This window comes from Meleagris gallopavo, chromosome 11 (assembly GCF_905368555.1).
Source record: "Meleagris gallopavo chromosome 11, MGAL_WU_HG_1.1, whole genome shotgun sequence".
Taxonomy (NCBI): Eukaryota; Metazoa; Chordata; class Aves; order Galliformes; family Phasianidae; genus Meleagris; species Meleagris gallopavo.
In genome coordinates, this window is record NC_139414.1 from 15,453,799 (window position 1) to 15,525,887 (window position 72,089).

The window sequence follows — 72,089 nt, forward strand, 5'->3', positions numbered from 1 at the left end:
CAGAGCAGAGCAGAGCAATATCTGAGCGTCAGTATCGCAGGCTGAGAAGCACTCGGTAAGGCCGGGTGGAAGGTATGGAGCTGGCATCCCCGCCCTGCAGAGGCCATGCTGTCTTCCTTTGTGATGTGTACTATGGGCAGACCAAGTATTCCTGGTACTAAAATGGGCCCCTGAAGCCAAAATTCCTCTCCTTGCTTTAAAGCCTACCAAAAGCTCCAATTAATTCCCGCTGGCAACAGATAGGCATCTTGAATCCACTGTGCTTCAGCCCTTAATTGACTGATGTATCATTAAGGCAAGGAGGAGGGAAAGAAAGGAGCAGGGAAGGGCTGAAGAATGCAGAACAACAGGGCTACCTGGGAAACACACGGCCAACCCACCAGCCCTGAGCCCAGCTCTCCTGCTGCCCTCGGTTGGCCAAGTGTTGGAAAGGGTCCCCATGCCAACACCTGCCTGAGCGCAGTAGGGCTTCCCCTCTCTGCAGCCACCCCACAGCAAGTTCTCTCAGGCTTTGTAGTGAATAACAACTCAGGAGAACACTAACCTATGTGTTTGGGACCACAGAGCAGAGCTGGCTACGGACAGCAAGGTCAGAGCATGCTGCACCGTCCCATTGCGCTACTGACATCTTCCAAGACAAAGCCTTCCCCAAACCCAGAACTCCCACAGCTGGGGTGAGGATGCTGCAGACCTCTGTCAACCTGAGAAATCCCATTGGTGAAGATGGGATAAAAAGGATCCAAGGGCAAAGCCGTCGCAGTGCAGTTCACTTTCTGTCCACTGCGTGGATTAGCATAATTAATGAAGTATTTGGAAACTTTTAGACTAGGAAGCAATGCCACCTAGTGAAGAGGAGCAGGACGGCACGTGCCTGGCAGGGGACATCCCGGAGGGCCACTGACAGTGGGGTGAGTACAGCCAGCTCCCATTGCTGTCCTGGGCTCTGGTGCCAGCGCAAACCCTGTCATCCCATCCCAACCCAACACAAGCCATCCAATCCCAACACATCCATGCTCCTACTCTCGTCAGCTGCAGAAACACACATTCAAAGACATTTTTGCTGATAAATAATTTAAAGAAAAATGCGTTTTCAGTAGGCCTTGAATTTAAATTTTCCTTCAGCAGGATCTTTTAAAGCTAGAAACTATACGGCTCAAAAATGACAGATGGCTTTAAAATTAGAGATCAGATTATACAGGAATTTATAAAGGTATTATAGAGAAAAAGCAGCCCTGAACGTTACTAAATTTAGGCTAAAGCCCAAGCAGACACTGGCAATTAAATCAGAACTCCAAAAAATTCATGGCCCCCTTCATGGGGCTGTCACAGCGTTCAGCAGCGGCCGACAGCCACAGCGCAGCCTCAAGGAGGGCAACTGCTTCCCATTCCTGCTCAGAACCATTTTCCATTAAAAGATCCAAACCGTGAGCAAGTCAGGCTCTCCACACAAGATATTTGATGCAGCAGTTTTTGGGGCATTTTTCCCCCCTAAACGAATTCCTGGTTTTGTTTAGTTATTTGCAAAACCATGTCAAGTTGCGAGCGTGTGACCACAAATCAGACAGAAGTAGCTACTGATGTGGTTTCTCCCCCCTCTACCACCAGCATTTGCCATGGCAATACAGAGCTATAAAAATAACAGTCATGATCTATAGCAAGGCAGCAGTTTGATCAGACTAAAGACTTCTGGTATGCAAGACTTCTCTACCAAAAAATGTTTCGGTCAATTTGTAAAATTGATGGGACTCCGGAGTAATGGTGCCGGAGCCAAACACTTACATGTTTGATACAGAAGGATTTTCAGTGGATTTGATGGAGGGCGGATGGAAGGGCGGCGTTTGGTTTAACACACACATTCCTCTTGCGAGTGCGGTGCAGATTTTGCTGGGAAATGTGCGAGAGCACAACCAACGTGGCAGGGGACAGCAGCCAGAGACACGGCGCCTGGGTCGGGGAGCTGGGACGGTGCGTGCGTGACATCTGGCGGCCGCACAGCTGCCGGGGCAAGCAGAGGGCTGAGCCCGCAGCCGGGCACCTCCGGGCTGCAGGAAAAGGCGGCAGCCCCGCCAGGAGCCTCAGCAGGATCCGAGTGCTCTGATGTAAAACGATCTGTTAAAGTAATCAAACGGCGGCTTGGGGAGCTGACGGGTGTGCTCCCTGGTTTCTAAATAGCGGCGATCCTCTCCAAGTACGTCCCTCTAAAAACGGAGGCATCCTGTCTAGGGACAACGGGGCGTCTCAAGGAATGCTAGGTGGCCATAAAGCCAAGGCGTTGCGTTTCATTAGCCCAGAGCTTTTAAAAAACTTTTTAGCTACATTTAGGCTCTAAAGTGGGAAAAAAACATTCATCTGAAGTGCGATCCAGCAGAGGACAAAACCCCAAACTCTGCCAAAAACGAAGCCCTGAAGCCTGCTCCCTGCCCTTTCATAGCAGCCTTTAAAGACTGCCTTCTTATACTAATTGCGTGAGAAGCAGCAGCATTTGAGCATGCAAAACTGAAAGCAGATCTACAAAGTCAGGGCTCCCGAACAAGACAGGAATATGCTCGCTGAACGTACGCTTTGAAACTTCTCTGCAGCCCAGACTTCTTTGTTTCACAACAAACAAAACAGAAAAGCCAAGGAAGCCAGCAGCTGAAAGGTGAGCTGGAATCAGCACCGTCTGTACGAGCCTGCAGGCAGTGCTGGCAGCAGAGCAGGAGCACGCCTGTCTGCTTCTCAATAGGCTGGAGCTGTCAGAGATGCTGAGGATAAATCGTCATGCCGCAACCGTCCTGAACAAACGTGATGCTCAGCTGAATGCTGTGCTGGGAGCTTCCTCTTTAGCTGCAGTTGCTGCCTGCATTCCGTTGACCTAAAATGCATGGACTTGAAGCAAGACACCATCCCTGCTTGCGGAGCATGGCAGCGGGCCCTGCAGAAGGCATCTCTTCCCCAGGTTTCTCTTGCTAATCCCAAAGGTTTCCATAAACAAGGCAGCTCCTTGTCTGTATCAAGCTCATATACCATAAACTTGACCTGACCTACATTATCCAGTTAAACACATCTTATTTAAAGCTCAGTTTCCCTCCTGCCCTTCGCTCTGTGACACATTTAACACAACGCAGTGCAGGTCCTCGATCCCCCTTCCTCCCAGCCTCTTCCCAAAGCTGCCTGGAAGGAAGCATTAGGTAAGGCTTGGAGCCTCAGGAAAGCACTATTAGGGAGATGAGTTACCAGCAAAGCGGAAGTCAAACACACCAACTAAGAACTCCTCAGGATGTCAGGCAGGAGCTGCTTCGCACTCATTCTGCTTACTTGCGTGCAGAGAAAACAAACCAGTTTATTTGAAGATATTTTACTCAGCTTGCAACAGATTCAGTTCTAAGGTTTGTCACATTACATGCTCTGAAAACTAAATTCAATCCCCAAATCCTTCTAGTTGGTTACTTGTAAAATCCATTAGGTTCAGGCTCAAGCAAACCAGACCCATCTCTTTCCCTCCAGATGCCTATTACACATAAATAGTAATTATTGTTCCTGGCAAGGTTCTAGCACCTCTTACAATTTTGTACTTTAATGGTCTGATTTCTTAGCACTTTCCAGTGAAATAATATATTTAACAAGCATCCATGTTTCCTCCTCCATGATAGGATTTTTAAATTATGAATGTAATAAAGACAATGATGTTGCCAGTCTCATGATTAATAGCTTAAAGAATCATTCACCAAGCCTTCATTCCTCCCATTATCACAAATTCACAAGCTGTATGGCTTTGCAAAGTTCAGCAGAGACAAGATTTAACTCTGGTTACACAGCTACATCAGCAAGCACTATCAGAAGGACATTAATTTGGTTTGATCTAGTGAAGCAATTTAAGTCCTACCTGTTCTGTCGACAGATCTGTGTTTTTTTAAATGCCACCTTAGTACAAAGTGTCTAACACAAGATTTCCGCCCTTATTTATGCAATATGTGACACCTCCAATCTTGTATGCTGTCACGGCTTAAACCACAGTGAGCTCCATCCTGGCAATGCTACGGAACAGGGAGCATCATTAGTGTACAGTTCAGAGTTATTGAACTCATCAGCTGGGGAGGCTTCTCCTAATAACATGGGCTCCAGAACAAGCTGCTACAAACATTCCCTCTATCATCACATCAGTTGCTTTTAAAATTAAAATGAAACTAATCTGCTGAAAGAAAATAGGGTTTATGGTAAAACTTTGTTTTATTACTTCACAGGAACGTGAGCTTCATTTGATGGAAGAACACACCCACAAAACACTGCTACTGCTCAGCGGAGTTGAATCGACGTTACTTCCCAGGGTTTAAATCTTTGGTTAACTTGAACAAACGTTACAGCAGATAATGCCAATCAAAACTCTGAGGAAGTAAGGACAGGTTAAACACCACACCGCAGAAGCTACAGGCCATCAGCTCCTCACAAGCCTGCCTGGCTCAGCAATTGGTGCAAGCGAAACTCGCAGGTATCACCTGCACACCCAGCTCAGAACAGCCCGGGGCACCAAGGAACCACACTAAGGTCCACCCTCAGCTCCACTCAGGGCTCGGCAGTGGATATTCCTATGCCCTGCAGAACCACTTTTGTTTTCTAACTTACTTACATCAGCTGCACAGTCATTCTGAACTATGGATTAAAGCAAACAAAATGGAAACTAATCATTTATTTCCAATTGTGCTGAAGGTTCATCACAGCTCAGCTAGCTTGAATTTGTCACGCGTGAGACAGAGGCTTTACCAGTTCTGGGCCTATTTGTATAATTCAGCATGGCGAGACAATCTCTTCAGAACAAGTCATGAAATTTAAGCATCAGCCAAACCTGTTCAGAGTGATTTATGAAATTCTGAATATCATATTAATGGAATTGCTAACAGCCATAACTACAGCCACATAAATGTGCCTCTCATAATAAAAACACTCTACGTAGTCCCGAATGTTTAAGAAATGGTAGAACGACTACAGATTATGGAGTCCATCTCCTTTAAGGCATCAAAGACATTCCCAAGGAGGAGTTAATTAGTCCAGTTTCACAAGATACAACATTACAGAGTCTGAGATTCTGACGGCCTGTGATTAATTTCCACCCTGCACCAACAGACTTTGCTTACATTAGCTCTGTTTTCAATTTCCCCTTCTTTTTTTCAGAGGCCTCTCACTGCTGTACTCACAGTTGGAGACTTGAGTTCAGCTTCTCTGTACTGCCCCATAAGCAACTGGAACACTTGTCAGCAAACCTCTAGATGACAAGGAAGCACACAAGAAGTACTTTCCAACACACATCTTTCCCCACCCTGTTCTCCAGCTCACCAGGCAGCGACTCAGACGTGAGCCCCCTCCCCTCCCACGATCTGGTGTACATATGCACTGGCTTCAAAGCATCGACGTTGCTGTTATACACAAACTTCACACAAATACTGTCCTTTTATTGACACCACTGATAAAGAGATCAGGATTTCAAATCTCCTGCCAGCCTCTCATACAGAAAAGACAGATTCCTACCCATCGCTTGCAGGCACCAAAGGGTTGGAAAAGGAAGCTGCGCTTCAGTTCCTGCACAAAGACAAATGTCCGCAAGCACAGCATCTTCCTTAAAAAGTCAGCATCTCCTATGCTGGTACACCACCACATCTTTCAAGCTTCCTTAGCATCATCTTGAGTTCTGGATATAAATTCAACTTGCTTCTACAGTTCCCTTTCTGTATTTCATTCCCTTCGCAGGGAGTCTTGCCCGAGGACATGGCTTCACTTGCACGCATCCAAAGCTGGCACTGCTTTCGTGAGAACTCCTCTGTCCTCTGAGTTAAGAGTGGCAGTCTGGCTGGGCTAGTTCTAACCAACATCAGCTGAACTGGTCTCACCACATGGCAGGATCAGCATTCATGCCGCTGACACAATAGCAGCGTGCAGAGATGAGAATGGCGGCACTAGCTAAAATGCTCTGGCCTAGCACATGAGAAACTGCATCCCCAAGCTTCAGTTTCCATGGAAGTCACCCTCCACTGCTCACGGTCACTCACCCCAAGGTGCTGATGTTTGTGCCAGCAATACTTTTGGGAAAGACAACGGAACCATGTGCTGTGGGGTCCTCTGCACCATATGACCAGTAAATCTATGCTTGGCCACTCTGGGTCTTAAGGTTCTTTTTGATTCACTAAGTCCCCTATTTAAATTATCTAGCCAAGTGCTTCAGGCCTTCCTTATCTTGTTCAATTAAGCCAGCCCTTGCCAGCTGCCAACAAGGCGAAGTGGGAACACACCAAGCTACTGCAGAACCTCCTCCTCCAGCACAGCTCAGCATGTGCACGCTTCCATCTCCTAGCCTGACTGCACTTGGCACTCCCTCTTTTTTCCCAGCTCCCTCTGATAATCCAGGAGGGATTTGCACCTGGTTCGGCTCAAGCCTGAGTTAATTTGCAAGACAGCAAAGTCAGAGTGGTTTTCTTCTGTCACAAGTCAGGGCCACGGACAGACACAGAGTCAAAGCAAAGCTGTGCAACAGATGATGTGTAGTATTGAGAACAGTTTTCCTCTGGGCTCACTCCCTCAACTGGCAGAAAAACACAGCAAAGGCTTCTGCTGGTGTAGCAGTCCCATACAACAGTCTCTTCAAACAGAACTGGCTTCCTTGATCAAAAAACACATCACAGTTTAGAGATCAAGGCAGAAAAACTGAAGTCTCAAGATCTACCACTCCCACTTATCCCTGCTCAGTACAACAATACTGCAAAGTTTAGTGCTGGATTTACAGCCTCCTGCCCCTCTGGAGCAGAACCATGATTTTTTTGTGTTTGTAAGCACCCACCACAAGTGCTATTATTCCCAACCAGTCCCATCAGTGCTGCTGAACGCAAACGAAACCAGGGATGCTTGGAGACAATCAAATAGCAGATGCAGCAGAAACAAATTAATTTATATTTGAATGAAGGCAAAAGCCAATGGGAGGTTAAAGACAACAAGCTAGAAGGGAATTCATTTAAAGACAGAGCTGAAGGGAGAGATGCAGAAATGGTACATTTCATTTCATTTCATATTGTGGAAAAATGACTCAAAGTCATTTGAGATTTAAACAGTTACAGCCAAGGATTTTATCTTAGTATTTGAACCACGACTCTTCAGAGCCAGGTTTACAATTCTCCTCCTTAATACGCACACCATGGAGACTTCTGCAGAGTGGAGGAACACACCATCAATCTGACTGACTGCACATCTTCGAGCTTTTTATTACACAGACAAATGGTGAAACCTCCTTTCTGTGCAAAGGCTGCTTTTTATCTATGGGGGCAGGCTGACCAATGACAGCCAGGTAAGTGTTAGCAGAACAAACTTGGTTACCAATTTCAGCTATTTAAAAAAGGGGACTCTGCAAATGAACTCTGTGGATGAATTTAGCCACCCTAAGAAGTGGCAATTCTGTACTTTTCAGCCACACCAGGGACAACAGAATAATCAAACAGGTTCTAGCTGTTCTCTTTATGGCATTGAGTTGTGTGGGGTTTTTTTGATACATTCAAAGCATTATTGCATTAGAAAACATATCATGCATCTTTTTGTTTCCAGACAAATTCACCTGTATTTGTCATTTCTAGCTACATCTCAAAGGTGCACCAAATCTACAGCTTTATGATTTTAGTTGCATGCTTTGCCTATATGCATGCTGAGATAATAAATATTAAATACAGGAAAGAACAAAAGAGAACCAAACTGACATTAGGAATATTTTACGGCAACTCTGTTATATTCTGCCAGTTACAGAGCTTGTCAGAAAATTGAGGTAACAACAGTGGCCACACCACTCAGCTGAGAATTGCTCAAAATTCACGGGAAGTTTTCAGAAATTCAAGTAAACAAACACCAGCTGCAACTTGTCAGAAATGCCAGAGAAATTAGGTTGGCTGCATTTTATTAGTCTATTAGCTGGCGTTCACACAGCTCCTTGTAAATCCTTTTTCTCACTCGGGGCATATCTTCCTGGGAGAACTGAAAAGGCTGGTCTAAGGCGAGGCACTTGCAGTACTGAAGAAAAGGAAAAGGCTCAATTGAAACAGGACATTTACAACACAGACAATATAAGCCATTGATTGCTTGCAAAAAGCTCTTACCTGGAGCACAAAAACCCCACAGTCACTGTCATTTTTCTGTTGTGGAATGCACTAGAAGGAAAACAAACAAGAGACACATTAGAACTTTACCCATTCTTTCTTTCTGTAAGTCCAGCTTCAAACCTAAAGCAGATTCTGCACAACTATTAGGTATCTTGTTCCCAGAGACAACTGTTCTGCAGCAACAGTAACTGCAGTTGCAATTACGTATGCCCATCCCAACTTTCACAAGGTGACACTCAATACCTAGCTAGAATAGCACCTTACGTTCAGAAAAATATATACTATTGGCCTGAAAACAAATTACAAATCTTTCTTTCGAGTTTATTTTCTTTTAGTGACCTACGCAGTACAGCTCCTCAATTAGTTAAAATAAATGTTTGTGCAGCACTATCAGCTTTACACAGCACCAAACTGTATAAGCAAAGTCACTCAGGTCTAGAGGAAGATTATTCTCAGCACCTATGTGACAAGCAGTGGCTTTTCTCCCCCAGTCACACCACAGATTCTGAAGGAACACGAAAAGTGACAAGTGGTCAGGCAGCAGCACTGACCAAGCATCCTCAAATGGTGACTTTCAACCTTTTTTACTTCTCCATACATGAACTTTGATACACTACGTCAGTTGCACTTGAAGGGGGAAAATTATTATTTCTCATCTCCCAAATCCCCTACCTAACAGAATATACGAAGATGAACTCTGACTGCACAGAGTGTGCATAAGCATGGAAGGGAATCATTCTACCACTGTAGTGTCATCTAAAAATAATCCTGTGCAATGAGGGAGTTGTTGGGAGTGTCTAGAGTGCAATGACCTGGTTTTTGGTTTTGGTTTGTTTTTGTTTTTTTAATCTTTGGAGCCATTTTGGGATGGCTACACAAATCTCCTATTCCTTCATTTACACTACAGACAAGTTATTGCCTTTCATTGCTGCCAGACTTTGTTTACTTGTGATCAAATGTAATGTGCTACAAACAGCCCCGGAGACTCAAGCTGCCTATCCATCCCAAATAGAAAACACAGGCAGCAGCAGCACTCATCTGTTTCCTCATAGCATAGTTTTGGGAGAAGTTAGAAAGCAGAGCCCCCAGCTCACCCTGTCCATGACCTTGTGCCAACCTGGGTATCAGATACAGCTTTTGCTGCTTGGATATTTAATTGACCAGAGACCAGGCTCAGGTCACCAAGTTACATGCAGAATGTATTAAAGACTGGAGGTGGGTGGGTGAATGACAGAGCTTTAATTCCCATGTGTAACCACCTGTAGCTCCTACCACTTTCCTCATAGTCAGCATGAAACAGTTCACTGCTTATAAAAAATATATAGGTTTAGAAGCAATCTCCTAAAATCTGCCAGAAAGTCACCCTGCAGGACGCAGGAGGCTGCCATTTACCTTTGTCACAGCAGTTTGCCAACCCTGAAGGAACTCGGGGCGATTCTTCTCTTTTGCTTCAGTCAGCAAATACTTTCGAATGTTCTTTAAAAGGAAAGATGAGAAAACAACAAAATTATTCACCAGGGAAGGAACAGAAGAGAAACACTGACATCTTCGTTGACATCTTTTTGACAGTGAGGACAAGTTTCAGGTAAGCATTAAGTATTAGAGCTGAGCTCACACCTAGAGGTAGAGACCAACACCTTCCACACCACCCAGGCTCGTTTCAGTCCATCAACGGAGGCTCTAAAGCTCCTCAGCCCCACTGCACACTGCGGCCCTTGTACACAATGTCACAGTGCTCTCAGCCATATGGACACACCCCACAGCTTCAGCACCTGGGCTCTCACTCAGATGACACCGTGGCATTCAGGATGATAGCCTTTTCCTGCCTGAATTCCAATGAAAAACACTGAGTACTGCAGCTAATCAACAAAGCTCAAGGGAGCATTTTAGTGACATACAGGAAAAAATAGTCCAACACAAGAGAAGGAAGCAAGATAAATGAGCCTTTGGTCTTGGGTTAAGTAAATCCTACTTCTCTGTAAACAGGCTGGTGGTTTATAGCACAATTTAAACACACTTCAGCACACTAACATACAACTTACTGGGTAGATCACAGGAGATTTTTGAGTACTGGCCTCCTACCCCAAGAAAGGGCAAAAACAGAAATACCTTACGTTCGTGAGACAATTAAGAGGCATGGGAAGCTGCAGGACAGACTGTGGGGCTGCAGAGGGACCCCTAGTTTATGCAGCAGGTTCAGAAGCCAGAGAGCACGAGGTCTCTTGCTCCCAGAACAAACACTGGCTTCACCTTCAGCAAATGCCAAAAGGAAGCCACTATCTTCATTCAGAAGTGCTGGCCGGGAACCCTCCTGGGTACAGTAATTACTGCTCTGCTGTAAGCCAACAGCTACACACAGTTTAAAGTAGAGGACTGCTACATCAAACAAGCAATTAAGTTGACAAAATTAGCTTTTGTAAGAGGTCACTGCAATTTGCTAGTCCCAGCAAAAACTTCCTGACTGTTCTTCAAAAGAAGGACTGATATTTTCACTCCAGTGTTCAGGTAACAATTTCAGAAGGTAGCTGGTTTACAATTGGAAGTGCTCACTCCATACTTGTGCAGAGGAAAAAGAGGCACAGTAACAAATAAACCCCGCTGGGCAGCACTACAGCACCTTCAGCCCTGTTCTCTCACCTTGGCAACCTCCCCACAAAGTACTGCAATTTGTCAGCTCCTAAAGCCGCATCCTATAGCAAAGACCTGCTCTCACTCTCAGACTATCTTCTTACCTACAGCTATGGCTCTGAGCCCCTGCTCTTTGTGCAAGTGACAAAGCAGAGCAAGAAGAGGTTCGCCGAGGCACACCCAGACTATTTAGGGAACGTGCAATCTGACCTCAGCTTCCTGGCGTGGGTTCACTCTGGGACCCTCCAGGTCAACAGCAGACATGCTGCTTTTTAAAGTTTAAGGATGAACAGGACGAGGGGTTATTTCTTTAAAGAACCAGTTCAAACCTTGCAAAAAAGCTGTCACTCTTACCTCTACACAAAACTTAAAATGAATGCCTTGGGAATCATAAAACGAAATAATTCGGTTGGGGATGTTCACAGTAATGAGGGACCAGTGGACTTCCAGGTGAATAGGGATCAGCAAGAGAGTCTTTCTGAACAAGTCCACCTGGCAAGAACAATAATCATTAGAGGATTAGAGGAACAATATACAGAAAACCATAAGACTAAATCATATCCCAGTGCCCCCTCCAACAACCCCTCACTGAAGCGGTCTTTTCCACCCCCCACTCTTCTAACACATTCCTCACATGCCTCTCACACGCAGCTCACAAGCAGGCACAAAAGTACATCTACAGCACTGACAGCAGCTAAGGAGCATCACACAGCACCGCAGCTAGTCACCACAGCCTTTGTGGCAAAAGCCTGCCCACGCTGTGCTTCAGCACCTGTACCCAAGTGGGTCTTCTTCTGAGTAACGATGGGAATACAGCTGAGACTCAGTGTGAGTTAACTATGACTCTTCAAGAATGCTATTCCTGCAGTATGACCACTGCTAACTTCCACCCTGGCACAGGCAGGTGATGCACGGAGCGGCTGTGTCAAAGCCCCCAGAGCCAGCAGGCAGTGGAGCCCGACTCCCCCTGCTGTAAGATGGGAAGGCAGCCGGGCTGCACGGTGCTCCAGCCAGCAGGGAAGGGGAAATGCAATGCAGATGCACGCTTCCTTCCTTGAGCTTTGTGCTGCAGCAGCTGCACTGTTGGCCACAGGCAGGCAGACGAGGGAGAAAGCCTCCAAGTACAGAAGAAGTCGAGGAGATGCAACAGGCCGGTGCCTGTGTGGCAGATGAGCCTTACGCTTTTGGAAGAGAGCCAAGCCAGGCCTTTCATGATCTTCACTCCTCTCCAAAGGGTTGTCTAATTGCTGGGGTTTTGGTGGTACAGTCCAGAAAATGAGAAGAAATAGAATGCTGAGAAGAAATAGAATGCTGAGAAGAAACAGAATGCTGAGAAGAAACAGAATGCTGAACAAAATGAATTTGTCCTGTGGGAAGATTTCTATACTGCTTTTTTCTTTTAAAAAAAAAAAAAAAAAAAAGCACTGTGCAATTTGAACAGTCCATAATTGCTGCACTGCTGGTACAAGGCAGGTCGTTTGTCGGAAGGAAAAGTGTTTTTTGAATATCAGCAGGAAGCTGAAGGCACAGAAAGGTCTGAGCACTCACAGCAGCTATCAGCCTCGCCTCGCTCACAACACCATTTTGACTGTCACGAGCATCTCCAATCCCTCCTCCCTCCTGCAGAAACCGCTCCCCGAGTGGATTACAGCACACTCGGCACGCAGCGATCCATCATTCTCACTGAGAAGCAAGGAAGTGTCAGCCAGCAGCAAGGCCAGCCCGCAAAGGAGAGCCGGAGTAAGATAAATGAACTGCCCCTCCTGCGATGCACAGCAGCAGAGTCTGGAGGACCCAAGGGCCCTCGTGTGGCCCTCGCTGTGGGATTGCTACAGGTGTGCAGACCTGGAGAAGAAGAGTAGGAAAAGGCAGCCACAAGCTGGAAGAGTCTGTCATTAAGAGCTGATGTACAGCAAGCAAAGACGGTGGGGATCTGGATTCACGGCAGCACGACAGCGCAGAGCCACGGGGCTGACAAGAGCAGGACAGGGCCGAGCAGCACACCCTCTGGGCTTCAGCCACGTGGATTCTGAACAGCACATTCATAACACTGAGCACAATGCTACGGTGTGTTTAAAAAGTAGAAACGAGCTGCCCTTAATTGCCTATTGCAGAATGAAGCGGTCTACATGAATCCTCCAAATGGAAACTCTCTAGCTCCCGTCCTTGCTTTAGAGATTCTTCAGAAATCGAAGTGAAAATCTGTTTCCTCCTCAGCTGCAACATGAACACAGGTTGAACTTTCAGAACCTACTTTCCCTTTCTGAGTTTCTGCAAAACTTGGACTGCCAGAGAAAACTTTTTTAAAGTCCTGTAATATCAAGCACCGATATTCTGGGTCTCTTTAAAGAGATTTTAATAAATTATATGAATAGATTTTATATTCGGATAATGAGCTCATCTCTTGCATTTCACAGATGTGTGCTATTTAAGAGCTCCTGCAGAACGATCATACATCCAAGCGTGGCCCTTGATTAGTCTTGCCTCATCTACCACATTAGAAAGGACAAATGTTCACTGAAAACGGAGCACTGTTCTTTGCACTTGCTATCCCAGGAAATATCACAGCCCACGATGCAACGCGGGTTCTGGAAAGCCAGGTGAATTCTGTCCTTGTCACGAAAACAACAGTGTAGCTTACTGAAGTGCTGGACTCTTAATTTCTGCTCATAGCACTGGCACGTGTTCCTCAGGAGCAGCAGTTTGATTTCATCAAACAATCCCAGTTTGAGATGAAAGGAAGCAGCAGCATTAAGTCTGCTCTCCCATAGATTAGTGTACCTGGCACAGCCATGAGCAGTAAGAGACATTTCTTGCAGCTAAATTAAGAGCTCGCACGAACATACCCAGAGATAACCTACCGCAACTGATGAAGCCACTCAAAGCACAGTTTTGCAACATAAGCGAGGTGACCTGAATAACACCACCCTACTGCTCTTGCTAACCACAGCTCACTTTGTACTGCTCCTTTGCAAACCTGGCCTCTGCAGATAACCTGCAGCACCCAGTTTCAAGTCAGTGACTCAACTCGGCCCCAGAGAACCACAGCATTGACAACACAGATTAAAAAGTACCTTTTTAGTCCACCGCTTTACCCCATTATATCCTTTGGTTACAAGCTGTCTATGAAAAAAGCTGTTAAAGAAATGAACCTAAAAGAGAGAGAGAGAAGTGAGCACAGAAATCCTCATGCACAGTCATTCCTCTGCCTCCAGGATAATTTATACAGAACAACTCATAATGAGGCATTATTTAATGCAGGTTTTTGTAACAGAACCCCAGAAGGGACACAGACTTTGCAAGGCCTAAACTACTGCTGTTCTTTAGCAAACAACAAAAAGCAAGCCCTCTTTCCACATAATACATGATGCAAGTCATTGCTACATTTGTATTTACTTTCTGGTATCTCCAGGCATATCATGTTTAGATTTTTGGAGGGGATGGGTCTGGGAGAAAAACACCAGGATAAGGTTTTTGCTATTCTTTAAAGGGATTAAGGAAGAGATCATTGGATTAGCAAAGCAGGGATGGTGCAAGAGGGAGTAACTTTGGCTTCTGGTTGATGGAAGCTCAGAGACACAAAAAACCAATCAAAATAAATTTCATCAAAACAGTTATAAGATGCAATCCAACCAGAGTCATTTGTATTCAACTACTACGACCAGCTCCGGACTTCAGACAGAAACAATATTCTGTTATTTAAAAGCATTTCTAAGTTATACCACATCTGTTTTCTGAGTAACTGAAAACCTGCATTTATGGGGGAAAAAATGCAGGCTTATGTTAAAAACAATTATTTAGCTCCAGGTTAACACTATTATCCCCTGTGCTTAGCTTCTTGCAATTACAGGAACGGAATAATACCAGTGCAAACCTGCAACATCTGTTTTTAATAATTCTGCTAGTGTAGAGGTGGTAGATGGCTCGAGTTATTACTTAAAGTTAGAAAATTCAGCATCTGAAAACGCAGGCTAACAGCCATTAGCTATGCCAGCAGACTTCAAAACCACATTCTGAGGTACCAGCACAAAATCTCCCATGAGGATTTCAATTATGCACTATGAAGAAAAAGCAGACACAAGCAAACAGATACAATCTCCAACACCACAACCCTAGCACATGCTCAGGAAGTACAGAGAATACTAATGAAGAATCACCACCACCACCAATCAAAGCAACAACGCTCTTTCTTCTGAGCGTGAAGATTTTAAGAGCGAGGTTCTGCAGAGCTCATCTAAAAATGGCTTTGTTTGGTTCTTCCTTTGTGGTCTCACCTGAAATTGTTCAGCTCTACCAGAAAACAGATGGCTTTTTATAATTGCCACTGCTACGAGTTTTGTCATGGCTTGTTTTCTTCATTTTTTTTTAGTTTTATAAGTGCCACGCTGCAATTGGAAAGAGGCAAACACTCTGCTGAGGATGCACAAAGCAGAGTGCTGCAGTCACTGCTGCGTCCATTCCCACTCAGCAGGCACACAGCTGAAGCTCTCTGAGCAGCTGCAGGGTGAATGAGCACAACAGCACGTGAGCATGGTTCAGATGCTGCCATTCATGGTCTGCCATCTCAGCAGGAATCCACCTCCAGTAGAAACTTCAGCTAAGATACCGGACTGGTGAGCAAGGGCATGGATAAAGCATTTAGAAGCAGACAGGATGGGGACAGAAACCTCTGGCAGAGAAGGGATGGGAGAAAATAGGGCAGCCAACTTCCACAGGTAGGTCAGTAAATCAGGCTAGTACGGAAACCACCTGCAGAGCTAATGCATTCTTGAAACAAATAACAGTACTGAGGACTGTATTTTAGTGCAGGAAAGGAGGAAAATTTGAGCAACAGACAGCAATAAATTGTAATCGAACCACGCAGAACATCACTGAGCAAAGCCTTAAAGCTGAATCTGAAATATTCAGTGCTACCCCCTTCTGTCTCAATCCCTCATTACGTACGCTCATATAAAAACAGAGACTCCCACCTTTTCAGGGACTGCATCCATGATGAGTTCACCATACATGTTAATTATCTGTAAGAGTTAGCAAATATTTTAATAAGTACAGAATAATTTTATACCCAAATCCACAAGTTCCCCAAAATCCAAAACCTTTCACACTTACAGCAGCAACAAGGAGGTGAGCAATTACAGAAACATTTTGCTGTAGTCTGAAGGACAAGCTCTCTGGAACTAATAGCAGCCTGCCCTGAGAGAGGCTGTGTAACTGGCTGCTTGAAGCCTGCTCCAATCTGAAATGCAGTTTAATTCAATTTAAGTGTACCAGTGCATGCCCTCGGCTCTGCAGCCTTCCTGGTTTTTGGCTGGAGGCCACAGCCTGCTGCTTCACTCTGCTGCTCTTGTATTCTGCTTTTCTGGCACTGAGCTCGTGAGGAGACACTCAAACATGCATGGGTAGCTGCTCTTTTCTCAAAACAGTAGAACATCACTTCTTCAAAAGGAAGCAGCTCAGCTGGGACTCCTCCTTTTTTCCACTACTATTCCACCTGCCTTTGTAAAAGCCACTCAACTACGTACATCTCAACTACGGGCAGGCTATCTATACTGCAGCAGAAAGTAAGCAGCTGATAGATACCCTGACAAAGAGAGAGCTAAGAATGGGAAAGAACCACACACACACCAAGCATCTCTAACCTGGTCATTCAGCCAGTTCTGGCCTTCCAGTGTAGCTAAATCATCCATATCTAGCATGTGCTTATTATAGAAGACCCGGAAATTGCAAGTGGAGGTTTTTGGATGTTTTTCCCGATACTTCATGATTTCCCTGGTGATAAAAGGTTTTCTAAAACAAGATCGAAGAAGCAGAAAGAAGTCAGTCAATGTCAAGATCACATCGAAAGAAATTCTAATGCTTTAGGTGTTAAGACATGGAGCACACGGTAGCAATGTGAGCAATGTGTCCTTTATAAAGTCCAGAATGTGATACTGCTACACACCTATGGGAGAAATCTTCATTAAAGACTTCTTTTAATCTTCCCATGACATCTTTTTCACAGAGTGGAACTAAACTGCCATATTTCTTCATAACTTCATCTAGGAATCCTTTAAACATACCAGAAAAATGTAAGTGCAAACATGTAAGAAACCCTCCGAGTTCACGAGCCCAACAAAGCAGTCATTTCTTCCAAGCGTGAGCAGCAGTCATTCCGCACCCAACAGACACGCAGCACCACACATGGCATTTATATACTAAAAATCCCTAATCTTGAATTGGCAACATTAAACAAAAGAGGGGGTGAGGGGAGGAGGACAAAAATAAAGAGGCAGAAATCTGATCGTTCAGCTTTACAGGAAAAGATCAGACCCCATTCTCACAACATACATGCATATCTACATCAAACTAATTGTATCAGTACCACGAGGAAAATCCAGCCCACTGTCTGTTTCGATTAGCATCCTAAGTAATTTTACCACAACATGAAAGGTTATCATTTATACGCAACAGTTTTCACTGAAAAGCCAATATCTTCTCCTTATGGTATGCAGAACATGCCCTGATCAGCAGTGTCTGCAGTCTGTTCAGCTCCTGCACTCACCACTGCCATTGGAAAGAATGCCAGTCTCTCAGCAAGGTTAACTCATTTACCCTGTATCTCAGGGATGGCATTTAAGGCCACAGACAGCCATGTCAGCTTGGCCTTGTCTGGGAAAGCACCAGGCAACCACAGCAGTAGAAGCAAAAGATATTAACTGGAAATTAATGGGGGGATGAATAGTGGAGGAATTAAAAAAAAAAAAAAATCAACTAAAAAAAAAATCCCCAAACTAGGAAGTAAATATATTTTTTTCCTCAGACCCCAGACTAGAATAGTGGAGGCACAAATCTCACTCCATAGCACCCAAAACTAATTTGAGAATGAAAGAAAACAGAAAACATAATTTCAACACTTAGCAGGAAAAAAAAGAGATTGCATTCTCCAGCTTTCTGCAGACGAATTTTCAACTGCACTAGAAAACGTGTTCTGTGTACAGAAGGAAAGCTGGATCTGAGCACACAGCCCAGGGCAGCTGCACTGACCCAAACTGCAGTGCTTGTCTCAGGCCTGGGTGCGATGGGAGAGGGCATCACTGCAATAGACGCCCAGTTCTCTGCTTAATGAGGCATCTAACAGCTAACGACATTTTTTGGAACCTTTCAAAGATCAGGATGGGAAAAAGCAAGATGAGAAAAATCCAATGGAATGAAGTGCCCGGAGAAGAGCACTAAGCAAAGCACAAGAAGGAAAGGAGGGAGAACAAGAACAAAACCCAGAGACAAGAGGAGCAGTGAGGATGCAGCAAGAAATACACCTGGCTGCACGACAGAAGGAAGGGAGGCTTCTGGAGGGAGATCCCACAGCAAGGATGCATCGTTCATGAGAGATGTCCTTCCTAGCACTCTGCCACATGCTCACCTACAACTTCTATCCCTTGTATCTTACATCTAAGATTACACAACCATAACAGACAGGAGTTAGAGCCCTGCTCATATCAGAAAGCACTGCATAATGTTGCTCATTAGCATCCACAGCCAGCTGTTACAGAGACATTCAAAACTCAAGAGCATCCTGACACATCTCCTTCATGCATCTATCCTAAAACTCTTGCCAGGTCAGCAGTATCTTTCAAGGGTGCAGGAAATTGTTAACGAAGCTCCTAAGGAGGCAAAAACTCAGTATGAATGTATATGTAAAGCAGACCTGGCATCAGCCCTCAGTCAGGAGCCCCGAGCCACGTGGAAAACACAAAGCAGTCCCACCTACTTTTATTGAGAAGCTAGGCAGGATCTCCCTTAAAATTGTCAAGTGTGAAAAACTTGAGTCCGTTTACTGGCTTTTCTTTTTCTGAAGCTGCTCAGGACAGGAACATGATGGCCTGTCAGACTCCAAAACTTTAACTGTTGCCCCAGTCTTTGCCCTTGGCGGTTAGAGAAGGACTACATCCCTTTTTTTTCTGCTGGACAATCTTTAAAACTCCATTGCAGAAGTGCTCTGCTCACTGTGGTACAGTAGTTTCTCTCAGTTTCAGTGCCTGGTTCCTGCTGGGTTACATCAAACCAGTCATAGAGAAACACATCCCACATTAACTTGCAGATATGAAAAGCTAAGTCATCTTTTGAGGTCCAACTTGTCCTACACATTTTGCTTTAGGGATTCAATTGCAAGTTTCCAGGAGGCAAGAGAGAATCTAGGTGAGACTAAAAAGCAGGACAGAAAAGACAGCACATCAAACTATCCCTCAAACACTACCTGACACCAGCTTCAGCTTTATGGGAATTTATGAGGCCAATTCCTCCAAAGGAAGACTTCAACTACCAGAACTGGGCATTATATTAGTGGCACCAGGTAGCATAACATACTAACTCAGTACTCTTATGGGTGTAGTATGCTGGTATATATAAATAAGACACTGATTGCTATTTTTAGTACGGTCCACATTAGATGCTATCAGATACTGCACGCTCAGCACTGACTAAAAAAAATCCCTAAACCTTTCTGCTAAACCTGCATTCCTGAAAGACTAGTTCTGCCTTTTTAAAAAAACACTGTAGAAGAAGAAGATTGAAGAAGATTCATTAAACTTACTTCACAAATGAGCATGGAGAAAACCTCCATGAGATTAAAACCTGTGATAATGAAATTACGTGATTTAGTTTCAGTACATGACAGAGCAAAAGACGAGTGAATAAGACTGGAAAGAAGTATCAGAATACTGAGTTAGTCCAAGTTAGGAGTAATAATTTACAACCATTAAAAAATTGGAAATTTTAACCTCATACCATGAGGTTAATCATGGTATGAACCACATGATTAAAGACTTAAAATGTCCACCAACATTTTTTCACAAAGATTCCAATCAAATTACATTGCATTCTCTGAAATCAGAGGCACTATTCACCCATCCCTCAAAACAGCCTGCCAGCTAAGTATTAGTTTGGCCTTCATTCACACAGCTCTCCTCTCTAAAGCCTCATTCCATTAAGTGTTACACTTAGCACCTCTTACAACTCAAAATAAGAATCCATTTTAACAAAGGAATTAAAACAACATTAGATTCCATGATACATCCCGCAGTTTTCAGGAACTCTTGGAAGCAAGCCCTAAGATGTGTAAAAGATATACCACAAAGCCACGCTGCCAACTGCTCATCAGCCACCCGGGAAGCTTTCTGACCATTCTTTTTGCCTCCCTTTCGAGTTCCTGATTTCAGTTCTGTGCTTTCTGGTGAAGGCTCCTCAAGAGGACTCTTACAGTAAGGGTGATCGAGTAGCTTTGCACTAAAAATGTCCAGGTTCAAGGAGCCCTCCACCTCCATTTGGTTCGAGCTGTCCTCATTTTGTGCCAGCTCCATGGATAAAGGTCCATTTGCAAAATCATCACTGACATCAGAACCCTGCAAGGAGGATTGTAACAGTATCATTCCATCTACACCCATAACCTCACACGGTTCTGCATCATCTTGACCCGAAACCGCAGCATCTTTTGCTATCACACAGATCAGAACATCAGAGCTGCAATCCTCTGCCGGAGCCTCGCCGATCTCCACCTCGTGCCCGGCCTCTGCCTGCAGAGAAGCTCCAGCTCTCAGTTCTGGTGGGATGGTGCCAGCGCCGCCTTCCTGCCCCCCAGCGCCCGGCTCCTCAGAAAGCAGCTCAGCACGCAGCACCGCATCCTGCACGTGGTCGCTCTCAGATGCGGGCACTTCGTTCTCCTCACCCGAAGATTTGGGTGTGTTATTGTTCATATCTGATAAGCTGTACTGATTCCAAAGACGGTTCCTTTTAGGTTTCCAGCAGGAAAACCAATTACACAATCCACTTTCCAAATCCCGCCGGAGCGTCTCTCGATGGTCCCTCGTCACTTTCTGCACCCACCTTGGCTTGATTTTCCTCAATTTGCAGGTTTTGCCTCTTGCTCGAAGTTCTGGGGATTTTATAATTCTATACCGAAACTTAACCATAGAAAGTTTCTTATGCATCATAAATAAAGATCTCTTTTTTACATTATTATGGCTAAATTTGGACCTCTTTACAGTTGTCAAGGGGCCACAAGTTCCATTCCACTCCTTTTGCAACAGCATTTCCTTTTATAGTTGTTTAAAACTACCAGGACTGTGTTGCCCACACCATTATTGCTCTCCTCCCCACCATATACAAAACCACCTTTCTTTACAGGTAACGCAGCACCGTGCTGTGTACCACATGAGACACAATGAACGTTGCCAGAGATGCTGTTAAGAGGAGCGCCAGTTTCTAATTCTTTGTCCAAGAGATCTTCACTCTGAAAGGATTCATTGTTGAGTTTTCTTACTGCTTCTCCAGATGGGCTTTCAGCTTTGAGACTGGGACAGGAACTTTTTGCCCTCAGTATTTTTGTAAGGAAAGCTCTACGGTTCAACAGTAGGTTTTTGATAAGTTTCTGCATTTAGCTGCACATCAGGAGCCCACCTGCTCTGGAGCTCAAGTGCCCTCCTTCTGCACTGCAGACTTCTGAACAGTTTATTGTGATTTAAGCTCACAATTAGCTGAGCGCTCTGTCTTTTCCTCTTAGCTAGGAAGAATTGCTTTTGGAAGCAGCATTTCCCAAGCTCCCCAAATCCAGCGGTCCATCTTCCAGACAGGGTCAGCAACTGACTTCCTTTCAAAAGCAAATTTCTTCTATGTTTTTTCATATTTCTGCTTCATCATGATCTCGTAAACCAGCTGAAAGAATAAAGGAAATGATTTCAGAGTTATCTGCACTGTGATGTAACAGCAGAACACCCCGGCACACGTTCCCCAGGCAATGTATGTAAAATTCCACCTATCCTCCAAACACAATCCCACGTTCCCCAGGACGTGCTCTCAAACACCAAACGAAAAAAAAAAAGGTGGGGGGGAGGGGGGACAGGAAACCAATGGTTGCGATGGCTTGGTGTGTAAACAGGCTCATCTCATTTACCTCCCCCTGAGGCACGGCCACAAACAGGCAATCCCCATGCAGCCCACGCTCCCTATATGTAACTTCTGACTCTCTGGCCTTAGGTTAAATCTTGTTCAATACCCATGCTGCAGAGCAAGCATGGTTAACTAAGCTGCTTCTAAAGGCTTCTTCATGACAGGACTCTGAAGCCCAGGTTAGCCAACAAGTGAGTGTACATACCTGATTCCATCATGGCTGTACAAAGAGAACACTTATTCCTGGGCAATAAATGTTAGCAGCACTCTGAAGGCGCTTCACACGCTCACACAAATCTTTCCCTTAAGGGACCAGCAATGTACTGCCACAGAAGAATTTCTGATGTTCTGACTCTATAAAGCATACACAGCTTACTTACTCTGTGAAGTGGTTGCTCTGTATTTACATTAACAGCTCACTCCACGAAGTGAAGCCATCAGCTGCTATAATAGTGTTTATCTTTGCATTAACAAAGCAAAGACAAAGCAGAACGCCAGTTAATCACCTTAAACTACCTTTCCCCTCTAAAACCTGCACCTCAAAGTGAGCACTAAGGATATAACTCAGACTACACAAGAGTGTAAAGCCTGCATGGCAATATCCATCCATCCTCGTGGCACAGCTCACAGTTATTGACTCATCAGCTCACAGGCAGAGGTACCCAGAGCACAAGGGGAAGGCATCAGCCAGGCACAACATGGGATGGTTCGTGCAAATTATTCCAGCCTAACCAAGCACACACTGTATTTCTGAATGCTTTGTATTTATCTCAAGTTCAGAATGGACTCTGTCCCCCTCTCTCCTAACCAGCTGATTCTGACTTACAGACTAACATCACATGTTTTTTCACGGCCACATCCAACTCAAGAACAAGCGAGCATCGTCTAGCTGAAAAAGCATTATCAGCTGGACTTTAAAGCAAACAAAAATGCTAGGTACCTACAGAACCAGGTATTTAAAGTCAAACTTGAGAAGCTCTTCTATATTTTTGACTCTGCTAATCTCATGTGCAAACAAGAGGAGGCAATTTTTTACTTGTCTTTTGGAGGTGACAGGGAACAGAAATGCTGAGAGAGATGCATAAAGAACATCACTGAGCACTTGGGTAAGGTATTCCACCACACAAAACCAGCCAACACAGAATGGAACTGGGCTACTTCCACCAACAGAGATGCACAAAACATACAGTTTTACAGTGTAAATGCTGAGTGGGGCCTGGATCTTTTGTAACCCTCTGCTGATCTCCGCACAACTTAGTTATCATAAGAAATGTGGTCGCAGCATCTCTTCAAGCCAATTTGCTCATACTTGCTCCTCTAACATTTACCTATTACATAGCATTATCTCCAGCTTATGCTTGCTCTTACACTGCAGACTCTACTTGTCTGTCTGCTGATGCATGCTACCTCCAAAACATTCCTCGAGCGGCCCCAGTGAGCAGCAGCCAAACCACACTGCTGCTAGGACAGCGTCTTCCAGCCACACTTCCATCCAGCAAAACAAACAATCCAGCAAACTGCTGTGTTCTCAGCAGAGCCACGTGCACACGGGGCTTCTGCTGGGCTGCTGGTCTCCAGCACTGCAGGAAGAGCACAGCACATCAAGTGTCAGTGTCACCACTTCTCAGTAACACACTATTCACCCAGTAACAGGGTCACATACCCACATGCCCCGACCAGCTCGGAGTCCTCGTTTCTATCCTCTCTCATAGCAGAGCACAATATGATGCACCCCCTGCACAGGCGCTGCCTTAGACATGGAGCAGCAGCAGCTGCCACAGCCATACCCACGTCATGGTCACGGTGGGAAAAATACCGAGCTAGATGCTAGCAAAGGTAAGTCCTGGCAACAAAAAGAACCCGAGGCAAACTGGAATTGAGAGGCAAGAGAGGAGCCACAGTTTCAGTGCGATCGATTGCAAAAGCAATCGACAGAGCTCATTTGTACACAAGTGTGACAAAATCCAGCTGCCTAAGCTGCAGCAAGGAGAGACATTAGTAAAGCTGCTCTGCCCACTCGTTCTTCTGCTTTAGATTACAAATTAGATCATTAAGACATTACCACTTGGATGACTAAAAATACTTCACGTTTGTCCGTGGCACATACACCAATTTTTCCACACTGAAAGTTTTTCTGTGTGAAAAAGTTTCTGCTTAAAAAGAAGAAAAAAGGTCTCACAAAGCCATTTAACCCAAGAAACCTTTCCTGCCCTCCCTTCTCCCTTTCCAAGCACAATCAGTTTTAAGTCTGGATCCCTTTCGAGCAAAGGCCTCCAAGAAAGCAGCTAATCCCAGGCCTAGGAGCTGAAACAGTTCCCTTTTCTAATAGCTGCATTACTTAACGTGACAAAAGATAATCCATATGCAAATATTTCATTAGAAGATGCTGCTTGAAGAATTTACTTTCCCTCAGTGCTACTGGAGTATTACTGGTTTTACCTGGCAATATAAATCAGCAAGGCAAAAGTGTAGCTCAAGCATGTGCTGCTAGGAAAGGAACTGAAATGAACAACGCAGAAACAAAGCAAGCCAAAGTTTAAGAACCTGAAGAAAAACTCACTTCTCAGCCTAATACATCAGCACAGATGGAAAACTGTGGAAGTCAGTCACTGTCACCACTAGGAATCACTGGGCTTATACAAGCCATACACTTCTACACATGAATGCTGCCAGGAGTCATGCCAGCAAGATCTTAGGAAAAGCCCCAGTGAATACCTTCCACAGATCACACATGACAGAAATTTACCATCATTAGTCCTCACCATTCCAGCTGTGTTTGACATGCCACCTGCCAGCGATCCAATATTAAAAGGCACAATCTCCTTTGCACTGGACAAAGATGGCCACAAATTTCAGCTTTGTACCAATAGTGGACTCTGGTTACCAATTTGCTTTGGACTAAAGTATTTTCTGAGAGCTGCTCACCACTTCCATTTCCAAAACAGAGAATTATCCCAAGAGCTCTTGTAACTCACCAACGTGTCAACATGACATAAAACCAGCCTAAAACTGAGCACCTGCACAGATCGGAATGGAAGGCCCCTGACCCTGCAGTCAGTAGTGAACACCGTGCAGGTACACGTTGCATTTTCATAAGAGCAATTGACAGCACTCTCTGCTTGCAATTCCTGTAGTTGCAGCTTACCTGAAAGCTTACATGGTTGCAGCTTCAAATGAAATTGTATATTGGAAAAGATATAATGTATTCACTTCTTTCACCAGTTTTAAACCTGCTATGGTTCTACTCCTACTTCACCTTTGTGGTCCCACATATTTTTGGCAGCTTTAGAGATCTAAAACACACAAACAGGAAAGGCAATGCTGCTGACAATGCACTGCCAAAGGCTTCTGATACCCAAAGCACCTGAGCACAGGCACCTTCTATCCCACTCTCTGAGCACACCCAGTGCAGCCAGGACCCCGCAGCAGCACGGCTACCTCCCACCCCACCACCGCTGTGCTGGGCCCAGCTGGGCAGTCGGCACCTCCAGACAGACACAGTTATAGCTGCTTGCTAATTCCTAGCGTTGTTCCCAGACTGCACAAGTTTTGGTGTTGCTATTCAAAATGTAGATGACACTTGTATCGGTAAGGTAACCAATGCAAACAGCCTTGGGTGTGTTGCTTTCCATGGACACCAGCAATACACACATCACCTACTCCCGTGGGAGGCAGCAGCTCTTGCACACAGGCAACGAGTCCAGCCGCGTCAGGCCTCAGCCAGCAGGCAGGGCACAGGGCTGGGACGGGCCCTGCACACTGACACCACAGTCCAAAATCAGAAAGGGAAAGAGGAAGCCGGGCTGGTGTCTGTCTTGAAACCACGGCACAGCCATAACTAACCTGATAAGGTCAGGAGGCCTGAAACAACCCAGCTGCCATACGCAGAAGTAACGCAGAAGGCCCAAGCACTGCGAACTGCCTCCTCTCTCTTTTCTGACCCACTCAGCACATTTCTGGGAGCCGTTCACCGAACAAACGCTCAGCTCTGTCCCGGAGGCGAAACAAACTGCAGGGAAAGACATTCTGACAACACATTAACACCGGGCCGTGCAGAAATTGCCAAAGTCCACGCTGACACGGGTTATCACAGCACACACCAGGAACTTCAGGCTCTCGGCTGGGCCTCTTCCCTGCTCCACGGCTGTCAGGAACCAGCCCGGATCTCAGCCAGCAGGCTGCACGTTTGTTCAATTCATCGCTGGCACTTTTTTAATGACTTGCCTATGGCAACATCCTCCTTTAGGCAAAACTAGATCAGCGCATCAGATTAAACGGCATGGATGAGAAATGCCACCAAAAGTCAGAGTGATGGAAGCGATGAAAAAACCGAGATTAAAAAGCTCGAGCTGCTTTAATACGGTGGGCACGCGGACATAAGCGCCCTTCAGCTTCCAGTCCTCAGACTGACTTTACGAAGCTGCCCTTACGCTGCGCCGGCCTCCAAACACCCTGCAAGCAGAAGCGGCTCGAGGCCCGCCGGTCAGGGCGCAAACGCAGCTCTCCCCGCAAGGCAGCACAGGCAGGGAGAGCCGGCCGGGACGGGGCCGAGCGGAGATCGCAGCCCCGGGGGCGGCAGGAGGGCCGAGAGCCGCGGGGCGGAACAAACAAACGCGCGGCGATCGAGAAACCCCGCCGCCCCGCCGCCCCCAGCCCGCAGCGGGCGGAACGCGAAGGGCAGCGCCCGGACGGCCGACCTCCGCCTCACCTCGGCCGCTCCCGGCCTCCTCCGCCGCCGCTGCCGCCACACGCTGGGCCCCGGCGCGCTGCGCCGGCGCTGCCGCGTCAGAACTGCGACGGGGCGGGGGGCGCGAGCGGAACCGACAGCGCGCGTGCGCCGGGCCGAGCGGGGCGCCACGGGCTCCGACTGCGTGCCGCCGGCCGGCCTGCCGCCACGTCCTGCGCGCCCTCTGCTGAGGGACCGGACGGGCCGGGCTGTGCCTGCGGCCGAGCCCTTGGGAGCGGGGGAGGGGTTGGGGGATCGCGCTTCCCTTCGTTGCGGGGAATTCCTCCAAATAAAAAAAAAAGGGCGGCGAAGCAGAAAGGTTGGGAAACGGCCGCGATGCGTCGGTTTTGCTCTAGCTTGGCACGAGGGGAAGTGCTCGCTGATCGCACCGCGCCCGTTGTGAAATGCCGTGACGAAGAAGTAACAAAAGGCGTTTAGAAGGCAGTGCAGTAAGGCAGAGCTGTCAGTGCCAGACAGAGCTGTTGGCTTTTATTTGTTTGTTTGAGAAACGTCCACGCCGGAGCTCTCATTAAACACGTGCTTTCCTAAGCAGCCATATGTTCTTCCTGCACGCTGAATCCGATCGAGAGGGGCCGAGCGCTCCAGGGCAGCAGGACGAGTCCTGCACGCAGTAAATGGGGCGCACGGTAATGGAAGGAGGGTTCCTCCCTGTTCTGTTGCAGCGCTCTCTGCTCTTAGCACAGCCTGGCCCAGGCGGTCATCGCTGCTGTCTGATCCAGGCACTTGGGACGCATAAATGGGAGCCCGAGTTCATGAGATCCTCTTAAAAAATGACGATTTGACTTTTGAAATGTGGGTTTTTATGAGCCTTCTGGCTTTGCCTGTGAGGATCAGCCTTACTGCACGTTTATGCTTCCTCTGTCCTGAGGGCTCGTAGCAGGGCCTTAACAACTGCAAGCTGAAGTCTGCGGGTGAATAAGATGCCTGTAAATACAGAGGCTTTATGGAATGCACGAAAGACATGAGACGTGTAAAATTTAATAAATAAGTAAAAGCCAGACTTGGCAATGCGGGCAGAAAGGACTGAATACCAACTGCATGGCTGTAACATTTTTGTGGCCAAACTTGCAGCCTCAGTGTTTTAATGATGGGAGACTTTACTGCATTTAACGGAAGCCTGGATTTGATTCTTGCAGAATAAAAGGGCTTTTGAACACTCTGTAAATGCAGCTTCCTGACTTCATTGATCATCGACACAAACACCAGAACTAAATCACCTCTGTGAGCTGAAGCAACAGCCCTGCTAGTTCGGGCAGCAGTGAGCTCGATGGGAAGCAGTTGCTGGAAGAGGATATGCAGCTTGAGCTGAACCAGTTGGCTGCTCCATGTCTCATGCAGCCACGCACCAGTACAGCCAAGGTAAATCTTCGTGTGACTATGTTTTATTTGGAGGCTGCTCACAGTCGGTCTGAATTCACCAAAGAATGCAAACAGCCACATCAGGAAACTCAGCAAAAGATTATTAAACTTGTGGGGCTTAAGAAGGAATTTTTTTTTTTTCTTTGTTGACACTGCCTACTTTTCTGTGTCTGAATAGGAATAAAATTAAGGACTACTCCAAAGCACATTCCATAGCTTCGAGTTGTGATGGAAAGCCTGCACTGGCAGAAACATCCGTACATCTCAGCACATACTTGCCACTAAAGACATTGGAAGGATTGTTTTAAATTGCAATGAACAAAAAAGCTTTTAAAAAGATACAAGTGAAGATGCCCCCGAGGGCTCTGTGAGGAAGCATTCTCCCAGCACAACCCAGTCGCTGTGCCTCCAGCCCTGCCCAGCTGAGGCAGAGAACCTGGAGTGGTCGGAGCAGTTCTGCCCTGTGCTGCCCTGCTCAGCTGCCCTCTGTACCAAGGATGAGTGCACAGCAGCTCTAGATAAAAAAAGATCACTCCAGCATATCTCAGAGGTGAATCTCCTAAAATTTAAGCACCGACTTGTATCTTCAGTTAACAAAAGCAGTGTTTACACTTTCAATTCAACAGACTTGATACAGATTAAGCCTTATATCACTACAGTCATGTACTGCACTGGCTTACTGTATTACACAGCAGTTCTGAAATAGCAAGAGGGCTTCAGCTGTGATCCTATGTTGCTGTTCAATAGCTGCAAAACTCACTGAAGAGGTGGTGAAATTTCCAGCTGCTCATCTCACTGCATCCTGGTTAGCTCAAGGGCTGGCTGTGTAACAAACACATGCAGCAAACTGTGCTTTGGATCTCCAGTGACCTGGTTTAAAAACAAACAGTGAAAACAAAACAAACACTTTTCAGAGCAGGCTCGTCGTGGCTGGCATAGATCTCAGAGTGTGCTCTGGGTCCTGCACAATTCATTCTAGGGAACTTCAGGCAGAGGTGTAGGTCTGGATGGGGATCTCTATTTCCATCACTGCAGAGTGAGTTTTCCAGCTCCTTCTCTATGATTGTAACCCAATTATACAAATATGGTCAACTTTTAATGTACAAAACCATTCCTACTTGCACATTTACTCTATTAAATTGTAAATATCCATACTTTCATAGTTATAACACTGACAAGGATTTCACCAACTGTCCTTCCCTCCAAATCCTTTTCCAAATTGCAGAGCAGAAAAGATTTCTGTTCCCAGTCGACTTGGCATGCAAGTCAGAATAGCCTGGGCCTCTTCTGCCAGTGGCTGAAGTGAAGGTGCTCACATTGTGCTGAGGGATGTCAAGCCACAGCCTGGGAGCTCAGCTGTGCCACTGATGGCTGCCCTCAAACAGGTGGGAGCAGCCGAGATCCAAACATTTCTTGCTGCTCATAGAGGGAATGAGTTCCCACACCTGGTGCTTCTCAGATCTCGCTCTGCAGGACACAGACAGGGCTGCTTCCGTGCCTTGCAGGTATGTTTTGAAAGCAAGCAGATTGAAGCCAACAGGCCCCATACCGAACTATAAAAGGGACTGCAGTGAAAGGAAGGTGCCCTTAACAGTGTTTAGCTTTGGATGTGAATACTTCTGTAATTGTATCTTGCTGTATGTCTGCACTGCACAGACCAGAGCTCACTGTGTCCGTGTACAAACTATATTTAAACTTGGTATTCCAGGTACCAAGGGCAGTGTTGTCATGGACCAGGCAAAGCCCACTTGTTAAACAGAAAAGCAGGTGTCTGCACTGCTCTGCAGCTCACCAGGGCTGCTGCTCAGCCAGCTAATTAAAAGCTGGTTCCATGTACACTTCCACATGTTTAGTTAGGCAAGAGAACCAGCTGGAGAAGTTTCTTGCCTCCAGTCACTCTTTTTCACTCCTGTTTCTCTGCTCTCTTCTGCCTTCCCTCAGGGTATGCCAATACTACTGACTGTGAAGCTCACTAGCAAATGAATGCTTGATCTACATGGAAAGAAAAAAAAATAGAAAAAAAGAAAGAAAAAAGGGGGAAAAGAGCAGCAATACTCAAAAGTTTTCCTCTGGAGCTGCACAGGGGCCACCGGGGCAGGAGGGAGGTAGAAATGGTCAAGGCTGGAGGGGCAAGGCAGGAATCCAACCACCCTTTAAAATGCAGAAATTATGTCAGTGCAAATTGTTTTACAGAAAGAATAAATGTGGTCTCTTCCAGCCAACTGTCAATATTCTTCACTGAAACATGTTGGTTGTGTTCTCTCTAACAGTGACACACGGAGGGCAGGATCTGGAAGCAGTGCTGATGCACAGCATCCTACTAGTACATTCTGTCTTTTGCTTGGCAGCCAAACGTGGGACTTCCTTTTGACGCCGTGTTGCCTTTCACTTACATCGGATTGTGAGGGCTTGTCTCACCGGGAACAAAAGAGTGAAATGGAATAAGGAATAAACAAGAAGCAACACAAAGCTGTCACCGCATTTGTTAAGAGCTGAAAGAAAAAGAGGCAAAAACCTCCTGCAGCAGAGACTTGATAATCACCTTCCTAAATGATACTGTTATTGTAATTGCCAAACTCTTTGTATAGCAGCATATAGCTACAGTCATTGCAGCGCTGGAATTGTCCATGAAGAACATGTAGTGTAGAAAAGAAATAAGGATCTTTCCGTCAGTGAAAATCTTCATTATCGGGAGAGGCTGGAGAAACTGAGATCATCTTCAAAGAGAGAGGAAAATGCTGTAGGGGCATTTCTACATATTTTCAGGTCAGCGGAAGGGAATTGTGTTTATACATTTTTCTTAGCCTGAAAGAATTTTAAACAACTAGGAGAGAATAAGATGAAATGGGGAATTCAAATGGAAATCTGCAAGGATATCAGTCTTTCCCAGAGTACCAGCAAGGCATTGACGCAATGTCATCTGGAGCCAGTCTGTTACAACTGAGGCTTTTGAAACATAATGAACTTTGCCATTTCAAATTAGTACTGACAAACAAAATAGCTGACTTATCTCTACTCAGAAATTACTCCAAGGAAAGAAAATGCAGGCAATTTAGTAGGAGACTAGAAAGAAAGTATTTGAGATGACAAATTTGTTATTGGGACATTCTGTTTTCTGAGTTGGAGTCACAAGCGAAAGAGGAAATACTTCAGCCCAAAGTAGGGGCCACTCCAGTTTGGGAACCTTCGTGTCACAGAGACAGGCATGGTTTGATCTGGGAATTTCAAGAGATACAGCAGAAGACCAGTACTTGGTATCCCCTCTACTTCAAAGGCATCAGTTCATATGTATCCTTTAACTGTTCTCAAACGCAGGCAGACAACATCCTGACCGCGTGGAGGGATGTAAAAGTGTTCAGGAACAACCTCTTATCCCTTTCAGTGCCTGGAGAAGTTACAGAAGAAGCCACATCTCACTGCAAAGGAGATATATCTCTTAATGGAAAAGCTTTCTGTATAATGAGTACCTGCAAAAAAAACGTAAATTCTCACACACAGCTAATGTCAAATGAGAAATTCCTGTGCAGGGCTGAGCCCCAAGTGAGTAACCAACCTTCTTAGCTTGAAGCATCAGCTGCTGGCATTTGAAAGGTATCCATTGTGGCTGGCCCATTATTAATGACTATAAACAGCTGAACTTCAAACTGATAAATGTTAAAAGTTTAAGTGCATAGATTGTTGCTAATGGCTGAGCATTGAAATGAAAAACTGAGTTCTTTAAAGGACTCCATTGTATCGTTGATTTTGCACAGAAAAACAAAAACTTAACCAAAAGAAAACCTGTGCAATATTTCTGGAGTTACACTAACATAAAGAAACATCAGAGATCCTACTGTGCTGACATTTGTTGTGGGACTGACCAAAACTGGCGATGTAGGAAGGAGACATCCAGTACAAGCTTGCTGCCTAGACTTCTGAAGCGAACTGTAAAGTACATACCTCTCCAGTGGCAAGCCATCCCAGCTAGTTTAAAGAGGAATCTCTAGCTAGAGAAGCCATTATTTCTCCATTCACTAGATGGACCCAGGCAGCTCCAAAAAGTTGAGAGAAATTAATTGTACCTTTAGTGAAGAACAGTTTTTTCCTTGACTAACATAACATAAAAGACAATGGAGAGACACCCTAATGCAACAGCTCCCAGAGGGAGATGTGGTAAGAGACTGCAGGTGGTAACCTCTGGATCCAGAAGGATGATGTTTAACCCTCACATTGAGCACAGCTGCTGGCCGAGCCCCGCCGAGCCTTGTAGCCAGACAAACCCCTTCCAAGAGCACAGATTCACTTCTCTCCTGCACAATAAATATTTTCTTGCCTTAAGAAAACACTATGCATATTGCTCCAGACAAAATCTTGACTCATTCTTATTTGACCTAGTTGGGATTTTGAGTTGTTTTTGACATTTCTGCACTGCTGTACTGCCAGTCCATACCTGGAATAATGTGAGAAAGATCAGGGCTCAAAAAGGGTAACTGTAAACATTCCTGGGGACATTCATTGATAGTGATCTAACTTTAGCACTCACTGCTCATCTCTGGACAGGTCAGAAAGATGTTCATTTAACTAAATAGTTATCTAAAACTAGTAATTTATTTAAAAGTGATTCACATTTCTTGGACACTTTGTTGTGACCCGTCACATAATGCAGTCTAGAATCTTTTAAAATGTGTTAATTTGGTGAAGATTGGCTTAAGAAGAGGCAAACACCGATCACAGCTAGTTGATGTTAAATTGGAATAAAGTTGGATTAACAAATAAGAAGACAAAATCCAAATACCCCAGTGATCTGGGGACAGAATATCTGCTTGGTAAAGATTTTTGAAGTTATTGCAGTTCTGGCAGTTGAATAATTATCCATCTGTTCCAGAAAACTTAATTAGTATAAGTAAACCAAATAAATAAGAAAATGAAAGACTTGAGTATCTTAACAAAAGACGAGATGGCTATTCAGTGTGTAGTTCAGATATGTGCACAGCCATAGTGTTGTCAGTAATATGCTGGAGAAAGCCTAGCAGTCTAACAAAATCTGCTGTATGGGATTTCCAGGTAGACTGCAATTAATATCACTTATAGGAGGCTTTATTTCCCTCTGAAACACCAAGGAAAAAAGCTGTAGGAGCAGCCTTTGGATTGACTGCAGGGCTCTTTGTCCAGTACATAGTTTGTGAATAGCTTCTGGTGATTGTCTGAGCCTCATCAGTGAAAGTCTTCACTGGAGGCCATGATCACTGGGAAGCAGCAATCAGTTCCTAAAGCTTCTATACCAGTTTCTTGGCACCTTGATTGAGGACATCAGATGGTGCAGGGAACAGCAGGAATTACGGCATGCCTTTGCATAGGAGAAGCACAGACAAAAATAATGTTCTCTATGTGCTACTGCTAGAAAATGTAACTCCCAACTTTTGTAATTCAGCTGGTCTTTGAGCATGGGTTGAACTGTTCTGCAGCATTCATGAAATGAACAAAAAGCATTTGAATGCATTTTTAACAACACAGTGCCAAACTTCCTCCTAGGAAGAGGAAGGAATGTCAATGCCAAACTACCTATTAGGAAGAGGAAGGAACCTCAGAGTCTGGGATTGGGACATCCTCATTTGGCAACATCCTGTGACTTAGTTCCAGTTTAGTAAAATTGGAATAATTCCCTACCCAAGGTCAGGATCCTGTAAAAATAAAAATGTTCTGGGCCCTCACCTAAAAAGACATGACAATATACAGCTACCAGCAGAGCTTGCAATGTTATTTGGTTCATTTCCTTGTCTCAAAGTGCGATCAGTAACACCTACAAGATTCCTGACCACCTACCAGTGCAGATTCCCCAGACTGCATTGGCAGACTACTTCAGAAGTTACTTATCCTTTCTATTGGAAAGATTTTACCAATGTATAAATCTCCCCTGCTTTAACTTTAGTGTATTTCAATCAGATTGGAGAACAACTTATTCCCACCCTCCCTGAAGCCACCTTTCACCTAGTGGAAGACCTCTATCATTCACTGGCCTTTTCTATTCGGACTAAACAACTTTTCATTGTTTTCCTCTGACTGCTACCAACTAGCCCCTTTTGAATTACAAAGATCAGTTTGTCATGATGATTTTGACTTCTAACCCCATCCAAACACAAATTTACATGTTCTCTACTCACTCTGTTGCTATCTCTAGATTTAATGTGGGTATCCTCTTCCTGCAGCTCACCTGCTCAAACAAACCTTGTAGTCACACTTTGTTTGTAGTTGCTTGGGATTCTTAAGAGTAACCCTTTTATCCTGACTCAGATGTTCTCAAACAATTTACTCCCATCAATTTGTCAAGGCAAGCATATTCAGATGAGAGGTGTCACGCTATACCTTCTTCCTTTTCCTCCTGCCTATCATTCCTGGACAGCCGATACATCTAAACTAGCATTAACCAGATGATACCTTTAAAATGCATGTTCAAGTATCTAGTAAAACTTATCCCCTTTACTCTGAAGCTGAGTGAATTGCAGAGCCTGTGGAAGGATAAGGCCTTGACTGATGGAGTTTTTCAAACTATGCATCACTTTGATTCCTTTCCCAATATGCAAAACAGTCTAAAATTCTCTATCCTGGATTTCGTTACTCATAAAAAGACATGAAAGTGCAATTATCCCTTACTCATCAACAACTACCCACCAACCCTCGCTCTTAGCTCGCCTGTTCTAGCTACTTTAAAAAATGGTTTTGAAATTTCCATTTCCAGATTGCCCTGGCAGGTATGACTGTGACTTTGCAAACAGCTACAGCTGTGTGTGCTAATTGCTTTCCTCTAAATTATTTATGAGACACTTTTGACTGATGGGAATTCTCACAACAGCATGCGATAAGCATTGGCAGTGGGCACCTGAACTGGTGGGAACTCCATCACCTGCCGAGGTGCAGAAAAGCCAGCTGTTAGCAGGCACTGAGTCCCTGACAGCATGTGTGCTGAACTGCAGGGTCAAGCTCTACCTGCTTTCATCTCCTTTTCCAGGAACTGCTCAATGGGAAATTTATGTGTAAGCATTACATCTGCAGATAACACACCCTTTACTTTTGGGATTAGATCAGAGAATACCGGAGGTTGCCTAATTTAGACGAAGCAGAATATAGCGTGTCAGTGACCTGTGGAAGACAATCCATTTCACTAACAAGGGCTTTTCAAGCGCTGGTCCCAGATGTGGTAGGGGTCCGTAAAATGCAATTAGGAAAGCTAGAAATCAATAGACTTAAATTCACCACATATGGAGTAGGAGCTTTACAAGACATTTTTCACAAGATACATAAAATAAAAAGGAATAGCAAACACTACTATAAAGAAGAGTACAAAATGTATATCATGAGCCAACACTTACCACTGTTTTTTCCCAGAGGGTTTATCACTGCTGTCCAGCAAAAACGCTTCAAAAAGCTATGGCTGAAGGTAACTGTAAGCCTTGTCATTTAGATAAAAAGCCTGGTGTTCCAAGGAGCAGCAAATTATATCTGTATTTTTCTTTTCCTCTACACATAAGAATAACTGACAGGGAGATATGGTCTGGAATCAGGTTGGCTAGAAGAACTTCATGTCTTGAGTTGCGGGAGCATGACAAGGAGCAGCCAGAAGAATGAGGCAAAGCAGCCTGTTACTGCTCACTATTGCTGTTTTTATTGCCTTCCCAGGGGGACATAAAGGTTGCTGTGTGAGCAACCAATGTGACATCTTCATGAGTTTCACAGCTGTGTTTAAGAACTACATTTAACCAGGATTCCCAGCCAAACTGACGGTGAAACTGTGGTGGACCTTTTCCTAAGCAATATTTTACTGCACCCTTCCCACAAACTCAACAAAGATAGAAAGGGCAGCAAATATAAAGCCCAAATTACTGTGGGAGGATGATACATTATAATCCAGCTGCACATAGGGTCAGGAGAAGGGAGGCAGAGCAGAAGGGGAGGTTGTTGTAAGAGCATTCAGGAGCTCCATTTCTTGACTCCCTTTCTCCTGTGCAGTAGAAATGACTCTTTGGCCCTGTCCCACCCAGAGGTTGGCACTTGGGAGTTGGAGAAATGTCCCAGCTTCAAAACCTGCTCCCAGGAAGATGTGGGCCACATGGACTGCTTGCACGTACAATGAAGCAGCAGATTGCAAGTAAGGAAAGGAGTTCTCTGCAGAAGAGGAGGAAGGGGGGAGGAAGCTGATGTTCCCAGCCACTTATCACAGATGCAAAAGGAGACAGGACAGAAGGTATTTGTCTGGATCTGACACAGACTAACAGCATGGCACAGGTAAGGCTGGAAGTCATTCATGCCTCATTTCTCCCACCTGTAAATTATTCCTCCCCCTTCATCCCCACAGGCACATCATTATGATTGCTCAATTAATTAACAGTTTAAAAGAGCTCTGAGACATTCAGATGGAAAAGAAGGATTTTTTTTTTTAATTTCTGCTTCTCCAAAACTGCATGCATAAACACTGAGATTTATAAGTCCTTTGCTGCAGATGAAGAATTGCTTCCACTTTACAGATGGGAGAGTTAAACCATGGAAACCTTAATGCACATATTTTTGTGAAACAGCCTCAAGTTCCTTGACCCATTTTTGTGTACCCAGCTACATACAAACACAGTTTGGCATCCAGAGGGCTGAGCACTCCTGACCCTGAATGGTGCCAGCCATGAGGGTAGGCAGGGACACCACCCACCAGGGCAGACTGTACAGGGCCCCATCCAACCTGGCCTTGAAGGGATGGGACCCTCAAGGCCTTCTCCACAGGGCTGCTATCACGTGGCTCTTCTACCACAGCAAGTTGCAAAGTAATGTATCACAGGAGTGAGAGTTTCTCTGACCAAAAGACCATATAAAAATAGAAGGCTGAAAGGAAATCTGTCCATTCTGCTCTATTATTATTTTTCATAGAAGACCCAAGTTCCTGTCAAAAACAAGAGAATAGACAATTTCCAGCCAGCTTTTATGGCACAATCTTTTGAAATACTCGGCCATCTGTCTCAGCAGGAGTGCCTGGTGTTCAGCCCTTTGGAAAAACTAGGCCCTTCTTTAGGAACACGGTGCTTTTCAAACCACGGAACCATGTCCTCCATGAAAAGCACTGCTTTTTGTGTCTGCTGGTACTGTCCTCAGTGCAGCGAAACCTGTTGGCAAAACAGGTAGAGATGGGTTTGAAGTGCAAAACTGGGAAATTACTCCGAGTGAGCCCTAAATCAAGGACAAGTGGGGCAGATTAAGTAAACAATTAACTGCTCTTTCATTTAATGTTGCTTACAAAAAGCACTGCAAACACATTTTAGCAAATTTCCAAATGAGAATTGCTTGCAAAAATAAACTCCTTTTTGCTTAGAAACATTTCTTTCCTCCTTTTCTCTGATTCTTCCAGTACTTTCTCTTCCTTCTCTCACTACTGCTGAGACTTTGTCTCAGGTTAAGAAGTAACAAAGCAATGGCACGAACTGCTCCTGACTCACAAACATTATTAATAGTGGGATCCCAGTCTGGCATGAAAAATCAGCTTCCAAATAGGCCTCTCTGTGGGTTAATAAAATCAGCAATACAGACAGAAAAACTCTGCAGCAGGTGAATCATCTCACACACAGGGACCAAGCAAACAGAGACAGCATGATGCACAGCACTACATTAAAACAGAAATATGGTCCCACTGAAAACACCTACATCTGGAACCTGCAGTGATTCCTCTTCAGAGAACGAACATTTTACAGCAATGTTCTGAACACAGCCCAGCGAAGCACTAGCCTGGACATCTGCCCTCTCTTCTGCTGCTGGTGTGTTAGAAGAACACGTTACTGCTCTCCTTTTTAGCAAATACAGATGAAGCTCCTTGTGGCTCTCTGTAATAGACACAAAACCTTGTTACGTTCAATGGAGCAAGAACTTACAAATCAATGAGACATATAAGAACCCTTTTTATTTCTTAAGTGAGCCAAGAAGCTTTGCAGCTAGATTAATACCTCCAAATGAAGGGCCACACAACCCCTCCTGCTACAACAGAAACCTCAGTGAAATTCTGGCTCTGTCAAAGTTAACAGCAAAATTCCCACCAGTTTCATTGTGACTTCAGGCCATAAGTCTATTCTGTAGAGGGTTTTCTACCAAATGTTAGAAAATGACTTTTTCCAACAGAAAAGTAAAAAGTCAATTGTTTCACTGTATTATTATTATTTTTTAAGCTGTAACCAAACATTTCATTTTCAATTGGGGTCAACGCTAGTTTAGAATTTTCAGTTCCCACACATCCTCGTGAAGCAATCAAGCTGTATCCCTGATGTGTTCTGATGCTAAACTCAACTGACACATACTAGCTTGATAATGCTGAGCAGTATGTATTGAACTTTCCATACCCACACAAGAAAAAAAATCAGCATATCAATGTTCTTCTCCTCATCCTCTCCGAAGTTTCGGGCACTGGAATAGCTCCCCAGAGAAGTTCCAGAGCACCGAGCTTGCCAGAGTTCAAGAAGTGTTTGGATGATGCTTTCAGACATATGGTCTGCTTTTTGGGTAGTCCTGTATGGAGCCAGGAGTTGGACTCAATGGCCCTTATAAGTCCCTTCCAACTCAGGATATTTTATGATTCTTTGAAAATATTGGAATTTTTCAAACAAAAATTTAACAGTACTGCAATTTGTGTCGACAATGGCTACCACCTGGCTTGGCCCTACCAAAGTTAAGTTACTCTGAAATAATAAAACATAATTCAGAACAGAATTTGGCCTGAAGATCTCCACGTCCCAAAGAGCCCCAAAAACCTTCTCCTTGGCTCTGCTCATTCCTTTTGAGGAAGAACCCAGCGGAAGGAAGGCAGCCAGTGTGACTGCCAGTTTTGCAGAATCCATGAAACTCTTGGGAGTCATGACCCCAGTTCTCTCGCTCTTGGATTTCTAACAGAGGGCTCTATTGAAAATGATCCTCCCCAGGGCCACAGGATGTTCACCGTTAACCTTACTGAGTCATGAAAGAGTATCCAGCCCGTAATACAACAAATACAGCAAACTTCCATATGCTACAGCACAGCAATCTCAGAAGTTACTGAAACATTTTAAGTTGTCAGCCAAGACTTTGTTCAGCAAAACTTAAACCCCAGAAACTGAACAAAATTTCAGCACTTGCTTAAGTTTAAGCACAAGTTGAAATGCATGTCTGAATGGCCTTAGGAATTATGCAAATACTTAGATGATTCCAGCACCAAATATGAATTACTTCAGAAGATAGAGAAGCAAGTAGTGCAATTTAATCATTTTTATCTCCTTACCAAGAATGCACAAGTTCTTAGAGCTAATATTACAGCATCTTCTACTGTTGCCAGAAGCCAAATGACCTATTCTTTAACAGTCAAGCTCTCCTCATTTTCAAACTGCAGATTAGTCCATTTATGCTGAAGAGTGGCAGAGAATGACAATTTCATAATACACAGATTGAGTGCAGTTCCACTCACATGTTACATTACCTTGCCCTTATTTCCACTGTACTTTCACTTGCAATTGACTGTCACGGTAATAAGGTGGTGCTGCTTCTAATCTCAAATTGTATACTTCCTGAGATGCTGGCAATTCATTAGATACTGCCATAAAGTGGCTAGCTGGATCTGACCTTGAATCTCAATGCACAAAAAAATCAACCCACGGTGATATTCATATTAACAGCCTCCATTAAAGTCACAGTGTGAACTGGGCACTTCCATAAAATGCTGAATAAAACGAACCTTCAGCAGTATCACCGAAAAGGGCAGCCAGCACCTCCCAGCAGACTGTCAGCACTGTCCACAAGTGATCCCATAGGCATGAAGGCTGATTGTGAAAATGCTCTGCACATGACTAGTCCTTACTTCTGCAAATACTCTCACAGGCTTCAGCACTTTCAGGGTCAGGTCCCACAGCTGTACTGCTGACAGTCAGTGCAGCAAGTGCCAAACGCGCTGATTCCAGTGCACCCTCCTTGCAAAATATCAGCAAAGCTGTAATATAATCTCTGAGAATGTCATTTTAGGAAATGAATGCTTTACAGCAGGAGATCGTGATCCCTCAAAAATGAAGGAAGTCCTTAATTCACTGTGATTCAAGGAGAAGTGCATAGGAGAAAGTGGAAAGGAATTAATAAATTGTGCCACCAAAGAGGCTTGTTGCTAATTACAGTACAATCACCACAGCGAGATATACAAAAGAGCTAGCTGGGAGAACATGCCAACTTAGCCTGCCCAACTCCAGGGACTGCTTGCTAACAAAATGCAGGGTTTCTACTTCTAGGTCACTGATTTCAATCTGGCATCAAAGGAGAAAATGACTGAAAGTCAATGCCAGCTGACAGTGGTGTGAAAGCAGTAGGGTGGATCTCGGCCCACTTCCTAGCAGACTGGAGAACACAACCCAACTATTTGTGATTAGTGAAGTCATAAAGCTAAAGATTCAGGCTGCGATTCAATGATACAGCAAATCCAGCTGTGGGGCTCTTAGGACAAGCTGATGCGATGCACACAGTTCTGCTGATTCCAGCTTCTCTAAAACCTTTTGACAAGTGAACTGTGCACAAACAGGTGCTACTGCAGATCAGATACTGTCAGGCCTCTGACAGCTGGAAGAAAACTCCAGGTTGCATACGCCAACCAATTCAATATAGCTATGCGCCCATAGTTCTCTCATATCCCAACTGCCTAGTATCAGGGGTCACCAAGCCTCAGCCTCCAAGCTCCATCCTTCAGTGACAGCAGATGCAGGCTGTGCTGGAACAGGCACATCAGAACTGCACTGGTTTATTGCTGCTGGTCATTCTCTGGATTGGAGACAAAGAGATGCTGAGTACACCTCCGTCTGTCCTGGGAAAGGATGGAGGGTGCCAGATGTTTAGCAAGTCACTCAGGACACATAAAGCCACACAGGCATTAAATGGCATAAATAGTGAGGCATTAAATGGCACCATCCCTGCTGGCTGGCACCACATCCCTGCTCATCAGCACTCCATTCATTTAAATACTTTAAAGAGAGCAGGGAAATAGGAGATTAGAGAGATGTGCTGCTGCCTTTGATAAGCCTGAAAATAAGGAGCAATGGTTGTGTTAATCCTGTAGCAGTAATAGAGAAATGAAGCGATTAACTGCAGTTGCAGAAGCAGCCTCGTGCAATCTGTTTTCCCACTGAATTCCTCCATGGAAAGATGGGTCACAGGGCACACCTGCAGATGCAGCCAGGCGTTGGGATCTGCACTGTACCCACGGCCTGTGCTCCAACAGATGGTTGGCCAAAGGATTTTGTGTCCTTTTGTTTTATTTAGTTTTGTGTTGTGTGTTTTTTGTTTTGGTTTGGTGTTTTTTTTTGCTGATCGCACAGGAACAGAGCAAGCCCTCTTGCCAACAGTGTAGTGAATGCAGAGTATTCAGCAACAAAGGGGTGACCTTGATTACTGTCTAATGAGTAGAAACCAGTTGCTTTTCAGCACATAATGAGGCAGAAAAGTTCTGCTATGGTCTGCCAGATTTCTTGATGCTGCCCTGAGGAAGGCTGTCAAAGATGCAGTATGCACAGTCTCTGCTTCAGGCATCAGTTGATCCTTGGTCCTTCCACACACAATGGTAATGCTACAGTGCAAGATGATCTTAGAGAAGTCTGTGTCTTTCTCTTTATATAACACACTGCCCTTTAATTGGCAGCACAAGTGTTAGGGCAGCACCACCTGATTTGTACTCTGAGATTGGTTTCAGATTCTTTATTTTCTTTCTTACTTGCGTTAAAAATGACGGTTATATTCTGCAAGCAGAATTTGGCCCTCTGCTGAAAGCAATGGAGAAGGCATGGGCAGCCCTGTAAATAAGGAAGGAAAAAATTCTGAATCCACTGATATCAGTAGAAAATATCAACTCAGGAAGTTTTCCCCTTTTATTAGAATGCTACTCCTTTGGGAAAGAAGCCAAAAGAGGCTGAACTGACTGGTGTGAAGTCTCCTAAGATCAGCTGTGGCTTGGAAAGGCAATATTATCATAGAGGTTCTACAGAGAATGGAGAAAAGTTAACGTGGGCATTGAATGTATCCATCAAGCCTTGGGACAAGGTAACATCGGTAGTACTGGCATCACTCACTGGTAACAGCAAATTAATCACGTTAAATTAATCAGGTTAAATTAAATCAGGTTGATGATGGAGAGGGAAGAATTGGTACCTCTTCACTACATAACAATAAACAGTATTGCAAGAAGGCTGAAGTCCGTCCAACATCCTTATCTGTGTCAGTAGCACACAGCTGTGTTCCATTGAAACTGCAGAGAAAACAGCCCCATTCAAGGCACAGCATGTGTTAGCAGGGAGAGCAAGGGAACAGAAATCATGAACTCAGGGTACCAGTGCAGAAATAGAATGAAAGAAGGAACTTCTACATTAATAAAATAATCCTGGGCACTTGCAGTGCCAAAATGTTTTTGGAGGTTAGGAGAGATGGAATCTGCGTTTGAAAGGGAGAAAATTCACAGTGTTAAAAAGGAGAATGGCTGTCACAGATATGAAAGCCAAACATACAGAGCCTGCCTCTGCTGGAGAGGAGTGTTGCAAACAGGAAGAAAGATTTTGTGTTCTCTGGAGCCCAGAAAGCTGCAGCCTGCACTTCCATAAGGTGCTGTGTGTTCAGTCTGAGCTCCCTTTCTCCCATTTCAGATTTTACCTGGAGAGGAAAATGTTCAGTTTTTACCATTAAAAAAACAGAACAAACAAACAAACAAAACCACTTAATTTTAAAAAGAAGAAACTTTTTGATAGCTACATAATCAGTTAGATCTTGCCTGTGGTGTTTTGTCTTTGGGCTAGGTTTCTTTAGGGATCCATCTGCATAATCATCCATTTTAATTATATGATGCCATAGGGTATGCAACACTGTATGGACGAGTGAAAAGGCAGGGAGGTGAAGGTGAGACAGAAAACAAAGCTGCCATATTTCCCTCAGCAGAACTGAGGCTGTCACATGCAGTCTCATGTCTCATGCACAGGATGAGAGAGGGACACCCGCATGAATATCTCCCTCATAAGTTCCTTCAATCTTTGTGAGACAGATCCTCTCTCTCTTCTGTTCCAGATCTCAAACCCAGTATCTTTACCAGTCTCTTCCCAATCCTGTCCCTGCTTCAAAGCTGGTCTGCAATCAGGCAGATCCAGTTGTGTGGAGGTGACACACAGAGCCATGTTCACTCATTCATATCAATCACAAAGGAACCCAAAAGGAAGCTGGGGAGAGATCAGGGGAATTTGGCCTGTCTGCAGTCAGATCTCTGAGCGGCACACGCTGTTTATCATGCTAAGCCAGAGCCATGACTACATCTCTTCCTGACAGATGCATCCTTTCTTTTCTCTTGCTTTTCACTGTCAGCAGCAGTTACTCTCCCAGCACCTCTCCAGAGACCAACGCAGAGAGCAGCATGGGCAGCAGCAGCATACATACATTAACAATTTTCCAGTCATCTTACTTAAATGTTCTGGCTCCCATACAGTTATGCACATTTTTTAATGATGGACTTTTAAGTCTCTTTCTGGAGGTGAATTCCAGCAAATGGTGACATGAATGGAGCTGTGGGATACAGTGGCGAAGTTGTCCCACTTGAGGGAAGAGAAGGATCTACCTGAAGGCAGAGCAAGGCAGAGGGAGAAGTTTGCAAAAATGAAAATAACACCAGCAGAAAGACAGTGAGATGACAAAGCTAAAACAGCTGCCAAAAAGCTAATCTTTCCAAGGTTTGGTTGTGTCAGCATAGCACATCCTAGTATTACAAGTCAGATCCATGATATCTGGATTTGTAACTTGAGATGTTATGTTACAGCCCCAGACAGGCTTGGGTGAAAAGGAGTTCCCAAGCCTGGAGCTGCATGGGCTCACACTCAGGAGCAGGCTGAGACCATCCAGGTTTTGACTCCTCAGTGCACATGAACTTTGTTGTAAATCTAAGACAAAAGAGGCACAGGGCAGAACTAAGTAGCTTGAAAAAATACGTAGTGGGTAGCTTAAATCTTTGTAAAGAATGATTTAATGCTACCAATGTGAAAAGATGATCCTGCAAAAGGGTAAAATATATTAAATTGTGCAAACAGCCCTAGCTTGCTTCATAAATAAAATACTCTCTGCAATTACCAACAGACAGGATATGGATAAGCGGTTTTCAAGAGGAAAGCCCCTCTATCTCATTAAGCACTTGCTTCACTCCTGCTTTTTTTCCACGTTCAACTCTTCACCTTTAATCTGCAATATGCAGCTATGCAGCACACACCAAGAATGCAAAGCTGACAAGCACAGGAGGGCCTCCCTTATCAGCTTGGGATAAAAGCAAGAGATCGAAAGGATGGATTGTCTGCGATTTTTCACTGCAGACTGGTAGATACCTTATGCCCATCACAGACATATTTGAAGGCCTGAAGGTTCATCTATGTTTTAAGATTTGGAGGAATACTGGTAGGAAAACAATGGGTGAACTTCCACATGGGAAAGAAAGAAGCGTCACGGTGCTCATACCACCACGCTGCTGCTGCCATGGGCAGGGGCTGAGGATGCAGCTGCTCCTCGCTGAGGGCTGAGCACATGCAGTGAGAGCAGACACAAACCAGCCAGCCCGCACGCCCCACAGGGATGCCAGGAAAGGATATCTGTAGGAAGGTGTGAAGGCGGCGGTAATAAACCAGCAGGGGAAGTTTCCTGTTAATCTCAGTGACTGCAAAGAGCCTGTAGAAAGAGGATTTTAGTTTTTCCTGAGGACAGCAGGTAATACCCAAAGACTGCTAAGCTACTGCAGCAGGTTTATGCCTGCAAGAGAAGCACAGGGACTCCTAGGCCCACTCTGTTCCCTGCTGTCTGAATAAAGCTCCTGACTACAGCAAAGACAGCATGGTCAGAGCCTTTCTTATCCTCTCCTCCCTGCTGTGATCACTGGGAGCTCCCGCTCCACCCTCTGATGTGTTGGCAGCCTCTGTAATTTAGAGAAGCTGTGATTTATAGCTTGGACAGAGCCTGTACTTAGGGACTACAAAGGTAGGGCTGGCCTGACCAGTAGGGCTGTGTCATTGCTAGCCCTCTGTATTGATCAAATGAGCGATGGAAGCAAAGAATTCAATTGCATTTGCCGCCTGTAAGGATGGGCTAAGGGGCAGGGGTGGAGGAGGCAGGGATTTAATTACCCCGCACACCCAGCACACGAAGACAGAAGTCTGGTGATGACACTCAGTACCCTGGTGGGGAGAATCCCTGACAGCCACCTCCCTCTGCACCTCCTCTCCGAGTGAAAAAGGAAACAGAAACAAGAAAGAGGAAATCTTCAGAATGCTTTGCCTTGCTTTAGTCACATACCACATCCTTCTCCTCGCCTTGTCTCTAGGGGAGTGTTACAGCCACGGGAACCGAGGAATGAAGGGAAGTTTACAGCTGCCTAAATCTAAGAGAGAAAAGTGTTTGTGGCACGCAGCATGTTGCAGCTCCTGCTATAAATTCACGGGCAGATTTCCAACAGTAACAGAGCTGAATCCAAACATATTACTCAGTGAAAGGCTGGAACACCCTTTAATCAGACTCCTAATTGGTCTTTCCCTCTTTTTCAGCATTTGTCATATAAGAAAACCTACAGCAGTTCCCAAATGAGCTTTCCAAAGCAACGTTCAGGACATAATCAGGTCTCTTTGAAAAGGGACAGTTTTAAATTCAGTCATAAACATTTGATACTATTGTCTGCCAAATTTAGCAAATGGCTTTAGTGGGGACCCCGTATTTATCAAATTGCCACCTTCAAGACAAATACTCATAGGGATGCCTACACTTCATTCTGCTAATGAGGGCATGCCCCTCCTTTCCAAAACACTATTTCTTAAAACAGTGGTCCAATTTTTGCATTACAGCCTTGAGTGCCTTGTACTGACTGAGCAGCTGTCACTTAGATTCCTCCTATCAACTCTGAATTCCCTTTCATGTAGGGTCTGTGTTATGTGATGGCAGCTGAGAGCAGTGACCTATGACTATGCTTGACTTCTTATCTCATGACATGTGGACTAACTTACAAATGCAGGTAATTAGTTAAAGATGTTTCATGACAAATTAGACTAATGGAATTGTAATGGTTAAATTAACGTCTTGGGGTCAGTTTTAAGGTCCCTTGTTAGGGGTGATAGTTCAGAATGCAAGCTGTCAGACTCTGGGAAGTATCCTGTTTATTTTAATAAAGTGCTTCTTTTGTATGTGAAAAGCCAAGGACATAACTGCTGCGATAGGGCCTGATCCAAGGGAAACAATCTGGCTGGCAGTTTCTGGATAAGGTGGTCTCCCCAGTCCTGCCCCTAAATTTTCTCCTGTAGGCAAGAGACACGGTGAAGCAGAGCAGCAAGTATGAAGAAGGATCAAAGCACACAGCTTTGCACTGCTCTGAACGCTAATCTCTCACCCTCCCCTTGCACCTTTCAACTGAAAATCTCATCTGACATCTTTCTTCAGGGAGGAAGTTAATTTTGCAAAATCAAACAGTTCAACATAAATTAAACAGATAAATCATGTCCTGTTACCCGCATCCTTCCTCCAGGAGGAGCCTGCGAGGCTCTCCCTATAGGCTCTGCTAACAATAGAGCTGCTTGTTAACGCTCACACAATGCTAAGGACAAATGGGAAAGGAAGAGATGACAAAATGGAAAACATCACTCTGCAATTTTATCAATCCCTGGTGTCCCCATGTCTTGAGTGCTGCATGCAATGGTGATCACGCCATCTCAGAGAGGTGAATAGAGTTAAAAGAGGCAGTAAGAATGTCAGAGGTACCAAATGACTTCTGTAACTGAAGAGATGTCATCGGCAACGATTCAAACATTTATCAAACAGACAGCTAAACCTGGGTGTAATTGAGATATTTAACAAGATATTTAACAAGGAAGAGAATGGATAAAGGAAACAGAATAATTACTCTTTGATCTTTGTAACAGTCAATGAAATTATCAGAGTGCCTAAAAAAGGAAAGGCTTTTTACCCAATGGGTAGATGGATGTGCAAGTGGACAAAGTCCAAAGGAACAGATGGGTTCAAAAAATTTAGATAAATTCGTGGGAATCCACTGACAGCCATTAAATACAGCAGTCCAGATGCAGCCTGGAGCTCAGGAATTGCCTTCATGCAGAGCACCAGAAGGTAGAAATACACACCAGAGCAAGAATTCCTGTCTTTATGTTCTCTTTTATGCTCTTTTCTTATCCTCCCAGCGTGGCACTCATCGGCAGGACACCAGGCTGGACAGGGCTTTGTTCTGACTCAACAGCATCACTATCATCACCTGATCTTGAGTCTCTCTTCATTGCAAACAGAAAACTAATTAGTCACAGATAAGGCTAAGTCCACTTCCCCTCAGTGGCAGCCCTGACCTCTGATGGCCATCTAAGGGAACATTCTCCAACCCCAGGCTCCAGTGGTGGTGGGGAGCATCGGGTTCATCCATGTACACACATGTGCACACACATGTGACTGGGATACGACGAAGTCCCTAATCACACAGCTTCCATTTTTAACTCAAAGCACACTTTGATCTTTCTTTTTCCAACATAAACACAAGCAGAGTACACAGTTAGACAGACAATTCCTGCTGAAACAAGCTGCTCTACTCCCTGCCTGGGCAGAGAACAAGACAGCAAATGACAGAAGACAGCTGTTAGCTATGCTGCTGAAACCACCGCCTTTGGATGCTGTTGCAAAAAGCACAGTGCAAGGACCTCTACCGAGCAGAGCAACACGGGTTTCTCTGTTCAGGTGTCACTCCAGAGTCAGCCCAAGCAGCTCTGGCAGGAACAATACTTTCCCCTGCTGCTGCCTCTTGAAGCTGGGATCAGTCTACTGAATTTGGGTACCTCACAGGACAGCAGTGTGTACCTTTCTGCATTTCAGAATTTCTGGAGGCTGAGGGAAGAGCTGATAATGGGGTCCCATGGGCAGTGTGCATTACTAATCCAGAGTACAGATGAAACAAATCTACTCCAGTTCTACTTGAGAGTGTTGGAGCTCGTGCTATGGCAGGTCCTACAGTCAGCTCTGAAGCTCCCAGAATATCAGCCAAAATGCTGTTGTTACTGCTCCTTTTCTCTGCCAGCCCTGACATCCCCTGTCAGTACCCAGCAGGAACTGGAGATGTTCCTTCCACCTCCTCCCATCATACGCACATGTAGAGTAACAAGGCAGCCTAAAAGGAACATGAAATTAACATATTAACATCAAAGGAAAATAATTATACTATAATACAGTTATTTTTCTCTCTCAGGACAAAAACGGTAGTAATGGGAAATTCAGGTAGTTACTATGGGTATAAGACAGCATTTGTAAGATAACAGGAGGAATGAGCTGTGACAAACAAATGTCCGCTTGGTGTTTTGAGTTTCTGTGTCTTTCATTTCCCTAATTCCTGGCACTTGTCATTCATTTTCTTTTCATATATGGATGAGGACGGCATAACGGATGAAAATGCAGTGATTTCCCTTCACAGTCAAAACCAGGATTTAAAATCTCATTAATAGAACATTCCGAGTCCATGATATTGCGCATTCTTGTAAATATGCATGTACATTATCTTTTTATATCATTTCGTGTACATGAAATAGTAACAAGCAGTAAACACAAAAATATAAAATGAGAACCCGGTGTCATTACTACAGTACAGGTTTTGTTCTTTACGGGAGCTTTCAGTGCTAATAACTGCAGGGCATTATGCACAAAGCACTCGGAGTTTTGAGAGGACTAATTAAGTTCTGCTGGTTTCTGTTACAGAGAGAGGACTACTTGGACCTTGAGCTTAAGGCAGAAATAAGGAATAATGATTTAACTTTAACATAAGAAAGAGCAAATATTTCCTATTAGTGGAATAATAACAGCATTTATGTGTTATTTTGGAATTTCTGTAGGTAAGGAAGATATTTCAGCCTCAAGTATCCTCATAAGAGGCTTACTTGAGCTGCATTTTGCAGCATGATTGTAAAGTTAATGCTTGACCATTTTTTGTCTCAGTATTATTATGTAGAAGTGACAAAAGCATGGACCTACCACATTAAGTAATACACATAACCAATAGATCTAACGTAAAAAGAGGATATTACTTCCTAACACCTATCGTTAGTTAGTATTACTTTGTGAGAAACAGAACGCAAGGCTATTTAAGTGTTTGTCTTTTTTAGAATACTTATTTAATACAAGTACTAAATGACAATAAACTCCTATTTCGTTTGCTTTGACTGCTCACATCTACAGATATTTCCTAAAATAACCTTGTTGTTTTCATGTAAGGCAAATCTAATGGAAACCATGGAATCACAGAACTGCTGCTTGGAGGAGACTTCCAGAGATTCCCAGCCCTCCCCTTCAGAGAAGAATTACTGCCAACACCAGGTTGGGTCAACCACAGCTTGGCGCAACCACATCTTTAAAATGTCCACGGATGGAGATTTCACAGACTCTTTGGGTGTTCCAGTGCTACACCACTCTCATCACAAAGAAAACAAGAAGAACAGTTTATTGAGAGTTGTACTATCTCCTGAAGACTAATGAAGGTCAACCAAAGTTTGGTCTGATGAAAAAGACCCATCTTGACATGTTAAGTCATGTCTCATCGTTAGCTCTCACAGATACAGCAAAACCCAATTACAGAACAGTATTTAACTGTCCTACTGCTATTTTGCCTCCAAATACCTAGTAACGTGGAATGTTTCAATCTCTCACCAGTGAATACATCCTCACAATCACCCTCTGATGGTAATACATGATGGAAGGAGAACTGAGGTGAACGGTTACATATTCAGTTACACAGGACATCCAAAACAAAGCTAGGAACTGAATGCAGATTTCCTATACACTGCTTAACTGTGTTAAACACAAGATCACTTTGTTGTTACTTCCATTTCCACCGCCTAGCACAGATGTAAGTTGTGAAAGGCTGGAACAACCCTCTGTGAGCAGCACCAGCGATGAAAACAAAATTAAAAGGAAGTATAGAGGTAACACATTTTCCAGGATCTGAAATTTAGATTCTCTCTACAACCCGAGAAAGAGACATGCTTGATAAACACTACAAGTATGGAGCTCACCCGGATCTCAGTCTGCCGCTATTTTGCACAGTCTTCATTGAGATGAATCCCATACTTCCTCCCAGAGAATATAAAACAGGCTCTACTCACATACACTGACTTCAGATTTCTGTAACATTTCAAAGATTCCACTGGAGCCTTCAGAAAGAGTTTGATCTTTAAGAGAACATCTAAAAATGACAGGCAGGTGATGGGCATGAAAATGCAGCAGTGGGGGTGGGTGGCAGAAGCAGGATTCAGTGCAAATATTTACACTCCTCAAATGAACCAGCTGAAACATCATTCATGTTCTTACCCGAAGAAGCAAAAGAACAGTCAGGTCTCTGTGTTCATTCATTGTTGTTTCATTTCCTATCATTGTTTTATTGCAGTGTCAGCTCATGTAGAAGCAGGAGGTGGTTTCATGGATCCAGGATTTAGTCCTGAGTGGGACCACTCAAGTCCCTGCAGTGGTACTATTCTGTACTTTTTGTACCTTTGTGTTCATCTTGGGAGAGATAGCAGGCAGATACTGGATCCCATTACTATCTCTAAGCACACAAGTCCCCTGTTAGTCAAGATCACACAGTGCCCCTTTTGCTGCAGCAATGTAAACATTTACCAAGAGAAGACAGAGAAATATGATCCGACACATGAAGATTAAGCTGTATGGGTTTTTCACAGGAAGCCAAGTTCTTTAGCTGTCAGACAGAAGCCGCAGAGTGATGCCTATTGTTTCTTAAAGAGTAATTACTTCTGATTGCTTCCGAGTACACTAATTTGTCTTAATACAGAATGACAGCATAACCCACGGTAGTGGACAGCTGCATTACTTTACCTGTGTACAAGTTTTCTGGGGCTGGCAACTGCATCCACTCCGGGAAGAGCAGCATGTCCTTGTGCCAGGACATCAGCCCTCCCACATGGCAGCTCAGCCATGTAGGAACTCAGAAACTCACAGCACTTCTGACATGGCAGAGGAGTCCTCAGCCAGTTCCTAGGAAGGGAACAGATGAAGAGAATTGGGACTGCGATTGCCAATTTTCTAATCTGCTCTTAAACTCTTATATTTTTATATGCATTATTTTATAATATACTACCATATACTACCACTATCTGGACCCCTTTGTGCACGTATAAAAAGCCTTTTGCTAATTTGATTGAAAGATATAATTTGCAGTATTGCAAGGGAGGCAGGGACAGAGAGGAAAAACTTGCAATTTCACAGAACAGTTGGAAATGTCAGAACACAGCCCAGACACCAATCTGAGCCCTAGTGATTTGGTTCATCACAACTTCACAAGTGTGCTGTAGAGCAAGAGGATCCTCTGCATTAATCGAAGGACCCTGCTTTGTCAATCCTTTGCATTCTGTGTTGCAGTGAAGAAAGGAAGACGTAGAAATCCAGCAAACTGAAAGCTGAAAGAAGCATTCAGGTTGGGCCACTCAGGGTGTTTTGTTGGTTTGTTTTGTTTAACTTTTTGTTCCTATTTTATTTTATTTCTTTCATTTAAACTTCTGGTTTCCATTTTCTAAAACCTCGCAGCAGAAAGCAGCTTCAACTGAAGTGAAAATATGAAGATTTCTGTTTCAAAAATGTCAAAACATCCTGTCATGTGCATTCTGAAAAAGCAGCTGTGTGCTCTGGCTGAATTAGGAGAGTGGTGGAAAAGAATCCCACTTTATGAATCATTTCAATTTTGACAGATGAGGATTTTTCCTGATTTTTCATCTGTCAGTGTGCCCCAGTCACACATCACAGTCAGTACAGGTACCAACCAACCAGAAAGTCAGCTTGCTCTGCTCTGTAAGCGCCTGAAGCACAGGAAGCAGAGAAAAGAGCGCTGTGACCTTTGCAAAGAAGTTCTGAGAACATCAGCTCCACGTGGGCAGACGCTTTGAGTGTCATCAAACCAAACTCTAATTGCAGTCAGTACGAGCGCCTGTCCTACGTATGGCATCCATGGTACAACATGCCAAAAGCAAATAGCACTGCAGAGTGACTTCGGTTATGTACCCTGAAAATATTGCTAGAAAAACAAAGAATGTTGGCTGGAAGCCACTTGGAATCATAAAAGGGCTCATGTATAATTTTTAGGAAGAATCCATTGATCTAATTATACCTAACGCAAGAACCTGAGATTCAGTTTTTCACTGTGCTTTACGGAGTTTGCTGAATTTAAAAACAATAAAAATAAAAACCCAAATGCGTCCATTTCTTAAAATAACCCATTGAAAATTAAGTTGTAGAGAAGTATTAAAAATAAATGTGTATTTCTTCTGGAAAGCAGTATTTCCAGATTTGAATTATGCACTGCAAAATAAAGGAACATAATAAATGTCTCTCTTCATTTGTGTGGGCTTCATGATAAAAAGAAATGATAAACGGGCCAAGATAGAGAAACAAGTGTATGCCAGGGTTTGGAAGTTTTGTTTTGTGTTACAGAAGTAATAAAGTAATAAATCAGTATTAATATAAACATCTGTACTCCACTTCTCCAATGGAGTTAATTGCTTTGTGCTATCAATAAAAACGTAACGTTACAGATGGCATTTTCTTTTTTTAAATCAACCCTGGAGTCATTCTATCGATTTCAGCTGAGCTCCAGGAGATGGCTTAGGCCCACTGTATCCATTTAAATACATAACTCTGGAAAGCACCTTTCAATAAGATCTGTGACACCGGTCACCATTATTCAGTGTTTCCAAATACATTCTTACCATAAAAGTTATTTACCGGCTTCTTACACTGCAGTTTATCACAACCTTCATTACTCCCTATCGGAATCGCACTAAATCACGCAGCTGACAGCTCAAGCGATCCAGCTCCCTGACTACTGGTGCTTCTGAAATAATCAAGGCCCAAACCGCCTGCTATAAAGCTTCCATTTAATCACTGCTGACGTGCACCTTAGATTGCACTTCGGGAGGTGCCAGGAGCACCTCAGGGCCCGGTGGCTTATTGCCCAGAGGACTTATTGCCCAGACTGTTGATGGGTCACAGCGATGAACACACACGTCCACTAGGCTAGCAGGGGGAAGTGCTTTCCCTACCAAATCTTCTTGCTCCTTTACAGTTTCATCCCAGTACCCCTGGGGCGAGCAATGGGAAGTAAGGAATTACCTGCTTTTGTCACAACTGAGCAGCAAGAGCAAAAACCTCTTTGCAGGGCCATCCAGCAGGATGCAGGACCAGCAACCGCATCTGAGCTCACGTCTGTTCCTCGGACTGTCTGTCCCCATCAGAGGATGGAAATTATACTTCTTCTATGAAAAGCAGCGTCAGCAGAAACTAGTTTTCATCCAGACATAGTTTATGCAGTACAAGAAACTAGTTTGAAGTATATTGGCGAAAGATTACTGTTCTCCTGCCAATATAAGCCGTGTCTCCACCAGGGAGCTCTGACCCACTGCACCATCAGTCGAGAAGCCCTGCGGACAGACTGACACATATACAGAGAAACTCCCTCGGCTCCAGTGGCGCTAGTATGGATTTATCCTGATAAAAGTGTGAAATAGATACTGGCCCTCTGTTCCTTCCTTGGCACTTAAGCAGAATTCTGAAGAACCACAAGAGTCAGTGCTATTGTAAGCCATAAAAAACAGACAGAAAATATAAACACATCTGTCCCTATGTTCCATAAAAATTAACAACAATAAATTAAGGACAAAAAATTCTAAAAGTTTCAGGTAAAAAAAAAAAAAAACAACAACAAAAAGCAACATCCTTTTTGAAAGGCTGTTGATAAAAAAGTGAAGATTTCCTACCAAAGACAAAACTAAAAAGTAAAAAGTAAAATGATTTTGTCAAGAATCCAATTTTCCACTGAAAAGCATGATAGACCATCCCTGAATAATGACAGTTGCCACGGACAGTGTGCTACAGATGCAGTGAAGCAAGAAAATAGCATGTTCTCTAAGAGAACAAAAAGAACAGCAGCATTACCCGGGACACCATGCTAATATCAGGTTTTGATCTCACTAAGGCAGTGTTTCCTGCTAGAGAGCTACAGCTGACACGGCGCACTGCGGGCTGCTTTTCAACACCTTCACACTTGCTGCTCTCACTCAGAAAACTGTCGAGAGGGAAACCACCACATGCTGCAGCAGGATGAATTTTAATTCCAGTTTTATGAATTTGCATCAGAAAACAGGGAAGGAGTGATGGAAAGAGGCTTATCTGTTTGAGGAGGCATCGTCAGGAGAAGATAAGACGGAGCAGGAGAAGTCATTTCTTCCAGCTCTTGTGCAGAGGACTGCTGTTTGCAGCACAAAAAATTATCAAAACCAAACACATAAATCAAGATATACCAGTCTCTGGGAAATAGAAACGGACTTGCAGCAGCACACACAAGATTTGGAGAAGAAGACGAGGAAGAAGAAAGAAATGCTTTTGCACTGTATACATTCTGATTTAGCTGAGGAAGAAACCAAACGGCAGAGCTGAAAGAGATTGCAGATTCGAAAGTCATAAGATGAATTGCAAAGAAAACCTGATCAACTTACAGGATTCTGAATAACACCCATGGCAGTAAAGAAATACAAGTGGGAATCATAGGTACACAGTAGGTGTGGGTTTTTTTGTTTGTAGCTCCATGTTTTTGTCCTACTGAATAAAAAGCAACTGTATTTCAAATCCTGTGCACAGCCAGTGGATTGTGTGCAATTATGTATTCTCAAATGCATAAACTGAGAAGTTCTGAGTATCCACGTGTCTGAATCTGGGAAAATCTGTTCTCAAGTGTGAATGGAGACCTCAGAGCAGAGCTGGACACGGATGGGCAGGGCAGGCACTGAATGCCCACCTTGGCTGAGAAGTCACACGTCTGACACAGCCACCTAGGAGAGGGTCAGGGAAGGGAAGCTCTGCCAGTGCTCTTTGGGTGTGACAGAAGCATTTGAATGTTTTAACCATGTGAACATTTGCGCAGGCTTGACATATAACAAAGCCTTCCAGGTTACACACCAGAAAGACTGCCCAAGGATTCAGTAAGTGCCATACACCTGTGAATGAATGTGGCTGCTGCTGGTGCATTGCCTTCGCTCACCAGGTGGACACAAGTGGCACAGATCTCAAGGCAGCTGAGAAGGTTTCCTCTCTGATTTGAAGACTTGATCGTTTTCAGGTTTTGCCCATTTTCTATGATGCGATTCCTTGCTTTGTTGCTTTGTGCAAAATATAGGTTTACAGTCCTATAACCTGCTTCACCTACTGACAGCATCATTAAAAAGGTGACTGTCTCTCTGTCTCTTCAGAGTATCTTGGAGTCCAGTCTAGCTGTACCTGTGACAGCTAGTGAGCGCTGGGCTGAGCTGAAAGGGGAGGAAAGAGATAGATCATCGGTGGATCTGCTTCTAAAAAATGCTTTCTAATCAAGGGGCAAAATCTCAGTTTTACAGGTGGAAGATTACAGTTTAATTTCAAAGAGTTGTGCAGTGTGGTGTCTAATGTGAGTCTCAGCAGCAAATAGATTCCTAGAGAAAATCTACACACAATAAAGATCTAAATGCTCAGAGGCAGATACTGAGAAGTGGCACACAGCCATAATTACTCCTGAAATCAGTGGAGTTTTACAGATGGAACAGAGGAAGGACTCCTTCCACAAGAGAATGTGCTGACAATAAATCAGCAGCTAGTGTTGCAATTACTGCCCCACGCAGCGTGATGCTTTACTTGATGCTCCCTCCACAGCAAAGAAATTCTATTGATGGTACTTCTCACAGTGGCACTGGAAAAGAAAACAACAAAACAAATTCAGCTTCACAGCAGTTTTGGCACAAGGAAAGATCCAGAGAACTGCCAGTCTGCACTTCAATACAAGATCCTGACCAGGAGGAAAATGAGTCATGCAAAGTCTGGAGCAAGACATGGTATAATGCTTTCATATGGCCCCAGACAGAATTATAATTCCTCCCATCAGCTCTTCCTGCTGACATCAGCTTTCACATTGGTTTGGCCTAATAATTAGAAAAGTTCTTAGAACTTAACCAGAACATCACTGTTCCCATGGAAAACACCCCACTGCTCCTGTGATGGGAAATAGCTTTTTTCCTCTTTTCTTTTGAAAATTTTACTGCTGATCTGGCTAGGCCAGGCTCCAAGTCTAAGCTAGGTTTCTGCACGCTTTTACAGCACTGGCTTCACATCGGCATCTCCCACTGCTTCTGAAATCAGCCTGAGAAAATGAGCCTTTGTAGGGAGGAAGGAGAAATGTCTCAGAAAAACAAGAGTAGCAGGGAAAGGCCCCTCGTGCTGCCCTCCCTGCCCCAGCTCCCATTCCTGGCTCCACGCTGCTGGAGAAGGAGCAGCCCTGGGCCCACGGCATCCCAGGTGATGGTGGGCCACGGAGAGCTCCATGAGGGTGCAGAGAAGGGCAGGCCCTGTACCTCCGCTCGGTGGTGTGGGCACAGCTGCACCCGAAGCTGCTGTGCTGGAGCTGTGCTTGCCTCAGGTGGTGACAGGATTCGGTTCTGTGCCTTCATGGGCAGGATTTTTATGTCAGAAGCTTGTGTGAGCTTCCAGCAGTAAGTCATGTCAGTGGCTGTCAGTTAACTGTCCCATTTACTTTTGCATGATGTTATACGGATTTGGAGACTGCAGCTCCCGACTTTAAGATGGTAATAACTCTTTTGCAGCTTAAAATAAAAAACAGTAAACCCAGTGAAGGACACAGTAAAGCAGTAAACCAGCTTAAACTCAGTATGTTTAATTTGCTTTTCTCACCATCCATCATGTCATCTTGGGAGAACCGAAAGCATCTTAAAATAATTTGAAGAGTGAGAATTTTCTGGAAGGCTACTTGGTTTAAAATAGATTTTTAATTCCTGGGCTCTAACAGTATTACCAAATCACTCACTTTGCACACTGACCTCTGTCACATTGCCAAGGAACCATTGTTAATTTTCATTTTAAGGGCTCAATTCCGGATCCTTCCAGCCAGAGAAGCAGTATTGTACTTCTCACTGTTCCTCTGGAAGAGTTACTTAGACCACATTACAGGCTTAGAACACCTAGACAACAGATTTTAGCCCTCTGTATGGACAGAAACTAGTTTGACACATTGTCTGGGGGAATTGTGTGCTTGTTCTGAGGAGGGCTGAGAAGGAGGATTCCTTGCTGGGCCACTTAACAGAGCAACAATCCCAATAGTGAGTCATCGGCATAAACAACATCCTTCAAAGTGAAGTATAGCTTCCCATTGTGAATACAAATTTCCCTTCTCATTTACTTGAGACAAGAGAAAGAAAAAAAAGTAATTTGTACGAAGTGCAGAAGTAGCACGAGTTGCCTGTAACCCAGCACCAAGGAGATCAAATTGCTCTGCAGTTAACTCTCACGTGAAGACGGCTGTGAATGCGTGCAGAAACAGAGGCACGGACAGTCCGTGTGCTGGGCTGCAGAGTGCCAGCAGTCAGGAGTACGAGCCACAACCGTGGGTGTCACTGAGGCTGAGGGCTTCCTCTGGGATGCTGGGCAGCTGTGGTCTGCAAACACGGGAGTGCACACTGTCTCCTGTTACCTGTCACGGCCCTGTCACCAGAGCAGCAGGCAGAAAGGACAGACGGCCCCTCTTAAGCTGATCACTTAAGCAGTCCCAATCCCTATCAATCAAAACAAGACAGGTTTACTTAAAATGGCTTAAGTAACAGCTCTTCACTAACCCAGAGGATTTGGGCAGAAGCATCTTAAAGGCACTCTTCTGAACATCTCTGCAAACAATCTGAAGATGTGATAACATCTGGCAGGAGACAGTGAGAAACCACTGGGAGGGGTCAGAGAGGGGAGGGAGGACTGGGAGACAACAACCCTTGGGTTTTTTCAGCACAACTGTATTCAGAATCAGGTGCCTGGTCACAGCTTATCACAGCAGATGGCCGGAGTCACTTCGGCAAGCAAAGTCTCAGACAGGAAAAGAGCACTTACTGCCCTTAGGTAAGTGCACACATCTTGTGGACCTCACACTAGGTCCACAATTTTGGAACATTAAGCAGAGAAAGCATAGTTAACTCAGTAATTTTGCAGAGTGGAAGAATACCTGGAGATGATGTCTCTTTGAACCCCACTTTAACCTAAACTCCTCTCATACACCAGAACAAGTATTTTCAAACTAATTTTCACCTGTCTTTAAATGTGTGCATCAGTTTAATTCCCACATAGACAAACCTTTACTTACCCTGTAGACACCATGTATTCTGTAACAAATGGTACTGACTTCCATCACAAAAGCAGCACTGATAAGCACACCCAGACACAGGTCCAGCTTTGGTTCTCACTGTGCCATTGCAGAAGTATCGATCTATTGGTAACAACTTAGAAAGCAAAGCAAATTATAACCTATGTAAAGACTTTAGAAATCTTTGCTGTGTCTTCCTAACACTGATGCCAGTCCAGATGAGCTCAATGCACAAATGCACAGAATGAGATCTTTTACCAAGATTGAAAAAAGATTGGAAAAACCTGGGATATGATCTTCAGGCACTGTTTGTAAATAGTGCCGTTGGCATAACGTGTCTAATTTCTGAGAATTACAGTTTTGAAGAGGTCCTTCTCTAGAAAGCACCAAAAACTACTGAGATCAGATTCAGGAACACAACTCCTAAGCACGAAGCAGAGAAGCACTGTGATTGCAAATCTCAAACAGTGCACACAGCACTAAGGTTCACAGTTGGTGGATGCCTTCTGAAAACTCTTGTGTAGGAAAATGAATGATTTGCCATGCTGTAAGAGCAGCCTTTTGCATTATTTGTCATTCCAGAAACGCTAAGGCCATACATCACGTGTGCTCATCCAGTGTGAGACAAAGTTCCTCAGACCACACTGAAGTGTGAGACAGTTTCTCATGCTTTGTACAATCAGCTCTTTCATACCTACACTCATTGAGAAAAATGCAGGCACACATCCACCTGCATCCAAAACCTGGAAGCATGTCCCTAATGTAAAAGTGCTCCCATACATTATTTTGTTCTTTGCTGAGCTGAGGCTGATTTTAGCATACAAAATATACTCTGCACTGAAGCCAGTTGATTTCTTGCATTCTGCTACAGAGAAGCTGATGAGAGACTCTTCTACGGGTCTTTATAGGATGAATTTTTATGAATTTATTGGGAACCTTAAACATGAACTCAGTATATCGTAAAAGCCCATATATTCATTCTTTGAATCAGTTCCACTTCCTTTTGTAGGAAAGCCTGACAGAAAGATGCTCTCCAACATAAAAATAAACAGCAGCTCTACCAGGTTACCAAATATATGAGATTCACAACACAAACCTCTGAAGGTTCAGTTATAGCTACCTGCTGGATTTACACCTCCCGTCTGAGCCAGTACAATGTGCTGTATTCCACCCATAAATGGCATTAAAAGCCAAAGCTCATGTCTTGAACGGCACCTGGCAAAGAACTGTGAGATAATACAGGCAATGGAGCTTCAGTCCAATATCCCTTGTGGAACAGACTCACAAACCCAAGTGAACACCTCGTTCTGCTGATGCTGCCACTTCCACACACAGCATTACATACTTCCTTGAGATGGCAGTTCGCAATGAGCACAACATCCACGTCCAAAAGGCACCAGCTAAGTGTGTCACAGAGCATTGCAGGCTGTGGGTCTTCATCAGAACAGCAGAAATCAGCTCGTTCCTTTCCTCATTTCACAGTAATTCTTTTCCGTGTTAATATAAAACTTTTTCCTTCTACTGATTTCCTTCGAGTGTCCTTAAGGTTCCTTTAAACTTCAAAATTACTCGGGAAATCTGGGCTTGCTGACATTACTCTGTACGTTAGGAATCCAAGGGAGTTCATTCTTTGTGCTGGCAAGCCTTCAAACTATCTTGATTTTATCAGCCATAATTCATGCTTTGTTCACAGGACAAGGTTGTTTCTTTTGTATTATTTTGAGTCATCTCTGGAAAAAATCACCTCTCACTAAAATGTAATAAAATATGAGAAGAGATTATGACTTATTAAATTAAGCCAAAGCATACTCTGTATTTTGGTATAGTACCATCCCTGGAGGGAAAGCAAATACATTTTCAAATGAGTTCTGCTTCCAATTAAGCAGCAAAACAAGTACCCACATTTCCAAAGACGCCCAACACACAAGGTGCACCACGAGCACAGGAAACTGACAAACTCAGCCATAAGCAGCAGCACAGACATTGCTGGGTGCTGACAGCCCCAACCAAGGCTGTGAGCAGCACAACATGTTGGCTGTAATTTTTTGCTCCAGACCTCGCCCTACAAACTCTGCTTGCTCTGCATGTATTTTGCTACAAGGATGAATCTGGAAGAAATGGTAAAGCGTTTTTCATAGGCATCTTAATTCACACCTATAAACAGCTTAAGAAGAAAATGCCCTGTCTGTTGGACCTGAGCCTTGTATCACTGTGGGTCACTTATTTCAATTATATAAGCCTGCAGCATTAAATCTCCACCATTGGAACAAACAAGGAGTTCAGTCACTGAGTTTAACAGTGGCAGGATCAGACAAGTATTTACATTCAGGCTCACAGGAAAATGAAATAAAATGTAAAAAACATACATAGCAGTTAAGCATTCAGTGCCCCAGTATTAATAACCTTTAAAAAATATGTCAAATACACACAGCATGGGAGATGACTCAGCAGCTACTAGATTGTCAGAACAGATGGAGCATCGCTGTCCCCATACGAGAGATTTCTGTACACCTGCTTCTTGCTGAAGACACTGGTTCCAGTCATGGAAGCAAAAATGTTCTCTCTAAAGCTGGCTTTACTAATAATAAGTGTGAAATAAGGATATTTCTCAAGGGGATTTTCTAAATTTAAAACGCATTCTGCTTCTTTACACCTCCTATGCTACTGAATGCTTTAGCCTACCACAATCTAAGTGCAGTAATTAAGTGTAAGTGTAATTGTTACAACTGTCTGGGGTAGGACAAAAGCAACTGTCAGGGAACTGTCACGTCCCCACACTGTCCTGCTTCCAGCCCATAAGTAATGGCTGTAGGACTGAATTACTCCCCCTGCTTCCCCACCCACCCCCACACCTCCAGTTCCACTCCAGCATATTGAACTTGACTGGTGGTACCATGACAAATGTTAGTTACACTCCAGCTCAATCTCCCTTCAAAAAAGCAGAAATATGCCATAATTCTCATTACACAACCACAAAAAAATCTCACCCAGCCCCACCAGTGTTTAACTTCCTCAATGCCTTTAGTTGCAATACTGGTTAAGAGAGACAGCGTGATGTCTGAATGTGAAGGACAAATGCTTGGTCCTCTGTTCACTCATGTGCAAAGCAATGACCACTTCTACCCTAAAAATAAAACCTCCATTCAGGTTCTTTGACACTACTCAAGCTGATCTGCTTTGGCTCTATAGGTTTATTTTCCAAATTCTGATATGGAGGCAGTGACTGCAGAATAAAACCAGGAATCATTTAAAGGAGCAAATACTGGGGCTTAGATTTAATCCCAGGGCCAGCAAGCCAGCAAACAGCAGCTCTGCAGAGCTGCCCTTCTCCATGCTGTCGGTGTCTCCCAGCCCCTTGGCTGCACTGCAGCTGGAGCTTTGCCAGCCCACCCAGGGGCAAGCATCACTCCAAAAATTGCTAGTGTTGCGGATTGCTGGGTCTGAGGATGGAAAGATGGGGATTGGAACACCAGCAAGAAGGGCTTGAAGTCTGCGAGCAGCCAGCAGTTCAGGCAGCAGGCTGGGGAGCAAGTTCTGGGATTGAAGGGTAGGAATGACCAAGTGGTACAGTGGCTGCAGGCAGCACAGAAGACCAGGGCTGTGGGCACAAGGAGAGTGCTTTGGCTGCGTGCACAGAGAGCCCTTCCCACACATGCTCACCCTCAAACAGGAAAGGTCACTCCTGCCTCCTCCTTCCCTCCTTTTCCAGCTCCTCCCCAGGGAAACAGTGGCACACAACACTGGCAGTTGTGTCCTCCATCCTGTATCAGGAGTCCTGACGTGATCCTGCTTAATGAATTTCAGTGGTAGATACAATCATCCATCCTTATTTCATTAGTTTTGCTGCTCTGAGAATGGCAGGCTGGTTTTTCCTGTAGCCTTTCTGAATTTCATACATTCTTTTAACTCTCAGTATTTATTTTCCCTCTGGAGTCTGAAGTAATCTGAGAGAGCACCAAGCTGCTGCCCCATTATAAGCCCCAGTTCCTCTATCAGCGCAGTCCAAACCTGCTTCTTATTGTGCTCGCTTCTGTAATGGAGATGGGGGTTTGTGCAAGCTGCCAGCCAGAGACTGATGGTACACAAGATAGGTACTTTCTGCCCAGAAAAAAGAAATATTATTAGCCAGTGCGCATTTAAGAGCAAAAATTGCTAGAATTTGACTGAACTTTTCTAGTTTCTCCATTTAAAGTGACCCTCAGACACAAAGGAGACTGTTGCTGCATGACCACCGATATGAAGGCAACTCTTGGGAGAAAAGAGCCAGCACGTTAATGTGGATAAGGCAATACTTGTCAAGGGCAATTTGGTGCAAGTCCTTCCCATGAAAGTGCACTGAAGTTTCTAATGCTCACAAAAATTAAGTGGACATTACTTAAGTCACATTTGGAAATTCCCTGCCTACCAAATTGCCTGTCACTTGGTCATTAGTGGCAAAGTTCAAAAACATTTGCTGTAAGTCCACTGAAATATTGTTTCAGAGCTTCGGTGCTTTACTCAACGAAAACAATTTTTCCATTTTTAAATGCCATGCCAAGTGTTCTAACAACTGTAGCTACAGATCATGTAACTGAAACCCTTCCTAATGTGAGCTTGAGAATTTTTACTAGCTCTAAAAACAGCTGGTCATGAATACACTAGTCAGAAAAGAATGCAAAACAAAACTAGTAAAAAAAGTGTTGATTGGTAGCTCTCTCACGGGTATATTTAACCATTTCTTAAATATGTTTTGCCTGTCTGGAAGTGAGGATATTTACATTATTTATTTCACAGTGATCTGGAAAAAAAAAAAAGAACCCAAATTCCTAATGAAATGCATTTGTTTCTGACAGATACTGCTAAACTGAAATCTGGTATATGTTCTTAGACAAAAAGTTTATTAATTTTGGCTGTTCTAGGAGGAAATAAAACTCCTTGAAGACGAGTCTTAACCTCAAAAATCTTTTTGAATAGATTTCAGGGATCTGTTTCCTGTAGTTCTGTGTGTGCATGTACATACATGTGGGTGCAGAGGTGAGGGTGTATGCACAGAGAAAACAGAGCCTGACTGTGTTCATCCACTGAAGTGCATAAGCATCCTTGCATTGATTTCAATGGTATTTGCTCAGACTGTACAAGTCAAACCTGTTCTTTCATACAATCTACAGAAACCATTCACTGGTTTCACTGGGATCTGGATTGATAGCTAGCTTTGATTTAGAGCACCAACACTTTTAGCCACTCATACCTGGACATGTGTAATGGCTAGGAACCCATGCTGTAAGTGCTCCGTCATCTCAGCTTCAAGGGCAATACAAAAATGTGCTCAGAACAGCAGTCAGCAGGCACTGGCAAACTGACTTTACCGTATCTCTGACAATTATTGTGCACGTGAGCAGTGCACCTTTTCACAGTGCAGAACTTTATTAGCCTACAGTGATAGACTAACAAAATATGCCTTTTGTTCCTAGCACTGCCACAGTAAGTATGAGCAGATTTTGCATGTCTCATGTTCTAATGAACAGTTGAAGGTTATTATAAAACTTATAAAATAGGCTATAAGAGAGAATCTGAAATAAGCTCCCTGCCCAAAAGCTGCAACAGCTGTAGTGAAACCATTCCTGGCCAAAACCAAACCTGTGCTGTAGTATCTTCAACCCTTTCTATTTACACTGTCCATGAGCATCATTAGCTGGTAGGAATACAACACAGCTCACCTTATCAGTAAGGAAGCAGTGGTTCATACTGGTTAGCAAGTATCAGCGGCTGCTGGAAGAAATCATTATATTGCAAAACTGATCATATCCTTTGAATCAGTCCTTACTGCAAATTGCAGAGAGTGTATCAAAGAGTACCTGAATGCTTGAAATCCAATAAGGAAACTGATTAGCACTACTGACATTGAACGAAGAGGTCAGAGGGAAAAATCCCTTTCAACTCCTCATCAGCTCTTAGCAAATGAGTGTCAGATCCCACACTTGCAGCTTAACAGCACCATGGAAACCAGCCCAGGTGAGCTGCTACCCATTGCAAAAATCTGTGTTAATCACATGCATAAGGATGGCAGAAATGCTCCCTGGGCTCCCTAGTGCAGTGAAACATTGTGACATAATGACATTTGCAGGATCCTATAAGCATAGGAGGAAAAGATTAGGATTTCCTTCAGTGATAATTAAGATACAGAACAGAAACATCATTAGGGTAAGAAGAGGTTAAAGTAAGGAGTAAAAACCTACGCTGCTGCATCTCAGAAGCCTTCCACTTTGGCCTTTCAGATCTTTGCAATAATTTTTCAGAGTGCTTCCCAGTGCAGGCCAGAGAGAATTTTTTATGAACTCCTGAAAATAGATTTAAAATTCACAAAGTCTCATAACAACCGGTCTGCTTCCTGCCACTCTCCGGAATGGTCGTTTTTCAGCTGAGAACTCAGCAAAGCTCGACAGGCTGACATATGGCCGTGACTGGGCTGCTAAGCAGCCTCTGATGTTGAGGAGATGATATTCTACAGCCTTTGGCTTCTATGATTTTTAGCGGATTCAGATCTAAGCCTCTTTTGCCCTTTCAAATCCACCAGAAAACATTACGGAGATGTATTAGTACCATCTACCGTTGGTAAATCCGTATTGCACCTTAAGCAATTTTTCCTGCTTTTTGGGCTGCTGCTTATTTATTTTTCCAGATTATTTATTTACCTTGTAAGGCAAGATTAATACAAATAGAGGCCACTTAAGCAGAGGCTGTGACATCAACACGCAGGAATTTGCACGTGAACACACCGTGTGAGCCTGGGCTGAGAGCAGGGGAGGTGGAACTAAACGTGTTGGGCTGTGTGGGGAACAGCTTCTCCCCTCCCAGCAAGTACTCACAACAACAAATACGTTCCCCACTGATGAACAGAGGAAAGATCTTTTATCACTACTTTAAGTTCACTGAAAAATCTGACGAGCTCTTTTTACATACAGAAGTGGAGCGGCGAGGTCACAACATTTCTCTGGTAAAAATCAGCATAGCTCCAGGGACCTCCGCTCGGGTGGATCTGAGCCAATTAACTCTGCCTTGTGTACAGAGGGCTGATAAGTGAGCCCGTGCTGGGGATTAAGTCACCAATGAGAGCACATAGAAGGCCAACTTTTATCTGCTGCTGTTTGTGAGCAAAGGTGAAAAGACAGTTGGTCAAGCAAACCAAAGTGCTGGGCTGGAAGCCAACTGGTATAACCTCACTGACACCGGCAGCCACTCCAGATTCACGTTTGCAAAATGGAGACTGCAACCCGGCCTTCCTCCTGCAATTCCATCTGACTTAGGTACATAACTTTACAGACACAGCTGTGTAAAACTGCCTTGTATAGGGTCTGCATAGGGCATACATTCATATCACTTTACATCCGTTGTTTTTTTCCATCTGTGATGGCAGATCTTGAACAAGCCTTTGCAGTAGATCTCAACTTTAAGCTATTTTATCAGCATCCTCCAAGTCTCCTTTTTAAAGGATACGTAGACAAATCTGTAATAGCTCTGCAGTCTCTGTGTGCTGGCCTTCCACACAGGGGAGATGGAATTATCACCACACTGCTGCTCCCTATCTCTTCTGTTTCATTTTTCTTTCTTTAAAAGATAGGTCTGATCAGGACTGCCTTTGCTCCAACGATGGCTGCTGCTGGGCCTGCAGGGACTGGCCTGCACCTCCAGCTTCCCCATCACTGCACAATGCAAACATGGGCTGAGGAAGTAGGGGTGAACCACTTCATTTTAGACAGACAGTCTCTTCAACCTGTCCAGCTTTCAGTGACTAATAATCTCTGAAAGGCTACATATATATATATATATATATATATATTTTTTTTTTTTTTTTAAAGCCTTCCTTGTTGCTACTTGTGCTCCTCCTTCATTCTGCAAGAAGCAGATATTTCCCTGGTCTGTTTGTGTATAAAGGGTTCCGCTCCTCTCAGAAGCCTTTCCCTATACCCACCTCAACTGCAGCTCACTACTGACAGACACTTCCCTGTTTGCTGCTCCTCAAGACATGATCAGACACTGAATTTCTTTTTCAGATGCCTTCTGCTGACAATCCAATCATCCTGAAACCAGACCAAATGCTCAGATTTTCCTGTCCGGTCATTTATGCTTCCGATGAGCTTACTGCACCAACTCCCCAGCCACATGGCTCAGCTTTTTTATTTCTTCATTTTTATTCTGTTACTCTCATTCTCAAGGTCACCTGGCCCCTTATGTAGAATATTCCAATCCTCCCTTACTATTGTGCCCTCTAAAAGTTACCAGTGACTTGCTGAAATCCCCACTTGTCTGCTGAGGACATTAATGAATATATTAGAGCAGGATCTGTTTTAAGAATAACCTAGGATGTAGGAGAAACTTCACTATTAGCTTTCCTGCAAGCTGATATTCTTCCTTTCTATGGTACACAGTTTTGTCTCTCATTGAGCCAGCAGAGCTGTCACATGTGAGTAACGTTTTTAGTAGTTCTCCATGTAACAGATATCAGATGCATTAATAAAACCTAGGAGATGTGCTACATTTTCCTTGGCTTAAAAATAATAGTGTGAAAAGACCCAGCACTGATAAAAATTTGTTGCATTTCACTTCTCTCTCCTTCCCTTCCACTTTCACACTATTCTTTCCTCTTAAGTTTGTTCATAAGCCTTATATGCTACTGGTACAAGTTGAGCAGCCCTATAGTTACTACTCTTAAACATAGCTCATTTTTATTTGCTGTTCTCCAATCACAGTATGGCATCCCATTAGTTAGATATGCCTGGAATAAAGAACTTCACGTGTTCAGTCTCTTAGAGTTCAGGGTCAAAAGTACCTCACCCCTAAATCCCAGCTCTCCCCATGAAAGTGCACAGAGCTCTTCAGATTTTGCTGTGATAATTTCTCTTTTCCACCTCTGCCAACAGCTTTCATATTCTTCAGGGAAGGGAAATGTAGACTGTTTGCTGTTAATTCCTGCTGCAGTCAAAGCAAGGCTACAGATTCTGGTATAGTGAAAAGATGCATCACTCAAAGCAGGCTGTCCCCTTGCAGGGACCTCAAACTCCTTGTGCACATCTATGAAAACCTAGCTCTTGTCAGAACTCAGTCGCCTTGTTAACTCATACTCAGCTGCTCAGCCAAGTAAGATGTCCTCAAACCAGCCAGCAGGCTCCAGTTTGGACTCAGCATCCTCAGCCTTCTAGTGTTTCTTACTTATCCATCCCTTTCTGCTTTCTTGTCAGCTTGGAAGTCCTTTTTCACAAGAACCTCACTGTCACCAGGCTCTTCCTCCAGAGAGGCTTCAAAGGCTCTCCCCTCTCATTTTCACTTATTTTTAATATCCTAATGTAATTCTTCCCCAGACATCTATAATAACATCAAGGTTATCCTAAAGTATATATATGTATCAATACTCCCTGTCTCCAGTTAACTCTTTCATGGGCACTGCAGGATTTTTTGTATATGGTCTCAAAAATATACTGAAGAGTGAACCGTAAGTGGTCGACCATGAACTTCTTATTGTTGCATCATAACATGATGGGTATTTACTAAAGAAAGAAAGCACTTTGATATTGACTGAAATGTTGTTCATTAACTTCTTTTCCATCTCTCAGGTTTTAAACTATGCCGAAACACGGAGAACATGTTACATAAACCTCTGTTGAAAAGCAAATATTTTTTAAAGGAACTGGTTATAACCGATCCAGTCTGAAGCAGCTACTGTAAAGGAGCAATGAAGGTGCCTCTGTTCTGACATCACTGTGTTTAGGTAGACAAACATGACAGCCATGATCACATCAGAAGCAGCTTCCAGGCAACCCACTATCTTTAAGCCTCCTGAGAAACAGATGGGTCTGTGCATCATCCCTTCTTCAATGACATACTGTTGTATTTTTTTCATAAGCCTTGCTTATGAAACCTTAATATTCAAACAAGTTCAGCCTTGTACCTAAAACTTTATTCCATATATCACAAAACCTACACAAAGGCCAGGAAAAACCCTACCCGTGGCACTCAGTGGTATCGCATGATCTAAGAAGTCCTTCACGCTAAGGCAATAATTTTCACCTACAGATCTCGAGATACATCATTGAACAGTTACTCAGCTTCCCTTATTTCACACACAAATAAACTGAAGTTGAGACAGCTGGTGCTTCCATTCACCATTGCAACGCTGGAGATATTCTTGCTTTAAGTCGGCGTTTTGCCCAGATGATCTCCAGAGATCCCTTCCAAACAAATTTTTATGACTCAGTGACTCAATGGTTAGATTATCCAGGTTCCCCATTGGCTGCTGTCATTTCCCTAGTGCCAGCACAGCCACTCATTGGATCTCTGTTAGCCTAACTCATGGGGTTAGTCTGCCAAAGAACTAACCTTACCATAATGAATGATTCATTTGCTGCTGGCGTAGCTCCCTGCATCACTTGGCCGCTTGGTGAGATAAATGACGGAGGAATGCCAGAGAAGGGTGAGAGGCTACGGCTGGAGCAGGGCTTGGAACCTCCCCTTTCAGCGGCAGCGAGCAGCTACATCAGCCGACTGGCAACGTCAACCCGTGCCTTTGGGCAGACATGGGAACGGAGCCCGCTCCACGCTCCACGCCTGCCCCGACCTGTCACAGCGTCACAGACATGGTTGAACACTTCCAATGGACATCTGCCAGGCTGCCCTGAGCTTGCTGCAGATGGGAAGCGCTAGGCATGGTTCTTGGCATTCAGTCCGCAGCCATGGAGCAGGGGCTGCCAAACACTCAGCAGTGGCAGCCACTGAGCCCGTTGCTAAATACCTGCTACTAGCACCATCTCCTTAATTCTCCTCCAGCACATTCCCCCTCTCACTGATGATACAGCCCCCTGAATTCAGAATGCACCCCTGGGGCACACGACATGTATGGGTTTTGCACAGCTTACTAACCACTAAAAATTAAGCGTGAGAGACTTTGGCTGCAGGTAGGACATGCTTAGCCCCATGCACAGTGTCTCCTCTAATTCCTAACGACCCTAAATCATTTTTTGTTTGTAGGCTCAGGTTCTTTTACCCTAGTAACTTCTCTTTGAAATCACGGACACCTTTCTCCTTTCATTTCAGGTCAGATTTCTTTGATCTTTGAGGCGGTTTGCTCTTCCATCTTCCTACCATAAGCTTCTCATAGTATTCTGCAAGTCTTTTTAACACTGTCTTGATTTCTGTGTCATATTTGGTAATTTTCCATTCTGTAGTTCCTTCAAACTTGGTCAGACTGGTTTCCCAACTCAAGCGCTCTCCTTCATACATCCAACAGCCTGAGTACAATCATTAGGGTTAACACTCCAACACCGTCCCTGGTCTGAGGGAACAGGATTGGTAAGCCAGACACTAAGTTAGAAAATTGTTTTTTTAAATATTTACCGAAGTCCTGGGCTTCTTCTAATTTAATTAATTTCCTCTCCCACAATTCTTTCTGCAGACTTAAGCTGAAGGGAAGTTTCAATTTGTGGTGTTTGAGATCAAAACTCCAGGCTCTGTCTTGCTCTATCACACATGCCAAGCACTCTGGCTCACTGCTCCAATGCCTTTCCTACAAACGCTGTTGCACCCTCTCCAGTGTTTTCCATAAAGACAAACTGGATGGGGTCAGAATGGAAGCTGAGTATGGAAACAGCTGCTTAGGAAATAACCTAATGTGTGAGCACTCCTGCCTCAGAATAAGCAGTTCCACGATCAGCTCCAGCTGTAGAAAGAGCCCTTGGACTTGAATAGGGGAAGTCACTCCTAAATACCATCCAGTGCTATTACGTTGGAGCCAAACATATCTTCTTACAGAAATGTACTTCCTAAGGAATTATCACTTGTTCTGGATTTATCTGGGTGCAGTTTTGGAGTGAGTTACAGTTGATTTCAGAATACAGAAAAGGCTGAGGAGCGTATATTGCTTGGTGAGAAAACAGTCCCAACAATGGGACCCAATTGTGACTGAGATCTGTAGATCCTAATTTAGTTTATTATTTAGTGATGCAAGAAAAGAAGATTTCCCTCCCCCCTCATCATTATATTATAAAGATCCAAAACTATTCATTTTATATTGAGTGGAATTTTACTTTCAGCAAAACTGAATAGAAATTATTTAATCATTCACCCTCTATTTACCTTTGATATCAAAGCAAAGTTAGCAGAGGCAGCTTTCTGATGCATGTAAAACAAATCCCACAAGAGACCATTCCAGGATTTTAGGGGAAATTATTTGTATCATTATTATTCTACTGAGCTGCCTGCAATTTGAGATCAAATCCCATACATTTTCCCCCAGTATCTGCAATGACTTCCAAAATTATGCAGATGATTATTTTATTAGCGTGTACCCAGATGGTAGACTGCCAGACCCAGTTACTGTCACTGCATCGAGCTCTCTGTAATGCAAGAATTACTGAGAAAACAGTGCATTTAGCCACTGGTTATATAAATTAAGACCAAATCAACGCTTACAAACTCAATTCAAGGAAAATCAATAAAAGGTATGCGAACTATCAGATTAGCAACATCAGACAAAATGTTAACAATAATCTCTTCATTTAAGATGCTTTGCACAACACGCAAACATGGGGAATGCCTGACTGCTGTGCCACAGCATCATTTCTCATTGACATTACTTAAAGTTAGCTCTGTTAAAAGCAGTTCATCACCCATCTTGCAATTTACTCTACAGACATACCCTACACCAAACCTGAAATACAAGGTCATAACTGCAAAGCAAATTACAGCAAATAGGGAAAAATGCATATTCACGTTAAGAGATGATATTTATACCGTAGCAATCAGGTCCATTTATGGTATTTAGCATACAAAATGGTAATGCTGTTTATTCAAAGATTATATTTTGTTTAAAATGAAACGTTTGTCTCTTCCTGCCTCCAAGGGATGACTACTCAGATACTCTTTGTAAAACCATTTTGGATATGAAAAGCACTAAGTATAATACCAGCTGTGAGGATAAAGTATTCAGTGTATTGCAAGATTATTTATCAAATCGCAAAGCTACAGAACTGCAAGGCTGCAAAGAACCTCCAGAGATGATGCTGTACAATGAGGCTGGATCAAGAGTCTGGCATGTACATGGGCTAGTAAGCTCTTTGCAGCAGACAGCTATCAGAGTCCCAGATATTTTAGCATTTCTTCTCACCCTAGGATGTTTCTGGTTGCTGCTTGTTCCCCTACTCCTTTCCTTGCACTGATTTCTACCTTCAGGTGTCCATCTCATCTCTCTGGTCTCCTTCAGCAGATGTGGACTCCTGTCTTCTGGCACCAGCACCAGCCCTTCTGTGGTAGCCACATGGCCAGCAAGCCTCAGACATGTTTGCCCAGGCAACACAGTATTTCAGCCTGATTGGGCACAAAGACCAAGTATGGTCTGGGGTTTCCTGCCTGTGCTAAATTTTGGACCTCCCTCTCTGCTGGGGTGCACAGACAGATCGCCGTGGAGGAAGGTGCTGGCAGAAATAATCTGTCTTGCTCTACTGGACTTTGACTTGTAAGCAGAGGACTGTGACAGTGTTTACTGCTTGGAAAACTGCTCATCTTCCCTGGGGAGAGGCAAATGGCCAGCTGTGGCCCACGGGCTACCAGCTTAACAAAATGGGATAAGGCATGCTCCAAAAGTGGGAAAGCATAGTCTGCAAGTGCAGAAATCAATACATCAAGGAGGCGGCCACCTAAATACATCTAATGCTGTATCCGAAATCTGTGTTCTATGTTTTCAGACTTCAGTAGGAAGATTGTACCATTGAATCTGGATGAGTTAGAAGCCAAGTGTTATATTAAAATCTTATGCCACAGGAGGCTTGTGAACACAGGTCTTTTGTTGAAAAGTACTGTATATACTATATCTACAGATTTGGTTTAGCTTTACACCTAGATTCTTCTGGCACAGCTGTTTGCATTAAGAAAGTCAAGCATGATGACAGATACGATAGCCAGCACTGTCTGATACAAACGTGGGAAGAAGGAAGCAAAAGAAATCAAAGAAGAAAAATGTGTCTCTCCATTACTGCACAACAGCAAACAGTCCAGCCATACTCTTGCTGAAAGGAATTTGATGTCTTGGTCTGCTTTGCCTAATGAGCTACCAACATCAATCTGTCATCATCAGTATTATTTGAAATGGCCTCTGCTGACACAAGGT

The 72,089-nt window shown here is 44.0% G+C and overlaps 1 protein-coding gene across 4 annotated transcripts; it reads right to left on the minus strand.

Moving 5' to 3' along the window:
• Window positions 1-6,892: 6,892 nt before the first annotated feature.
• On the minus strand, window positions 6,893-26,579 carry SENP5 (SUMO specific peptidase 5). Of its 4 annotated transcripts, none has more exons than XM_085232438.1 (10): window positions 26,362-26,574; window positions 19,840-21,419; window positions 16,675-16,780; window positions 16,373-16,520; window positions 15,704-15,751; window positions 13,808-13,885; window positions 11,088-11,225; window positions 9,498-9,581; window positions 8,103-8,153; window positions 6,893-8,016 (listed from the first exon to the last, which is right to left on the minus strand). In XM_085232438.1, the coding sequence occupies exons 2-10, from the start codon at window positions 20,795-20,797 to the stop codon at window positions 7,906-7,908; spliced, it is 1,722 nt and encodes a 573-aa protein (XP_085088564.1). In that variant the 5' UTR covers window positions 20,798-21,419; window positions 26,362-26,574; the 3' UTR covers window positions 6,893-7,905. The 4 variants fall into 4 exon arrangements, 3 of the variants coding, with proteins under 3 accessions (XP_085088564.1, XP_019474652.2, XP_085088565.1); XM_019619107.3 differs by lacking the exon at window positions 26,362-26,574 and adding an exon at window positions 25,497-26,271; XM_085232439.1 differs by lacking the exon at window positions 13,808-13,885 and having other exon boundaries at window positions 26,362-26,577.
• Window positions 26,580-72,089: the final 45,510 nt, after the last annotated feature.

Coding starts and splice junctions, on each gene's coding strand:
- SENP5 (XM_085232438.1), bottom strand. CDS start 20,797: ATGCTGTTGCAAAAGGAGTGGAATGGAACTTGTGGCCCCTTGACAACT. Junction 15,752..16,372: donor AGAACTGGCTGAATGACCAG/GTTAGAGATGCT, acceptor TAACTCTTACAG/ATAATTAACATGTATGGTGA. Junction 9,582..11,087: donor ATTTTAAGTTTTGTGTAGAG/GTAAGAGTGACA, acceptor TTCCTTTTAAAG/AACATTCGAAAGTATTTGCT.